The 55,106-nt window shown below is 45.3% G+C and overlaps 1 protein-coding gene across 4 annotated transcripts; it reads left to right on the top strand.

Annotated features, from left to right (window-relative positions):
* The first annotated feature begins 829 nt into the window (after window positions 1-829).
* Window positions 830-54,805, top strand: MAP4K2 (mitogen-activated protein kinase kinase kinase kinase 2). 4 transcript variants are annotated; one of them, XM_087943691.1, is made up of 32 exons: window positions 830-1,044; window positions 13,143-13,200; window positions 15,321-15,411; window positions 17,006-17,070; window positions 20,306-20,361; window positions 22,088-22,135; window positions 22,275-22,317; window positions 23,990-24,062; window positions 25,266-25,397; window positions 28,147-28,209; window positions 28,300-28,381; window positions 29,805-29,912; window positions 30,820-30,898; window positions 32,117-32,175; window positions 32,932-32,975; window positions 35,897-35,935; window positions 36,679-36,715; window positions 37,407-37,572; window positions 38,492-38,604; window positions 39,874-39,915; window positions 41,058-41,142; window positions 42,131-42,210; window positions 43,214-43,274; window positions 43,413-43,536; window positions 44,360-44,418; window positions 45,491-45,594; window positions 45,714-45,885; window positions 46,964-47,032; window positions 48,268-48,354; window positions 49,665-49,735; window positions 51,070-51,125; window positions 52,831-54,805. In XM_087943691.1, exons 1-32 carry the CDS (start codon window positions 949-951, stop codon window positions 52,916-52,918), a joined length of 2,550 nt encoding a protein of 849 aa, XP_087799817.1. In that variant the 5' UTR covers window positions 830-948; the 3' UTR covers window positions 52,919-54,805. The 4 variants fall into 4 exon arrangements, with proteins under 4 accessions (XP_087799817.1, XP_087799816.1, XP_087799815.1 ...); XM_087943690.1 differs by having other exon boundaries at window positions 38,489-38,604; XM_087943689.1 differs by having other exon boundaries at window positions 32,929-32,975.
* The last annotated feature ends 301 nt before the right edge of the window (window positions 54,806-55,106 follow it).

The raw sequence follows: 55,106 nt of genomic DNA, 5'->3' as shown, positions 1-55,106 counted from the left end.
TTTGTTAATTTGACAGGCTTATTGGCATAGAAATGGCTGGTACAAGCTGTTGCGTAAAAGCAAAACAGTTGTGGTTTGTGATGTTCTCTTCTACTGTGCTAAAGAATCGGAAGTTGGTACCTTTTCCTTTCCTTTCCTCCCTTTACACTATATTTCTTTTTCCCCTTCCCTCCCTCCCTCTCTTCTTAGTTTTCCACTACTTTTTATTTTATTTTTCTTTGTATTTGATATTTTGAAAAACCAATAAAATCAGAGAGATAGAGATAGATGATAGATAGAATAGAATAGGAATGCAATAGAATAACAGTTGGAAGGGACCTTGGAGGTCTTCTAGTCCAACCCCCTGCTTAGACAGGAAACCCTACACCAGACAAATCCGTTATCCAATTTCTTCTTTAAAACTTCCAATGTTGGAGGATTTGCAACTTCTGGAGACAAGCTGCTCCACTGATAGATAGAAAAATAGAAAGATAGAAAAACAGAATATATGATAAACAGAATAATAGGTAGAAAGATAGATGATAGACAGAATGAGAGAGATCGATCGATCGATCTGGCTTGGGGTGGGTGGGGTTGGCTTCCCAGAAAGTGGGCTCCCTTGAGGTCGTAAGCGGGGGCCTCCCCTGCACAGGCGTGCGCGCGCTCCCTACGCAGCGGAGCGCTCTGCACGCGCCCAGAGGGACTTTTGCCCGCCAGCTGCAGAGGCCGCCCTTCCGTCGCGCCGCCGGCCGTCCATTTCTGCGGCGGGAGGAGGAAGAGCCCGGGCGGGCGGGTTTGCAAGGCGGGGCTTGGGCGGCTCGGGCTCCTCCTGGCTTCCTTCCTGCTCGCTCGGCCGCCTCTGCGGCTCCTCTCCGCCCCGGAGGAGGCGCCTTTTTCCCCTGCCCGGCCGCTGCTGGTCCCCGGCTGCGCCGTCCGGCCCTGGCTCGGCGGCTGGGCGAGGGGAGGACCATGAGCGCCTTGCGGGACGTCTCGCTGCAGGACCCGCGGCTGCGCTACGAGCTCATCCAGCGCATCGGCTCCGGCACCTACGGCGACGTTTACAAGGTGCGCAACGGGGCGCACGGCCGGCTTTTTGGAGAGGGTCCCCGGGCGCGCTTGGGGAGGGAGGGAGGGAGGAGGGGTCCCCAGGAGGGAGGGGGAGAGAGCAGGGGAGGGGGTTTCTAATGGGGGGTCCCGCTGACTGGCAGCCCCCTTTTCTTTCCCCCTCCCCCTCCCCGTTGGGCAACTTCTCCAAAGCGCGCTTTTGGAGACGCGCAACGGGAGCAAGGAGCCGTGGACTGCATCGCTGCGCGGTGGCGGTGGGGATCATTCTGCAACCCCCACCACCACCACCATCTCCCGGGTGGGGTGTGGATCGGACTGGGGAAGGGGTGCAGAGGGGTGGGTGGGTGGGTGGGAGAAGCAGGAAATTGTGGCCGGGGGTTCCAGGGCTTCTCCCCCGCCTCCCCCCGGGGCGTGTCCGGGTCTCTTGCGCTCAAGTTTTCCCTTTTTTGTTGTTGCACAGGAACCAAAGGGTTGCCCCAAGCGGAGGGCGCCTTTTGGAGAAGGCGAGGCGAGTGTGGGCTGGGCTGGGCTGTGGGGTGGTGCTGGCTTGGCTGGCTGGCTGGCTGGCTGCTTCTCCGGCCAAGGTCGGCTCTGGGGGGCAGGCTGGCTTTGCTACAAGTTGTAGGCAGGGCGGGCGGGATCCTCTCCCTGCTCGCTCCGCTTTCCTGGAGGGAGCGAAGTGACCACAATGCGCTTATTTGTCCGGGTTGCCAGGGAGTTTGGCACGCGCGGATCTTGCGGTGCTGAGGGCTAGGAAAGAGGGAAGAAGAGAGGAAGGAAGGAAGGAAAGGAAGAGGAAGGTTGGGAGGGAGGGAGGGAGAAAGAGAAAAAGCAAGAGGGAGATAAAGAGAAAAAGAAGAAGGGGGGAGAAGGGGGAAAGAAGAAGAGAAAAAAGAAGGAGGAAGGGAGGAAGAAAGAAGAAAAAAGTGAGAGGGAGATACAGAAAAGAAGAGGAAGATTGGGAGGGAGGGAGGAATGAAGAAAGAAAAAAGAGAGGCAGAGAAAGAAAAAGAATATGATTAGGAGGAAGGGTGGGAGGGAGGGAAGGAGGATGAGAAAAAAGGGAGAAAGAAAGAAGAACGAGAAAAGATTATGTGGGAGGGAGGAAGGAAGAGAAACAAGTGAGAGAGAAAGAAAAATAAAGAAAGAAAGAAGAGGAGGAAGGTTTTGAGGGAGAGAAAGAAGCAAGAGAAAATGAAGAATATTAGTGGGAGGGAGGGTGGAAGGAAGAGAAGAAAGAGAGAGAAAGAAAGAAAGAGAAACTGTTGAAAGAAGATCCTTGCAAATTAAAAATGGTTGTCTTTGCAGGGGCTTTGGCAAGGGTGGGTGAGCAGGGCGGAGGAAGGAACATGGAGCTATTTTAAGAAGAAAGAGCTCAAGAGAGGAAATTGGCTTTGGGGGACCTTGGCAATATTTTTGGACCCATCATCCGTTTCTTCCCCTTTGTTTGGGGTCCTCCTGAAACTTTGGAGTCCTGGGAGCAAGCTACTAAACAGGAATTACTTTGCTGAAAGCTTATCTGATTTCTAGTGGGGTTTGTTTGTTTGTTTGTTTGACACTGCAGGCCACAATTTCTCAACCTCAGCCGCTTGAAGGTGCCTGGACTTCAACTCCCAGAATTCCCCCAGCCAGCTTTGCTTTGAATTCTGGGAGTTGAAGTCCAGGCACCTTAAAAGTTATTGATATTGAGAAATACAGTATTGTTGTACACTAACACAGGTCTACTACTACCACTAACACAGGTAACCAGTACGCTAACACAGGTTACTTGCTATTTCATAGGAACTGGGGGTGAGGCAATACTTGCCAATTTGAAAACACCTGTGGGTCCAGGGGTCCAGATTGATAGTCCTGTTACACAGGACTGTAATATTATTTATTAAGTTTATATGCCACCCGAAATTTTGAGTGGTTTAACGGAAAGCATGAATTCTTGGTGCTCAGGGAGAGGGGGTGGCATGTTTTGAGATCCTTGATAGTGGAATATTTATTGATTGATTGGATTTTTATCTAATAACCATTCTCACCAAAATTGATAAGGCAAGCAAAAGAATATAGAATGAGAGCGAATGCCACTCCCTACTAGCCCTGATGATGCTACCTAGATTGGTAATGAAAAGTCTGCAAGAAAGCAACCAAGCTCAGAGAGCATCAAGGACCCCCCTCCTCCTCCTCATTCTCCCCACTTCTTCTCCTCCTCCACTCCATAAAACCCACTCCCTTCTAGCCCTGATGATGTTACCTAGATTGGAAATGAAACGTCTACAACAAAAGCAAGCTCAGAGAGCACCAAGGACCCTTTTCCTGTTCCTACTCCTGCTCCTCGTCTTCCTCCTCCCTTTTTCTCCTCCTCCACTCCATAAACCTCACTCCTTTCTAGCCCTGATGATGTTACCTAGATTGGTAATGAAACATCTGCAACAAAAGCAACCAAGCTCAGAGAGCACCGAGGATCCTCCTCCTCCTCCTCCTCCTCCTCCTCCTCCTCCTCTACTCCATAAAACCCACTCCCTTCTAGCCCTGATGATGTTACCTAGATTGGTAATGAAATGTCTGCAAGAAACAACCAAGCTCAGAGAGCACCAAGGATCCTCCTCCTCCTCTACTCCATAAACTCCACTCCCTCCTAGCCCTGATGATGTTACCTAGATTGGTAATGAAACATCTGCAACAAAAGAAACCAAGCTCAGAGAGCCAATGTTCTGATCTAGGCTTCCTTAGAAAGCATAAAACACCATCTTAGTCCCGGCAAAACCTCTTTTATTTCCACGGCTGTGAATTACGTTCATTCACAGCCTGCAAGGCTTCACAAAAAGTCTTTCAGGGGAATGTTTATAGACACCCTTATCTTATCGCACTTGGAACGTGGCCAGAGAACTAATTGCCAGGCGCAGGGCAAGGCCAAACTTGACAAAAGTTCTGTTGACAAACAGAACTTTTCAAAGCTTGAATCGACCGGACGAACTAATTGCTTCCTGCAAAAGCCCACGTCCCATTTGCTCCTCTTTTATCTCCTATGGGAGGGGCCAGTCACCTCTGAGGTGTGGCCTTACTCCTGAGTTGACCCCGCTTTCTCAATTGTCTCCCCTGCCTCACTGCTGTCCGAGCCCGAAGGCAGCTGATGACTGTCAGCCTGCCCTGGCCCCATCCCTGCCTCTGATGCAGAGCGGTCGTCCGAGCCCTCCTCAGCCTCCAGGCCCGGCCCAGGTTCCTCCCCAACCTCCTCACTACTGTCCGACTTCCGTCAGCCACCGGCAGGGCCACAGCAACCAACAAGGACAGAACAGAACAGTTAAAAAGATGCAGATTGGGTCAGCTGTGCTGATGGAAACCAGAAACAGATCTGTTTTTATACTGAATGGCGAAACACAGGCGGTCCTAGACGTATATGACCGTAACGGAAGGCCAACATTTCCGTTGCTAAGTGAGATACCTGGAAGTGAATTTTGCACCTCATTTTGCCACCTTTCTTGCAGCCATTGTTAAGCGAACCGCTGCAGTTTTTACCTCAGTGACACTGTTGTTAGGTGAGTCTAGGTTCGTCGACTTTGCTTGTCTGATAGTCGCAAAAAGGGATCACATGAGTTTTTTCCAAAGGAGATAAGGAGAAACTTTCTGACAGGGAGAACAATCAACCCATGGAACAGAAGTTTCCCTCGGAGGTTGTGGGAGCTTCATCACTTGAGACTTTCAAGAAGAGACTGGACTGCCCATCTGTCAGAAATGGTGTAGGGTCTCCCGTTTGGGTGGGGGGTTGGACTAGATGACCTACAAGGACCCTTCCAACTCTGATTATCTGTTATTTTTTAACTTAAGATGGCTGGACTTCAACTCCCAGAATTCAGCTGGCTGGAAGGCCGCTCCTCTTAAAAGTATATTTACTGGAGAATTCTGGGAGTTGAAGTCCAGCCATCTTAAAGTTAACAGGGTTGACGAACAGCGATCCAATGTTTTGATGTAAATTCTCGTGCAACGTATCCAGGCATATGTGTGTGTGTGTGTGTGTGTGTGTGTATCTTCACTGTTCATTTCACCATCCAAGTGATATATTTATTTTATTTGGGCACACCAGTTGATCGAACTGGCTTCATCCCGTCTCGTTAGTTCACACATCCAGAGTCGAAAAGGATCTCTTGATTAAAACAGATCCTATAAAACAGTGTTTTTCCAACCTTTACAAGCACCTACAAGATGTGTGGACTTCAACTCCCAGAATTCTCCACTTCGCATGGCTGGCTGAGGACTTCTGGGAGTTGAAGTCCACGCATTTTAAAAACCGCTATAAAACAATCCTGGGCAACTGGCATCTTAACAGTTATGTTGGGGGCCCCCATTGCTTAAAATGTCTAACCCGCATGATCTTTATGCTGGTAGAAGAGCTTCGACTGGGAGACTGGAAAAATAATGCAATCTGTGTCTTTAAACCGATTCATTCAAGTTACTAGTCCTCAATACTTTTTTTTTTTTTTAATCCATGCTTTCCTCTCTGAGTAAATCTGATTTAGCCTCCTGGAGCCAGAGGGAAAGAGGAGAAGAACAAAAAATATTATAAAAGCATGGGCGTTTTGCAGATTCTGTACCCACTGAAGGCAGTTGGAGGAACAGCTGTTGTGACGCTTCCGTATGTTGTTTTCTTATAATTGTGTGTATGTGGTTGTGTGTTCATCCTTAGAAGCCCATGAGGTGCCCTTAGCATCATTAATACCAGTAGTCACAATCATGATAATCCTATTTTATGATGCTTCTGCATTTCTGCATTTAAATCCAGCCCTATTTTCTTGCTGGTAAAATTGGTTTTTCCCCCCACCCCAAGCTGTATTTTATTGCACAGGTAGTCCTTGACTTACCTCAATTGATTTAGTGACCGTTTGAAGTTACGACGACACTGAAAAAAGTGACTTAGGACCGCTTTTCATACAATCATTACAGTATTCTCCATGGTCACGCTGTCAGGATTCCAGCAATAGCCCTAGTTAAATCATGATTCTTGAGCCAAACTTCAAAAAACTTCAAAGGATTTATTAGAGGCGACATACTGGCACTGCCCTCTATGAAGCCAACTCTGGCAGGCATAATTTACAGTCCCCTGTGACCCTGTTTCCCCTGTCCCCCCTGGGTGTGTCATAAATCACATTCTCCAATTGAGCACGCTCACAGCCTGGGTGTGTCATCAATCACATTCTCCACTTAAATATATTCCAGGGCAAAAGCTCTGGTAGTTTCGCTACAATTTTTACAGATAAGAGTTGGAATGTATTTCCGCTTCCAAACTGCTGCACTGCTCTTCCAGATTTCCTTCCCCTTTTTATTTTTATGGCAACTACTAAAACAGGCATAGGAATGTTTTATGAGTTGACACACAAAATCAAAATTCAGACACTTGGCCACTGACTCCTATTTATGACAGTCGCAGTGTCCCAGGGTCACGTGATCCCCTTTTGCGACCTTCTGACGAGCAAAAGTCCATGAGGAAGCCAGGATTCACTTAACAACCGTGTAACTAACTTAACGGCAGGGATTCCCTTAACAGATGTGGCAAAAATATGTTGTAAAATGGACGCCAAACTCACTTAACAAAGGTCTCGCTCAGCAACAGAAATTCTGGGCTCAATTGTGGCCGTAACTCGAGGAGTACCTGTTTTTTCCGTTGTTTTGATTTTGCACTCTAGCCTTTACGACAATCTTGAGCGGGATTTGCACCCTTCTAGTTTAGTGAAAATCTGGCCTCTGTATTACAGTATAATCTGGTGCTGATTTAATTGGAATTAAGACCTACTGAGTTCAGTGGGACCACCTCCTCCTCCTCCACCTCCTCCACCTCCTCCTCTTTCCCCTCTTCCTCCTCCTCTTCCTCTTCACAAACCCTTGTAACATGGATGATATTACCTAGTTGGGTCATGAAACGTCTGCCTGAAAACCGCCGTGCTCAGAAAGCACCACAGACCCCCTCATTTCAATCATGACAACCAATTATCTACCAGTAATTCTCCTCTATTCGTACGATAACAACTGCAGCGATTTGCTTAACAGCCATGGCCAAAAATAATAATAAATGGTCACAAAACCAGGCGAGAGTCACTCAACAACCTCTTTGCTTAGCAACAGAATTTCTGGTCCCGGTGATGGTCGCAAGTTGAGGACTCCCTGTATTTGGGACTCTTAACCAGGATGACACAGGGTGACAGAGCTTCCCCATGCTCCCCACCCCCCAACAAGCCATCACGTGGTTGACGTGGCTGGGGCTTCAAAGATTGTGGGAACCCAGCTGAGATGCTGTGAGAATCACAGTGTGGTGGGGGACAGTGCCAGGTGGGGACTGTTGTGGCCCACCAGTGGCCAGTGGAGCTGGTGGCAGACTCGGACAGTGAGGAGGTTGGGGAGGAACATGGGCCAATCCTGGAGTCGGGGGAAGGCTCTGACGAGGACTCTGAGTCGGAGGCAGAGATGGGGCCAGGGCTGTCCGACAGTTATGAGCTGCCTTCGGAGGAGGAGATCAGTGGGGCAGAAGAACAGCTGGAGCCTGTTTCCCAATGTGCGCATGCACAGAGCTGCCAGAAGAAGGGCACAGCTAAGGAACAAAGGTCAACTCAGGAGTAAGGGCACAGATGGCAGTGAATGGCCCCTCCCATAGGGAATGAAGAGGGAGCAAAAGGGGAGGGGTGTTTAAAGGAGGCAGTTAGTTCGTTTAATTAGTGTGAAGATTTGTTATCTGAGTTTGTGACTCACAGGGACTCCTTGCCAAATATTTCCTTGTACAGTGTTTGGAAGCTATCGGCCTGGCAGCTCTCCAAGCCTGATAAAGGTCTGTGATTGTAAATTCACCCTTGAAAGACAGTTTGCCGGGACTTTGTTGGATGTGAATGAGAGGAAATTCACATTAGCCAAATAAAAAGGGGTTTTGTCGGGACGAGGAGTCTTGTTTCGTGATTTGGTGAAGCCTAGGTCAGAACAGGGACACTCCGGTAGCAACCGAACCATGGTTAGTGCAGCTCAGCCTCACTAGCTAACACAGGAGGCTCTGGACCCAGAATAGCAATTGCCGAGCCTTTGTCATGCCCCTGTCGGAGTCTGAATCCGAGGAGAAAGATGAGCAGCCAACAGGACATGGGAGTGTGCCTCTGTTGGCTGTGGAGGAAAGTGGGGAAGGGCAAAGTCTGGCTAGGCAGAGCAGGGAAGAGGTAGAACAAGGGAGAAGGGGTTCAGAGGAAGACCCAGACCCACCCCCTCTTCATCCTAGGGCATGCAGGGAGGAACGGAGAAGGGAGCAACATGGGTTGCGTGGCTTACGGGGGAAGAAAGGGCCCTGATTCCCTTCATTAGCCACAGCTGGGAATGAGAGTTTAAAAGAGATGCATGCTGAGAGCGGTGAGTTTATCTTGTGTTGACTTTGCATATCTGTGTTCCTGGCGTCTTCCCAACCGCGTTGAATTGCGGCCGTTCCTTCACGTCTGGAATTCCTTCTCCTGCCCTGTTGGACTAATGACCTCATTTTGCCTTGATTGGACTTATAGTTCCAGTTTTTGTAGACCGCGTTTTGGACTGGATTCCCTGCAGCCCAAGGCTGTTCCTGGGAGAGTTTTTCTCCAGCCCAGAAGGTAACCAGGACAGTTGGAGCTTATAAAGGGAGTCCTACTGATCATCTGACTGTGTTGCCTTTGTGCCACGCCCCTTTGGGTCATCACATTGCCTTGATGTGAAAGACACACACTTCACACCCTGGTTTGTGACTCCTTTTGGATCCTAATAGGGAGGGACGGATCTGACCTCCCTTCTGCATATCAAAAGAGAATAAAACAGCCTTCCCACTCCTTTTCCTGGACCTTTTTTTTCTCCCACCTCCTGGACACCAAACCGAATTAGGAGTGGGCTGCTTCTCTTTGGATCCCGGCTGATGCCCATTGTGTGCAGACATTGTTCAGGAACCAGCAATTTCCTGAGATTCTTAATTTAGGAATAGCTTAGGGCTGGTTAGCTGGCAGCCAGGGTGACTATTTTCAACTCCGACGGGGTTGGTCACCAAACCGGTAGTAACACCAGTTGAATCCAACCCCATCAGTGGAGGCTTTCAAGCAGATATTGGGTAGCCATTTGGCTTCCTGCTCAAGCAGGAGGTTGGTCTAGAAGACCTCAAGGTCCCTTCCAACTGTGTTATTATGTTATCTTTGTTGCTCTTCTCTGCCCTCTTTCAAGTGGCTGCACAGTCTCTTCTTAAAATCCTCCAGTGATGCACCCACAACTTCTGGTGGCAAGCAGTTCCACAGGTTAATTGTCCTCACTTTCAGGAAATTTCTCCTTAGTTCTAGGTTGCTCCTCTCCTTTTTAAAAATAAGTTTTATTGCATATAAAAACATTAAAAACGTTGAACTTGGTGATCTTCTTTGACATACATTTCTGTCGATACATTTTGCATTTAGAAAGATAAAGAAGTTGTGTACAATTTATATACATTTATAGACACATATACATTTAGACTTCGTAGTTTTAAAATCTTTCTCATTAATTCTCGTGTACGAGGTCCGTCATCTCATCCCTAGTTCACCTTAAGTTCTTATTTCAATTTTATGAACTCCCTTTCATGCCCTTCCAGTAATAAAAATTTGTTCCAAATTTTATGGTATTCTGATTCATCTTGATCCTTCAATTCTAAAGTCAACCTATCCATTTCGGCGCATTGTAATATCTTACCAATCGTAACTTCCTCACTAGGGATTTCACTCGCTTTTTAATTTTGGGTGAATATCTTCCTTGCTGCCATGATTACACGTAAAATTAAATAGGTATCGGCTTTACTAATTTTTTCTTCCATTATTCCCCGTAAGAACATGCTTTGGAGAATAGGTTGACCCAATTTCAGACGAGCGGCTGCCCAATCTCGCCTTGAAAACCTCCAGTCGGTGCATGGCAACCTCCATTTCCGACGGCAAAGCCATTCCATGGGTGGTTTTGCTCCCCTTCCTCTTCGGTTGCGTCACACCGATGCTCTGCAATCCGACAAGCAGCTGTGCGCCTCCCACCCTTGGTGGCGGTTGAGCTGGCTGAGCAAGGGAGGCAGGATGTTGTCTCACTGCTAAGCAGAACGGGGTCTGAAGAAAAGGAGCTGCCCGTTTTGTGTGTTTGTAGGTGTTCTTGACAAACCATGGCTTCACGCAACCTGACTGCCATAGTGAATTTTGGCTGCACGTGAATTTTGATCCCAGAGGGAAATGCTACAAAGGTCGTAAGTGCAAAAAAAAAAAAAGTCATAACTCACTTTTTTTCGGAGCCATTGCAAAGTTGAACAGTCGCTAATCAAGGGTCTTCAAACTTGACAGCTTTAAGACTTGTGGACTTCAACTCCCAGAATTCCCAAGGCAACATGACTGGAGGAGGAGGAATTCTGGGAGTTGAAGTCCACAAGTCTTAAAGCTGTCAAGTTTGAAGGCCCCTGCTCTATTACCTTTCACCTATCATCTATCTATCTATCTATCATCTATCTATCTATCTATCTATCTATCTATCTATCTATCTATCTATCTATCTATCTATCTATCTATCTATCTATCTATCTAATCTATCTAATCTATCTATCTATCTATCTAATCTATCTAATCTATCTAATCTATCTATCTATCTGTCTGTCTGTCTGTCTGTCTGTCTATCTGTCATCTCTCTCTCTCTCTCTCTCTCTCTCTCTCCGTACCTACCTACCTACCTGTCTACCTATTTATCTATCACAAGGCTCTTCAAACTTGGCAAGTTTAAGACTTGTGGACTTCAACTGCCAGAATTCCTGAGCCAACATGACTGGAGGAGGAGGAATTCTGGGAGTTGAAGTCCACAAGTCTTAATGCTGCCAAGTTTGAAGACCCCCCGCACTAAACGGACTGTTGTAAATTGAGGACTACCTGTATTTATTTATTTATCCATACTGTAGTAATCTCTCTATGAAGGGAAGGGTCCTTTATTTGTGCCCAATATAATCGAACTGACATTACTAGTGACCTTTTTAGTTGTGACCTCAAGAGGAAAGGAGCCTGGCTGTGGGGATTACAGATTAACAAGAGTTGGAAGGGACCTTGGAGGTCATCTAGTCCAACCTCCACACACACACACACACACAAGCAGGAGATCCTACACCATTTCTGATTGATGGCAGTCCAGTTTCTTCTTGAAAGCCTCCAGGGATGAAGCTCCCACAATTTCTGAATAACAGAATAATAACAGATAATCAGAGTTGGAAGGGACCTTGTAGGTCATCTAATCCAACCCCCGGCCCAAGCAGGAGACCCTACACCATTCCTGCCAGAGGGCAGTCCAGTCTCTTCTTGAAAGCCTCCAGGGATGAAGCTCCCACAACTTCCAAAGGCAACTTCTGTTCCATGGGTTGATTGTTCTCACAGTCAGAAAATTTCTCCTTATTTCCAGGTTGAGTCTCTCCTTGGTCAGTTTCCATCCATTGTTCCTCGTCTGGCCTTCGGGTGCTTTGGAAAATAGCTTGACCCCTTCCTCTCTGTAAACATAGAAATACTTGTTTCTATGGATGGAATTTCTTGTGAATTTTATCCAGTGGAACAGACAGTTTGGGAGTTTTGACTGCACAGTCATCAAGGCATGTAAGGTGCCGATGATTTGACTCATGATGACACAAGTCTTTGTCCCCGTGTCCAACTGCTAAGGTTTTCTCCTGGTATCTGGAGAGAATTTATGTGGCCATCTGACTTTCGAAGACTTTTTAAAACAATACAGGAAGTTAGGGTTTAAATTTTGGAGCCCAAAATATCTGAAACATTTGTGAAACATTTTCGGTTTTTACAACCTTTCTTGCTTCAGGTGTTAAGGGAATCGCTGCGGCCGTTCAGTGAGTTACACGATAATTAAGTGAATTTGGCCCAATTTTGCTTGTCAGACAGTTGCAAAAGGGGATCACATGATCCCGGACATTGCAACTGCCACAAATATGAGTCAGTTGCCAAGCCTCTGAATGTTGTTCTCCCTGGGGATGCAGCAACGGTCATAAGAGTGAAGAACTGTCATAAGTCGCTTTTTTCAGTACCGTTCTAACTTTGAACGGCCACTAAACGGACTGTTGCAAGTCGAGGATCTACCTGTACACAGGTTGTGTAAAGTTTGTTATTGATCCCTCTGTATCTCAAGGTTATTCCTACATACTATTTTCTGTTTGGGATCCAATGCCCACTTTGCATTGTTTATTTTTTTCTGAATCATACTTGGACCTGTGGATGTTTTAATATTTGCATTCTTGTAACATCGGTGAGATCCTGGGGGATTGTTGGAAGGAATGAATGGATGAATGCATTTATTTGCAACCCACATTTTATTACAAATAACGTAGGGTGGAGAACATACGCAACATACCTTTCTCCTCCTAGTTTCCCCACAGCCACAGCCCCGTGTGAGAGAGAATATGGCTGGCCCAAAATCACCCAGCCAGCTTTCATGGCTAAGGCAGGACTAGAATTCACCATCTCCTGGTGATTGGCCCAAAGTCACCCAGTTGGTTGTCATGCCTAAGGCAGGACTAAAATTCACTGTCTCCTGGTGATCAGCCCAAAGTCACCCAGCCAGCTTTCATGCCTAAGGCAGGACTAGAATTCACCGTCTCCTGATGATTGGCCAAAAGTCACTTAGCCAGCTTTCATGTCTACGGCGGGACTAAAATACACTGTCTCCTGGTGATTGGCCCAAAGTCATCCAGCCAGCTTTCATGGCTAAGACAGGTTGAATGAATGAATGAATGAATGAATGAATGAATGAATGAATGAATGAACGAATGACTTTCCAGGGGGTTCAGAGGCATCCTTTACAGGAAGAAAATTATTTGGGATAACTACTGTGTTACTCAGGGTGGAACAGTGGTAGCAGAGCATATGGTAAGGTATAAAGTAAAGCTGTCCCTGCGGGTTTTCCCCCACTCGTTGTGACCGACTTTACGGGGCAGTGGTCACCTCCGTTTCTTCAGCCAAAGAGCATATGGCAGGAGCGTGAAAAAGTTGGAGCAGAAGAATTTCACTAAATCTCTTCTCCCACAGAAAAGCAATGCGTAGAGGCTTTTCCTGAACGACCTATTCCTTTCCTGATCACTCTGGTTCTCTCCACAGGGGCGAGATACCGAAACTGGAGAACTGGTAGCCATCAAAATTGTGAAAATTGACCCAGGTAGGCGGCAATTCTGACATTTTATGTTCCAAAAAGTCGGTGAATTCTTAGTAGTTACCACTCCAATTTTAACCAATTTCAAGATAGGCCAGCTCAGGAAATAAAAGGTTGCTACTATATTGGTAGGCCTGCTTCTCAGAATCAGAATGGAACGGAAAGGGACCATGGAGGTCTTCTAGTCCAACCCCTGCTCAAGCAGGAGATCTTATTGCCATTCTGGACAAGTGACTGTTCAATCTCTTCTTAAAAACTTCTGGTGTTGGAGCACCCACAACTCCTGAATGGACGCTGTTCCATCGATTAATTGTTCATACTGTCAGGAAATTTCTCCTTAATTTTTTAGGTTGCCTCTCTCCTGGATTAGTTTCCATCCGTTGCTCTTTTCCTGCATTCAGGTGCTTTGGAAAATAGGTTGACCCCCCTCTTCTTTCTGGCAGCCCCTCAAATCCTGAAAGACTGCTATCATGGCCCCCCCAGTCATACCCAATTCCTACAACCGTTCTTCATATGTTTTAACCTCCAGTCCCCTAATCATCTTTGCTGCTGTTCTCTGCACATTTTCCAAAATCTCATCATCTTTTTTTGCAATGTGGTGGTGACCGAAACTGGGTGCAGTCTTCCAGGGGTCAACTTGAAGATGAGTGGACTTCCTCCCCCACAATTCCTCAGCTAACACTGAGAAATACTAAACCCACCAACCATATTCTGGCTTAATGTTACCCTTCAGTTTGCCCAACCTGCAAAGATAATATAGGTAGTCCTTGATTTACAATCACTTGTTGAGTGACTGTTCAAAGTTACAACGATGCCGAAAGAAAGTGACTTATGACCAGTTCTCACATTTCCATCCCAATTATTCTACATTCCGTGTTCTAACTGGGTATGGATAGTCAATCAATCAAATCAATCAATCAATTAAACATTTATGGCCTATGCATGTGTGTACAATGAAATTGAAATAGACTAGTCACTAACAAAGGGAAGGATTAGAGGTGGCATGATGGCCATTTTCCAATATTTGAGGGGCTGCCATAAAGACAAGGGGCTCAACCTATTCCCCAAAGCACCTGAAGGCAGGACAAGAAACAATGGCTGGAAACCAACCAAGGAGAGAAGCAACCTGGAATTAAGGAGAAATTTCCTGACAGTGAGAACAATTAACCCCTGGAACGACTTGCCACCAGAAGTTTGGTGTGTTCCATCCCTGGAGGTTTTTAAGGAGAGAGAAGACAGCCAATTATCCAGAATTCTTCATAGCAGATTAGAGCAGGACAAGAAACAAAGGCTGGAAATTAATCAAGGAGAGATCCAACCTAGAACTAAGGATAAATTTCTTGACAGTGAGAACAATTAACCTGTGGAACGACTTGCCACCAGACATTTGGTGTGTTCCGTCCCTGGAGGCTTTTAAGAAGAGTTTGCACAACCGTTTGACTGGAATGATATATAGCTGTGATGGCGCACGCAGAGCCATTTGTGCCGGCACGCGAGCTGCAGACACTTACCTCATTGCGCATGTGCCTGCCTCACCGCTGATTTTCGGCTGGTTTGAGGCCTTTTTCGGCCTCCCAAAGGCTTGAGGAAGGCTTCTGCAGGCTTCTGCAAGCTTTGTAGGCCGAAAACTAGCCCCACTGTGTCACTTCCGGTATTTTTGGAAAATCAGGAAGTATGAAACGGGCCTAGTTTTCAGCCTACAAAGCCTGCAGAAGCCTTCCTCAAGCCTTTGGGAGGCGGAAAAAGGCCTCAAACCGACTGAAGATCAGCTGTGAGGCTCAGTGCAGATAAGGGGGCGGTGGGGTGTTTGCCCACGCATGCGTATGGGACATGGGGGGGCACATTGCCTTCTGGGTACTGGCACGCGAGCGCGAATGTGCAAGCGCACGCACAATTTTTGGCACACGAGCCCAAAAAGGTTACCCACCATTGATATATAGGGTTTCCTGCTTCAGCAGGGGGTTAGACTAGAAGACCTCAAGGTCCCTCAAGAGAAGGACTAGGGGGTGACGTGATAGCAGTGTTTTCAATATTTGAGGGGCTGTTAAAAAGAAATGGGGTGTGTGTGTGTGTGTGTCAACCATTGTCGAAGGAAGGTCTTCTTAGAGACTGTTCTCCCATCTTAGGGGATGACATCGGATCGATTCAGCAAGAAATTACCACCCTCAGGGATTGTCGCCATCACAACGTTGTGATGTATTTTGGAAGCTACCTCAGGTAGAGAATTCCGTCCTCTGGAGTAAAACACAATGGGAACTTGGAAGCGGTAGACTTGCTTAAGCCCCCGGGCAGCCCCTATTCTCAACTTTATCAAATTATCGGGTAGCAAGTTGAGCACGGTATAATACACTAACCCGGGGGTCGCCAACCTCTTGGACCTCAGGGACCACCAAACTCAGAATTTTAAATCCTGCGGACCACTAATATGAATTTTGACTTGGCTTGCTGACGTTGGTGGGAAAGTCGGTCCCATATTCCAGAACTGCAATAGTCACAGGACTGGCCCTTTGGTCACCCCGGAGCAGCTGCTCCTCCACCCAGGTGCACCGGCCTGCCATGGACTGGAGGAGCTGCTCCGGGATGACCAAAAGGCCAGTCCTGTGACTACTCCAGCTCTGGAATAGGGGACCGACTTTCCCACCAACGTCAGCAAGCCACCCCGGGGCGAATTTCCCTTCCCCGCCGTTGGTCTTACCTTCCAGTTCCAGCTTGCATGGCTCTACTTAAGGTAAGGTTTGCGCTCAGCTGAAGGATGGGGGCCAGTGGGTGGGCGGGCTGTGTGGGCCTTGTGTTCCCGTGCAGCCTGGATTAATTGCTTTGGGGGCACATTTCCCTGCAGGCCACCAATTTTTTTCTCTCAGACCACCAGTGGTCCCCGGCCTACTGGTTGGTGACCACTGCACTAACAGATGGGAAGGCCCCAATCCAACTCTTCATTCTCTAACCCCCAAAGGCCTCTTTTTTCCAGTCCCAAATCTTAGACACGGTGAAATGTAACTCCGCTCCCTACATGTTCAGAGGCAACCTGTTCTGCCCCAAACACGACAAACTCTCTGCAGTGAAATCAATGATTCCTTTATTAGGAGCACCAGCAGCCACAGCAAAAAGCTTATTTTTCATCGCAGGCTAACTAGTCTATCCGGCTGGGAGATAAATTGTTGTCTGCCACATCTATTCGTCTCTGCCCCCTGTTTTTTAATCCCCAGAACTATGGTGGGACTTTGCTAGCAGCAGTGGCTCTTCCGTCCCAAGGACCGGCCCATAGATTTCCACTGCTCTCCTCTCTTCTGCCTTCTGCCCATCTGCGTGACAGGCACTATTAAGAGGGGTGGACTTCCAAGAATTCCCAGCCAGGGTGCTTTAAGAGGGGTGGACTTCAACTCCCAGAATCCCCCAACAAGCACGCTTTAAGATGGATGGACTTCCACTCCCAGAATTCCCCAGTCAGCATATTTTAAGATGAGTTTACTTCAACTCCCATGCTGGCTGGGGAATTGAAGTCCCCCCATCTTCAAATGGAAAAGGTTGAGAAAGAAGTGTCCTTAACCAATCAGGTTTCATTCAACAAACCCTGGGTTAATCCATCATGCAAACCTGGTTTGAGTCAGAAGTGCCTGCCTGACGAGCTGCCTTTCACTGTGGGAATTCTGGGAGTTGAAGTCCATCCTTCTTCAAGCCACCGATATTGAGAAACATTGAATTGGGGATCGCATCTTACCCAACCAGCCAAGCTCTTGCTGTCCCAAATAATTATGTATGTGTATATCTCCAGTTCTCTGATACAAATTTCCTTTTTATTTCTGGATTTTAGGAATGATCGACTGTGGATTTGCATGGAATATTGTGGAGGGGGGTCCTTGCAGGAGATCTATCACAGTGAGTTTCTGCCTGTTGGAAGACGGAAGGAAGTATTATTTGCTGTCCTTTTAGGATCCATTTCTAAGTGGATTATACACATTATAGTAGAGATGGTGGAGATGGCGTGGTAGCTTACATTCCTGGGATCAGCCTACATTCCAGCATAATTTGCAGGAGGCAACCGGGGGTGGAATTCAAATTTCTTAACAACCAGTTCTGTGGGTGTGGCTTGGTGGTCATGTGACTGGGTGGGCATGGCTTGTATGTAAATATTATAAATATTTATATAAATATTGATTTTTTTTAATAAAAAGAGCAACTTTTACCCCAAAGCAGGCAAAGCAGGCAGGCAGATTGAGTTGCTCACAGAATCACAGATTCACTTAGAGATCTTCCTTTCTGCAATCTGCTGCCTGAGTCTGCACTGAAAAGCTTCAGTCCTAAGGAAGGTTCAGCTCTGCTTTTAGATTATCTAGAAAGCAAGAAATCCAGGGACTTCTGAAGGCAAGCTGATTAATTGTTCTCACTGTTAGGGAATTTTTCCTTAATTCCAGGTTGCTCCTCTCCTGAATTAGTTTCCATCCGTTGTTTCTCTGGTGCTTTGGAGAATAATTTGACCCCCTCCTCTTTGTGGCAGCCCCTCAAATACTGGAAGACTGCTAACTTATCCTCCCCTAGTCTTTCTTTTCTCTAGACTGGCCAAACCCAATTCCTGCAACTGTTCTTCCCATGTTTTATGCTCCAGGCCTTTTAATCATCTTAGTTTGCTCTTCTCTGCATTTTTTCCAAAGTCTCAACATCTTTTTTTGTAATGTGGGGACGGAAACTGGATGCAGGATTCTATAGATGTGATATGTCCACGTAGCCTCCGAGAATTGGGACCACAACTGAAAGAAAAGAAAAAATTGCAAATGGGAGATTAAATCCTTTGGCTTGGCCACCTATTTCCCTTTCTCCCCCCCCCCCCCCCCCCGCACAACTCACAGAAACAAACCTGTTGATGATCCAGCCTTGGCTAGTTCCCTTTTGGAAAATTTTACTTCCCTTTTTTGCTCTCATGTGCCTTGGGTGCCAGGAGAGGGTTCAATTTGCAGTTGGGGGGAAAAGTTAGAAAAGGAAGTGATGGCTGCCTGATGGAGAGTGAAACAGTGCGCCTTTGACCCCCTGTAGAATTTAAACCAAAGGGCCAGTTTGGCTGCTCCGAATTAAAGGGATTAAAGTGGATTAAAGATGATTAATATGGGCCCTCCCTCTTATGAATGAATGCCCCCTTTGTTTCCATGGGGGGAAGTTTAGGGAAAATTCTTTGGAAAACTCAACAAAATGTCATCATGTGCAATTTAATCCCAACAAAATGGAAAGTTGCAAATTTGCTTTTGGTGGATTCCACCCCTGCAGGATTTGGGGCGGTGAGTGGCCAGTAGATGCTGAAACTCAAGATTAATAGTTATTAATAAAGGGGTGAAATCAAGATCACATGAAGTGTTGGTACCACTTTATAATGCCTTGGTAAGGCCACACTTGAAGTACTGTATCCAGTTTTGCTCACCCAGGGGTGGGATTCAAATTTTTAACAACTGGTTCTGTGGGTGTGGCTTAGTTGGGGAGTGTGGCTTGGTGGTCATGTGACTGGGTGGACGTGGCTTGGTGGTCATGTTATTGGCTGGGCATGGCCAAGTCAACATCACTCACATCGAGGCACGCATCTCCTCGCCTGGCCTCTCGTGACTGTGGGGATGCTACAACAGTCGTAAGTGTGAAAAATGGTTATAAGTCACTTTTTTCAGTGCCATTGTAACTTGGAATGGTCACTCCACACAAGCAAAGTACCAGCAAAGGAGGGGGAAAAAAACTCCAGAGAGGTTCCTGAGACAGGAAGTCTAGTCCTACCACGAATGTACTAAGGGTTAATAGAGAGGCAGTTTCTGTAAGCAACACCAGAATGTTTCCTTCCTGCCTTCCTTACAGGATTAGCCCAGTAATTTCTTCTAACAACTGAACTGGTTCTCCAAACTGCTTAGAATGTTAACAACCGGTTCTAGCGAATAGGTGCAAACTGGTAGAATCCCACCCCTGTGCTCACCCCAATATAAAAAAGATATTGAGATTCTGGAAAGAATGCAGAGAAGAGCAGCAAAGATGATTAAGGGACTGAAGGCTAAAACATGCAAAGAACTCTTGCAGTTTCATTAAACTACTCTAGTTTAATGAAAAGAAGGACTAAGAGTCTTAAAACATTTGAGGGGCTCCTATAAAGATGAGGGGGTTAAACTTCTTTCCAAAGTACTGAAAGCGAAGACAAGAAGCAACTGATGGAAACTAATCAAGGAGAGAAGCAACCTAGAACTAAGGAGAACTTTCCTAATGAATGGTGAGAGCAATTAATATGGAATAACTTTCCACCAGAAGTTGTGGGTGCTCCATCACCAGAGGCTTTCAAAAAGAGACTGGACAACCATTTGTCTGAAATGGTGTAGGGTCTCCTGCTTGAGCAGGGGGTTGGACTAGAAGACCTCCAAGGTCTCTTCCATCTCTGTTCTTCTAAGTTGTGATGACCCAAAGGGGCGTGGCACAAAGGCAACACAGTCAGATAATCAGTAGGAGTCCCTTTATTAGCTCCAACTTTGCCCCCAAGGTCCTGGTTACCTTCTGGCTGGAGAAAAACTCTCCCAGGAACAGCCTTTGGCTGCAGGGAATCAAGGCCAAAACGTGGTCAACAAAAACTGTAACTAAAAGTCCAATCAAGGCAAATGAGGTAATTAGTTCGGCAGGGAAGGAGCAAGAATTCCAGACATGAAGGAATGGCAGTAATTCAACACAGTTGGAAGATGCCAGGAACATAAATAAGCAAAGTCAACACAAGATAAACTCACGTTTGCTCCCAGAAGCTGCCACACTCAGCTTGCATCTCTTTTAAAGTCCCTTCCCAGCTGTGGCTAATGAAGGGAATCAGGGCCCTTTCCTCCCCCGTAAGCCATGCAACCCATGTTGCTCCCTTCTCCGTTCCTCCCTGCGTACCCTAGGATGAAGAGGAGGGTGGGCCTGGGTCTTCCTCTGAACTCCCTCTCTCTTGTTCTACCTCTTCCCTGCTCTGCCCAGCCGGACTTCGCTCTTCTCCAGTTTCCTCCACAGCCAATGGAGCCACACTCCCACTCCCTGTCAGCTGTTTGTCTTCCTCCTCGGATTCAGACTCCGACAGGGGCATGACATAAGTTCTAGGTGCTAAGATAATTCAGTTTTCTCTTTTTTTCAGGTACTGGGCCTCTATCTGAAAAACAGATTGCCTATGTCTGCAGAGAAACCCTCCAGGTAAGTGTAAAGGTGATGGGGATGACTCTTCCTGCCGGGAAAAGCAAAATATAGTGGGTTCCAGGACTGATATTCAGGCAGTCCTTGCCTTACGAGCATTTGTTTCGGGATTGAAGTTACAACATCATTGAAAAAAGTGACTTATGGCCATTTTTCACAGTTACGACCGTTTGCAACATCCCCACGGTCACATGATCAAAATTTGGCCGTTTGGCGACCGTTTCATATTTGTGATTATTTCTGTGTCCTGGGATCACATGATCCCCTTTTGCGACCTTCTCACAAACAGAGTCATTGCGGAAGCCAGCTTCACTTAACAGCCTTGACACTAACTTAACAACTGCAGTGGATTCACTTCACCAATATGGCAGGCAAGATCATAAAACGGGGCACACCTCATTTAACAACTGTCTTGCTTAGCAACAGAAATGTAGGGCTCCCTTGTGGTCGTAAGTCGAGCACTACCTATAATTCCACTATAATGATAATTTGCTGGGCAATTATTTGGAAACGGTTTCCCACCCTTTCTATTATACATGCTGGCTGGGGAATTCTGGGAGTTGAAGTCCACAAGAATTAAACTTGCCAAGCTTAAAGATTTCTGGTTTGGAAAAAATATATAAACGGAGAGAAACGTGATACAAATAGTCCCAACTTACGACCATTTTTGTAGTGTTGACTGAAGTTGCAACGGCACTGAAAAAAGGGACTTATGTCTGGTCGTCAAACTTACGACCATTGGAGCATTCCCCACAGTCAAGTTTTCAAAATTCAGACACTCAGCAACTGACTCATATTTATGACGGTCGCAGTGTCCCAGGGTCCACTTTTGCAACCTTCTGACCAACAAACTCAATGGGGGAGCCAAGATTCACTTAACAACCATGTTACTAACTTAACAACTGCAGTGATTGATTTAACAAGTGTGGCAAAAAATGTGGAAAAACTCACTTAACAGGTATCTCACTTAGCAAGAGAAATTTTGGGCTCCATTGTGGTCATAAGTTGAAGACTATATGTAGATTTTTTTTTAATTTTGTTTGAATCTTACAGTAGTTTAATTTGTCTTGTGGTAAAGAGAGAAAAATATATATATATCTGTTTCTCCATGCCATAAATAATTCTACCAACTTCAGTTTATCTCTCCTTTTTTTCCTCCTTCCTCTGACCTAAATCCTTCCGGATATAGAATTGCTCTGGGCTCCTAAATTATTTTGATTCCTCCTTAGGATTTTTCTCTTCTCATTTTTCCACCTCAGCAAGTTTCTTTTCTTTTGAGCTGCAATAAACGAAATACGACATAACATAGATTGTGTGACTGCAGTGCAGATGACTGTAAAAGCAAAATATAGGGCAGTGTTTTCCAACCTTGACAAACTTAGAATGGGTGGGCTTCAACTCCCATAATTCCCCAGTCAAGAGGCTTTAAGATTGGTAGAATTCAACTCCCATAATTCCCCAGTCAGAGTGTTTTAAGAAGGGTGGACTTCAACTCCCAGAATTCCCTAGTCAACAGGCTTTAAGACGAGTTTACTTCAACTCCCATGCTGGCTGGGGAATTCTGGGAGTTGAAGTCCATCCCTCTTCAAGTGGAAAAGAAACAAGGGTGTTTAACCAATAGGGCTCATTCCACAAATCCTGGGTTAATCCATCATGCAAACCTGGTTTGAGTCAGAGTGCTTGCCTGACAAGCTGTCGGAATTGTCGCCTTTTGTTTCCCTTTTAGGGGCTTCACCACTTGCACACCAAAGGGAAAATGCACAGAGACATTAAGGTGAGACAGATTCAATTTTGTCCGTTTTAATCTCGCTTTTTAAAGCACTTTGGGACCTCCAGGTGGGAGAAGGGAGGAAGAGCGTCTCTCCAAAATGGCCACCAGTCCTTCTGAATCTCTTTTTCTCTCTCTGATTCAGGGGGCCAATATCCTGCTGACGACCAACGGCGACGTCAAACTGGGTTAGTTCCTCTTCCGATATTCCCTTCCTGCTCGGCATCTCGGTTTGTCTGCAGAGCAGGTCAAAAAAACAACAACCTGCAAGATGGTGGGCAGGGCCTTGCAGTTGAAACCCCGCCCCCTTTTAGCATGCATTGTTCGTTAAAAGGGGGTGGGGCTTCCGCTGCATGACCAACAGCCACCATCTTGAATTTTTTGACACACCTTAAAACCCCTTCCCCCCCCCACACACACACAACGGAGACTTCTGGGTTTGAGGTATCCTGGCTGGGATTGATTGTTGAGCCTGCCCAGGAAGTCCTCGACTTAACATCCCCTTTTTAGTGACCATTCAAAGTTACAACCCCACTGAAAAAAAGTCACGTTAAGACTTTAGTGTGTTATGACTGGGGCAGCATTCTCATAGTCACGTGATCAAAATTGAGGCACTTGGCAACTGACTGGTACTTATGACGGTTGCAGCGTTCCGCGGTCCCTTTTTGCGAACTTCTGACAAGCAAGGTCAATGGGGAAGCCAGATTCACTTAACGACCGTGTGACTAACTTAACAACTGCAGGGATTCACTTAACCACTGGAGCAAGGAAAGATGTAAAATAGGGCAAAATTCACTAAAAAAAAACACCTATCTTGCTACTTCTATCCGAAGTCCATTTCAGGATTCACATTGATGATGATGATAATCCATTTCTTTATCCTCTGCCTCCTGCCCCCATTGCTCTCTGAGGGGAGAGAGAGTGAACAGAGCAGCCTAAGAACAGAGCCTAGAATAGAATAGAAAAAGAAAATGAAATAAGAATTATTAGAATTAGAATAATGAGAATCAGAATAATTAGAATTAGAATAATGAACATTGGAATAATGAGAACTAGAATAATGAGAACTAGAATAATGAGAATTAGAATCTCTCTATATAAAAGCGAAATGCCACTCACGCATCATCACAAAATCTCCAGAACTGTAAAGCCTACAAACTTGAAATCTGGCACATATATTCTTCTTGGTTTCTAGGTGCTCGTTAAGAAAGGATTTTTCGAAATGACCATCAGAGCATTAGTATTTCCTATATTATTATTATTAACATGCTCTGATGCTAAGGAGTTCTACTCCCCCTCCCCACCTGAAAAGAAATCTGTGCCAAAGGCAAAACACAAGCAGAGGAGAGGAGTTTCAGATTCACAGCATCAAGCAGCTTCAGTACAGAACAGTTGAGCTAAACCACGCCCAGGCTCCTTTCTATCTCCTTCTTGCTCACACAGCAAATACTGTTTCAGTTTCCAAACAGCCTTCAACTTTCTCACACACTGACAGGACCCTAGCCAGATCAATACCGATGGATGCTGGTAGGCAGAGGCAGAATTTTCATTTCCTTATTTTCCTCCCCAAAAACTAAGCCCAACCACATAGTTTCGTAACGAAGCACAGGTATCCAGCTAGTTAGAATTAAAAATAGAATTAGAATAAGAATAGAATTAGAATAGAACGGAAGAGAATTGGAATGGAATGGAATAGAATAGAATAGAATAGAATTAGAATAAGAATAAGAATTGGAATGGAATGGAATAGACACTGAAGTTGAACTACAATTCCTATCCTTTGTATACCTACACCAGCCATTCCAGATGGCTCAGTTGAAACTCTGTTTGATGTTGTTCCTCCTTCTCTCTCCTCCACAGCGGACTTTGGGGTCTCGGCAGAATTAACCGCTTCGGTGGCCAAGCGAAAATCGTTCATCGGAACGCCCTATTGGTAAAACCCGTGTGTTCGCTCTGCTTATTTGCAATCTGCCTCCCACACCGCTATCGCGAGGTCGGTGCTCTGTGTGTGTGTGTCCTGCGGCAGAATGAGCAAGTCTTAACTTGGTGGTCCTGCAAAACCTTCCCGTGAAAATTCAGTCACAAGGCGAAACCGTGAAACGTGAATGAATTTGATTCATTCATCCAGAATGGAGCCTTCTGTTAAAAAAGGAAGTGAGAGAGACAAAAGGGGGAAAATTTGCATTGTGAAGGGAGCAAAGGGAATTTGGACCACAGAGGTTGAGAGAGAGAGAGATAAAAAGATTATTTGTTAGCCTTCAAACTCTGTTGCTGGCTTTATGGATTAGGCCTCTTCACGGTAAAGGTACAACATGTCCTCATGTTGCATGAAATCTGGAAGCTTTCAAGAAGAGACTAGAGTTGCCATCTGTCAGAAATGGTGTAGGGTCTCCTGCTTGGGTGGGGGGCTGGACTAGATGACCTACAAGGTCCCTTCCAACTCTCATTATTCTGTTAAATCCACTCTTGGAAGTTGTTGCCTTTGCTGATTTATCACCACAAAGAATGAGTGTTCTTGGAGTGGCTGGGAAAGTTAATATTAAGAAAGGAACTAGACAAGGATGCCCTCTGTCACCATTGTAATTTGTACTGACATTAGAAGAGTTAAATAGAAATATTAGGAAAGATAAGGAAATAAAGAGTATGGAGATAAAAGAAAAAGGAAGAGTATAAATTACAGGCATTTGCAAATTATTTTGTTTTTATATTAGAAGAACCACTAGAAACAGGGCCTAAACTGACAAAAAGGATAGAAGAATATGGAGAAGTTGCGGGACTGAAAATAAACAAGGGAAAAAACTAAAATCTTAATGAAAAATGTCACAGAAAAGCAAAAAATAGAATAAATAGACAGGCTAGATATTCAGATTACAAAGAAAGTGAAATATCTGGGGATTCAATTCACAGCAAGATGTGGGACGATTAAAGAAGATAACTATTATAAATTAAAACAACAGAACAAAATAGACCTGGAAAAATCTGCAACTATCATTAATAGGGAGAATAGCAACAATTAAAATGAATATATTACCAAGAGCTCTTGGAAGTTGTTGCCTTTGCTGATTTATCACCACAAAGAAAGAGCGTTTTTGGAGTGGCTTCCTCGTCTTATCTTGCATTCTGTCTGATTCTCCAGGATGGCACCAGAGGTGGCCGCGGTGGAGAAGAAAGGCGGCTACAACCAGCTGTGCGACATCTGGGCCCTGGGCATCACCGCTATTGAACTGGCAGAGCTGCAGCCCCCACTCTTCGACCTGCACCCCATGAGGTAAGGAAGCTGGATGAGAGAAAGTTTGCAGAGAGCTGGGTAGGCTGAGCTGGATGTAGAGGTTAGCATGGATTTAGATTTGCAAGCATAGCAATTTTCAAATAGGTGGACTTCAACTCCCAGAATTCACCAGCCAGCATGGTTTAAGATGGGTGGACCTCAACACCCAACATTCCCTAGCCAGCGTTCTTTAAGGTGGGTGGACTTCAACTCCCAGAATTCCCTGGCAAGGATGCTTTAAGACGGGTGGACAACAGCTCCCAGCATTTCCTAGGCAGCGTGCTGGCTAGGGAATTCTGGGAGTTGAAGTCCACATATCTGAAAGTTGGTGAGGCTAGGAAACATTGAATTACAATATCCATCGGTATTTCAGGGTCCTTAGGGGGAAAAACAGTGGAAAAATGAGGGGTATCTGTTCATTTTTACTTCTCCTTTGATTTCTTTATTATTTCTTCATTTTTAAAAATTAAAATTATACGGTCACCCATCTAAAATACACAACTCTAGATCTCTCACAAGTAAAAACAGAATTTAAAAATTATAAATACGTTTTATCGGGAGTCTCACTAAACCTTACTTTGTGAGTTGTTTTGATCTTGGCTTCCTGATTAAATTCCTAATTAAAATTGGCCACAGCCTTGATTTCCCTTCTTATCTTTAATGCAAGCACTACCTTTTCAGTCTCTCTGATTAAAAAAAACCCAACAACAATAAAACAAGCAACCTCGGTAGGTGTGTATTTCCGAAATCCTAATTACAGCTTCAAAAATCCTAGAATTCTTTGGCGTTGGCTTGGGTGACAGATGCAAAAAAACTCATAATTTTGCTCCTGTCATTGAAAGATCAGCATATCAATTTGGCTCCTTGGGAGAGGCAGGATTAAATCCACCCACAATAGCAAAACCACACACAAAAAATGCCACTGGTTTGGCCTTTCTAGAAAAACCAGCTTCCCAACATCTCGATGTCCGTGTTTGTGTAATATTTGACCGTCCTTCATAGCCGCTCCCTGCTCAAGGATCAGATAAATAGATAATCAGAGTTGGAAGGGACCTTATAGGTCATCTAGTCCAACCCCCTGCCCACGCAGGAGACCCTACACCATTTCTGACAAATGGCAGTCCAATCTCTTCTTGAAAGTCTCAAGTGATGGTGCTCCCACAACTTCCGAGGGCAACTTCTGTTCCATGAGATTGTTCTCACTGTCAGAAAGTTTCTTCTTATTTCCAGGTTAAATCTCTCCTTCTTCAGTTTCCATCCATTATTCCTTGTCATCAGATCCCCAAATTTGTCTGCAAAAATGCTGGCCCTGAGATCCTGGCCCTCTGACACCTTCCCAAGAGTTGGGACTCCAGCTCCCATCAGCCTCAGCCACTGTTCAATACAGGTAGTCCTCGGTTTACCATTTAGTTGTCAGGATTCCGGCACTTAACCCCATTTAAATCATGAGCCTCAAGCCAAACTTCCAAAGCTTCAAAAAGATTTATTGGGAGTTAGAAGGTGCAGCATTGCCTGGGTGTATCGTAATTCATATTCTCCAATGGGACACATCCATAGCACAGAGTCACCCATCATAGTCTCCGGTTAGAATTTCGCACGGCAGAAACTTCAGTCACCTAGTTACTATCTCTGAAAACATTTATGGAATGCAATTTCGGTTTTGCAAGCTGCCTCATTGCTCCCCCCTCCCTTTCTGTTGGCATCTCTAAAAAGACCAGAGAAATATTTTATGATTGACGTTAGTGACCTTTTAAAGTTATAAATGACTCATTACCATTTTTCAAACTCACAACCGTTGTAGCATGCCCCATGGGCATGTGATTAAAATTTGGATGGCAATTGTTTCATATTTATGACGGTCGCAGTGTCCCTGGGCAGGGGGTCATGTGATCCCCTTTTGCAACCTTCTGACAAAGCCAAGTCCATGGGGGAGCCGGGTTCACTTAACGACCGTGTGACTAAATTAACGCCTGCAGGGGTTTACTTAACAACGATTGCAAGAAAAGTAGAAAACGGGGCAAAAGTTACAACGGAAATTTGGGGCTCGGTTGTGATCGTAAGTGGAGGACTCCTTGTAATTGGAGGTTTGAATAAGACAAAGGAAAACAAAGCAATTAAGCATTTTTTCTGAATGGTCCTTTCATTTCGGTGGAATGTTTGAGCATTCCATGACATCACCATGAATCAGCCAATGGGAGAGAAGAAATTTTGTAGAGAAGGGATTCCTGTTTCTTTAAAACATGGGTCTCCCAACTTCGCAACTTTAAGACTTGTGGACTTCAACTCCCAGAATTCCCGGGCAAGGATGCTTTAAGATGGGTGGACTTCAACTCCCAGAATTCTCCAGCCAGCATGCTTTAAGATGTGTAGACTACAAATCCCAGCATTCCTAGCTGGTATGCTTAAATATGGATGGACTACAGCTCCCAGCATTTCCTAGGCAGCATGCTGGCTAGGGAATTCTGGGAGTTGAACTCCACATATCTGAAAGTTGATGAGTCTAGGAAATATTGAATTACAATATCTACCAGTATTTCAGGATCCTTAGGGTAAAAAAACTCCCAGAATTCCTCAGTGAAACCTAGCAACTTTAAGGCTCCCAGAATTCCTCAGCCAGCTATAGAGTTGAATTGAATACTGGGAGTTGAAGTCCACAAGTCTTAAAAGTTGCCAAGTATGGACACTTCTCCTTTAAAACAAAGGAGAAAAAGAAAGTTAGTTCTAACTCTTGTTTTGTTTTGCTGTGCAGAGCTCTGATGTTGATGTCGAAGAGCAACTTCCAGCCCCCCAAGCTAAAAGATAAGGCGTGCTGGTGAGTGTGTGGGTGTGTAAGAGACACAATTCTTCTCCTAGGGCACTAGGAAATTTTCTCTTCATTTGCATTCCTGTTTTATCCTTCCAGGTCTCCCGATTTTCACCACTTCCTCAAACTCTCCTTGACCAAAAATCCCAGAAAACGACCAGTGGCAGAAAAACTCTTGCAGGTGATGGCAGGTTGGGAGGTGGGCAAAAATTAACAACCCCACCTTCAGATCCCCCTCCCCCAAATCAAAACTCAGGAAAGGAAAGGAATACCACATCGTCTGTACTAGGGATGCTGGAGACATTCGTGAGGGGCCTGTCGGGATTCCAGCAATCGCTCTAATTAAATCATGATTCTCGAGCCAAAGTTCAAAAAACTTCAAAGGATTCATTAGAGGCGACATACTGGCACTGTCCTGTGTGAAGCCAACTCTGGCAGACATCACTTACAGTCCCCTGTGACCCCGTTTCTCCCCTGGGTGTGTCATCAATCACATTCTCCAATTAAATATATTCCAGGGCAAAATCTCTGGTAGTTTAGCTACAATTTTTACAGATAAGAGTTGGAACATACTTCCACTTTCAACTGCTCTTCCAGATTTCCTTCCTCACCCCCTTTTTTATGGCAACTACTAAAACAAGCATAGGAATGTTTTATGAGTTGACACGGCCATTTTGTTTTCCCAGAATGCAGGTAGTCCTCGACTTACGACCAAAATTGAGTCCAAGCTTTATGTTCATAACCGAGACCAGTGTTAAGTTGACTTTAGCCCCATTTTATTTGCGAAGGGAAATTGTTGCAGTTGTTTGAAGTTAGCCACAAGGTTGTTAAGTGAATCTTGGCTTCCCCATGGCTTGACAGGGAGTGTCAGAAAAAGGGATCACATGATACACCACCACCCCGGGGCCGTCATAAGTGTGAGTCAGTTGCAAAGCAGCTGGATTTTGGTCGTGTGACCCTGGGGAGGCTCCAGCGGTCGTGTGAAAAATGGTCATAATTCACTTTTTTTCCCAGTGCCCTTTTCACTTTGGTCACTAAACGAACTGTTGTAATCAAAGGACTACCTGTACCCTGATGTAGTGTCAGGGGATTATGGGATATTTTAATGGGCTTCCTGTTTCCCCATTCCAGAGAGCTATCCTTCTTTGCTAGGTTCATTCCTAAAGCAGCTTTAACGTATTATGGGATATTTTTGGACTGGGGTGTCCATTTGCTGTAGGAAATCTTGGGGTCCTCTTTGGGGAACAAGCTCCCAATGAAAACTGGGAGGATTTTTGGTCGGTGGTGGGATTCAATTTTTTTACTATCGGTTCTGTGGCTTGGTGGGCATGGCAGGGAAAGGATACTGCAAAATCTCTCCCCACCCCACTAACCTGCTTTCCAGCTCCGTTCTCCTATGCAGGGCAACCAAAGAAGACCCAGCCAATTAGCTGGGACTCAGGAGGCGGAGAATAGATGGGGGCGGGGCCAGTTCGAGACAGTATTCTCTGGTTCTCCGAACTACTCAAAATTTCTGCTACCGGTTCTCGAGAACCGGTCAGAACCAGCTGAATACCACCTCTGTTTTTGGTCCCTTCGGCTTATCGGCGTCTCTTCTCCCGTAGCATCCTTTCGTCTCCCAGCCTTTAGCTCGTGTTCTTGTCATTGAATTACTGGATAAAGCCACAAACCCTGAATTGGCTGCTACTGCCTTGGACGATGGGGATTTCGAGGTACGGTTGTCCAGTTGTGTTGGGTATGTTGGGGTAGGTGGGTGGTTGGATGGAGGAGGATGGAGATTAAGTTAATCCCTTTCAACTTCGCTCATATTTTCGGTTCTGCACTAGGCGAACCGGTTGTTAAATTATGTGAAGCCCGCCTCTGGTCGCCATGTGTGAATAGGCGGCAATATAAATTCCATAAATAAGTAAGAAAGTAAATCTATATATATATAAGTGAAATACCACTCAGGCATCATCACAAAATCTCCAGAACTGTAAAGCCTACAAACTTGAAATTTGGCATGTAGGTTCCTCTTGGTTTTTAGGTGCTCACTAAGAAAGGATTTTTCAAAATGATCATCAGAGCATTAGTATTTCCTATATTATTATTAACATGCTCTGATGCTAAGGAGTAAAAAGATACATTCGTCAAGAATCATAAGTACAACACTGAATGATAGTCATAGGGTACAATAAGCAATAATCAAGAGCATTAGTATTGCCTATATTATTATTATTAACACGCTCTGATGCTAAGGAGTTCTACTCCCCCTCCCCACCTGAAAAGAAATCTGTTCCAAATGCAAAACACAAGCAGAGGAGAGGAGTTTCAGTTTCACAGCACCAAGCAGCTTTAGTACAGAACAGTTGACCTAAGCCATGCCCAGGCTCCTTACTGTCCCTTTTTTGCTCACACAGCAAATACTGTTTGAGTTTCCAAACATCCCTCAACTTTCTCACACACTAGCCAGACAAGTACCAATGGAAGCTGGTGGGCAGAGGCAGAATTCCCCCCCTCACCCCTTATTTTCCTCCCCCAAAACTAAGTCCGATCACATAGTTTCATAGCAAAGCCCGGGTATCCAGCTAGTAAATGAATATTGTAAACAAAAAAATGTGACTTTCGCTCCCAATTCAGGCTTACGACGTTTTCCCTGATAAAATCTGCTCGAGTAAGCCACATGGGCCGGCAGAAGGCACCCTGTCGGAGATCCAGCGTAAGTATAGCCCATATGTCAGAATGGCCTTCCGTGCGAATGTATGTTTGTATACAAACACCTGCTTTGCTGGCCCAGTTTTCTAAAATGCGGGAGGCCCACTAGAGCAAGAAGATTATTTCGGGAAGAAATGAGGTATTGTTGTGCCTTGAAGCCCTGAAGAGGGATGGAATTAAAGTCCTGGGCTTAGGCAAGAAAACCAGATGTACAGGTAAAGGAGAGGCGGTACCTGGGTCAACAGTAAAGATAAGTCCTTGACTTACAGCAGCTCATTTAGTGACCGTTCAAAATTACAACGGCACCAAAAAAAAACTGATTTTTGATCATCACTGGAGGTTTTTAAGAAGACATTGGACAGCCATTTGTCTACAATGGTGTAGGGTCTCCTACTTCAGCAGGGGGGTTGGACTATTAGACCTCCAAGATCCCTCCCAGCCCTACGGTTCCATAATGAAATGTAAAACTACATTTTTTTTTCTAAAGAACTCAGCTCCATTGAGGGAACTCCATGCACCCTCCTTTGTTGTCTATGGAGATTCTCAGTCCTCCAGGTCATTTTTGTCCCAAAGGTGCTTTTTTCAAGAGGCAACTGGACTTTGGGGTTTGTTTGTTTTTGTTTTTAAGACGTTTCGCTTCTCATCCAAGAAGCTTCTTCAGCTCTGACTGGACGTTGGGGAACAGAAGGATTTATACCCCTTGCAGACAGCTGGTCGTTTGCGTTCTTTTAGAGAGCTGTTGAGGCCATTTGGAGGTTTATTTGTGTCCTCAGATAAATCTGTGTCCTCAAGTGGGTCCTTCCACACCCATTTGCACTATTCAGGTGACCCCGGGGACATAGACAAACCTCCAAGTGGCCTCAATGACCCTCAAAAAGGATGCAAATGCCCAGCTGCCTGCAAGGAGTATAAATTCTTTCATTCCCCACCATCCAGTCAGAACTGGAGAAGCTTCTTGGATGAGAAGCAAAATGTCTTCAAAGAAAAACCAGAAAGTCCAGTGGCCTGTTGGAAAAAGCACCTTTGGGACAACCTCGCTTGTTCTTAACTAATATTGGGGGATTGTGGTCCAAAATCAGCACAAAATGACCCACTTTTCTCACTTCTTATTGTATTGCTTGCAAAGAAACTTTAAAAATTGGGGATTTGGCCTTTCAAACCCTTGGAGTAGAATCTCATTTCTGCCTATCTGGCTGATCTTTCAATTGTTCCTGTTTTCCAGTTAACCAGGTTAAATTCGGCCCTCCGCTAAGGAAAGAAACGGAGCCGTGGGGCAACTCAGTAAGTGGCATTCATAAAATGTGTATTTGTGTCTGTGTTGACATGTTGTACAAATGTAACTTGTTTGGCTCTGTTTAACGTTTGCATGAATCGAGCCATAGTCAGACTGTAAACTGTGGTTTGCAGCTGGGAGTATCAATCCTTTAAACTGGTGACGAAACAAACTGGGGTTTAGGGTTTTTCATGCACAGTGTAAGTTGGCTGTTTTCCTATTGTCTCCTTCCTGTGTGCTAGATATGGAATACAAGCAGTCCTCGACTTACAAAAGTTCATTTAGTGACTGTTCAAAGTTACAATGGCACTGGAAATAATGACTTTTTCACACTCACGAGCGTTGCAACATCACGTGATCAAAACTGAGACACTTGGCAACCGACTCATATTTATGACGGTCGCAGTGTCCCGGGGTCATGTGATTCCCCCTTTTGCGACCTTCTGACAAGCAAGAAGTCCATGGGGAAGCCAGATTCACTTAACAACCATGTCACTCACTTAACAACTGCAGTGGTTCACCTAACAGCTGTAGCAAGAAAGATGGGCCACACTCACTTAAGCACTGGTTCTCTTTACAAAAGAAATTTTGGGGTCATAAGTTGAGGACTGCCTGTACATTCCCACCCATCCTGTTTTCTTGGGGGGTCAGAATTGGGAAGTGAAGCAGCTCAGCCGCCAAGCTCCAGATGTGAGGGTGAAAAATAAAACTAGATCACTTTTATTCTGGCCCGTTTAATACGACCGTTTTTGTCTCTTTAGCAGATGGAAGAAGAGGAAGAGAATTGGATGGTGCTTGGAGATGGAGAGTAAGGAATTTAGGGGGGCAAAGATGTGGTCGGGGTGGGAGTGGTACTGTGGCCTTGAGGTGGCCTCCTCACAATCAGGAGGCTGTGAGTTTGATCCTGCTGAAGGTCGAGGCAGATATCTCTCTCTCTGGACACAATGAGAATATATCTGCTGAATATGTAACTCCGTACTGGCAACAGGAAGGGCATCGGGCCAGTAAAACACTCTGCTAGCTCCATTCAATTGCCCAGACTCTACCCGGCAAGGGATTGTGGGGTCGTTAAAAGAAGATGAAAGATGTGGTCGGGGTGCTTTTCCTCACCTTCCCTATCCTGCCTGAGCCATTGACTTGCTTTATGACGGAGTGTGAAAACATGGGGAGCTAATTTCTGCCTCTTTGTCTGGACCAAAACTATTGTTTTTAAGCATGCTGTGCAAACACAAACATGGAGTTTTATTAACCCAGGGTTTGGACAAGGCACTTGTTATATAGTGGGGCTTAATTTATGCTGGTGTGTTGCCCAGAACCCAGACAATTGTGGTTTGGCCAATAAACTTTGATGGATGTCTACGGAGATTTTCAGTCATCCAGTCATGGTTATCCCAAAGGTGTTTCCCCCCCCCCCAAAAAAAAAAGTCAACTGGACTTTGTTTTTCCTTGAAAATGTTTCGCTTCTCATCCAAGGAGTCTGAATTGAAGAAGCTTCTTGGACGAATAACAGAGTTGGAAAGGACCTTGGAGGTCTTCTAGTCCAACCCCCTGTTCTGCAGGAAACTCTATGCCATTTCAGACAAATTGTTGTCCAATCACTTCTTAAAAGCTTCCATTGATGGATTATTCACAACTTCTGGAGGCAGCTCATTTCACTGGTTTATTATTCTGACTGTCAGGAAATTTCTCCTTGTTTGTTTGTTTGTTTGTTTATTATTTGTTTATTTATTTTTGACAATTGCTTACAAGATAATAGGTATAAGTATATACATAGTTATTAATACATGAAATGGGTACATATAAGAAACAATAAAAAGAAACAATAGGACAGGGATGGTAGGCACATTGGTGCACTTATGCACGCTCCCTCTTAGGAAAGGGGTGAGGTCAATAGTAGACAGTCTAATGTTGAAGATTTTGGGGTTTGGGGAAGAAACCACAGAGTCAGGTAGAGTATTCCAGACATTGACCACTCTGTTGCTGAAGTCGTATTTCCTGCAATCAAGTTCGGTGCAGTTAACCTTGAGTTTGTATCTATTGTGTGCTCTTGTGTTGTTATGGTTGAAGCTGAAGTATTCATTTGCAGGTAGGACATTGCAATGTATGATTTTACATACTATACTTAGATCGGACCGAAGGCGGTATAATTCTAGGTTTTCTAGGTCTAGAATTTCAAGTCTGGTGGCATAAGGTATTCTGCAACGAGTAGAGGAGTGGAGAACTCTTCTCGTGAAATATTTCTGGACTTTCTCTGTATTAATATTAGATACGTAATGTGGGTTCCTGACTGATGAGCTATATTCAAGTATTGGTCTAGCAAATGTTTTGTATGCTCTAGTTAGTAGTGTGATATTACCAGAGGAAATAACTATGCAGGATTAGGTTAACAACTCTTAATGCCTTTTTGGCTATGTAGTTCTAGGTTGCTTCTCTCCTTGATAAATTTCCATCCGTTACTTGCAAAGCACCTGCCTTCAGGTGCTTTGGAAAATAACTTGACCCCCTCTTCTTTGTGGTAGTCCCTGAAGTATTGGAAGACTGCTATTCTGCCCCCCCCCCCCAGTCCTTCTCTTCATTAAACTAGACATACCCAATTCCTGCAACCATTCTTCATATAATTTAGCCCCCAGCCCCTTATTCCTCTTGTTTGCTCTTCTCTGCACTCTTTCCAGAGTCTCAACATCTTTTTACACCGCAGTGACCAAAACTGTGGCCTTACCAAGGTATTATAAAGTGGGTATTAACACTTCACGTGATCTTGATTCTATGTTAATGCAGCTTAGAACCGTGTTGGCATTTCTGGCAGTGCAGCACACGGCTGGCTCCTATTTATTGTCCAAATATCTTCAAGAAAAAACAAACCCCAGTTGCCTTTTGAAAAAGCACATCTGGAGTTACATGATAGCACGGGCACAAAACTTTGGATACAGTATTGAATTAGATGAATGGGAGAAACTACGAACTAGAAATTATAAATTAACGAACTCCACGGCTTAACAAAGAAAACTTGTGTAAAATGTTCTATCGTTGGCACTTGGCCTCAGCGAGATTGGCTAAGATGTACTCCCAAATGTTGAAATTGTGGACAAAAGGATGGTAACTTCTATCACATGTGGTGGCTATGCCCCAAGACCAGGAAATATTGGGTTAAAATAAAAAAAACTGGCTACAAGAGATTATCAAACACCAAACTGAACTCAAACCGGAATTCTTTTTACTAGGAATAATTATAGTAAAAAGATTAAGAACATATATTACATGTTTTGATGGCAGCCAGAATAGCTTTTGCACAATTATGGAAAGGAGCCAATATCCCCTCAGAAGACTTGATCATACAAAAGGTACTGGAATGTGCCGAAATGGATAAGCTCACATTGGAAATGAAAGGCAAGGAGGATTCTGAATATTATGCAATATGGGATAAATGGTGGTTAAGTGGTTAAAAAACAGATACAAAGATTAGGAAGAAGGATTATGGTAAATAAAGCAGGAGACTTTAGTAGATTGTTAATATGATTATAAATAAATGTATATAGGATGTATGTATTTGTCGATGCCAAGACATTGTTAAGATTATGATTTGAGATTTGTATTTTTGAAAACTAATAAAAACAATTAAAAAGAAAAAGCACCTTTGGGAAAACCCTGATGGAGCAAACTTTGGCTTGGTGTGATGTACAGACTGAGCAACTGATGGGTTACTTTGTGCCATGTTTTCGCCTTCCCTAGGAGCCTCCTTCAGTCCGTAGAAGAAGCCCTGGAAGAGAGGTAAGAGGAGATGGGAGATTAATCTAGAAACTCTGGGACACTAGCCGAGTTTTCCCCAGACAGGCCAACATTAAACCTGGTGTGTTGTTTTCTATCCCCAATAAAACTTTTAAATGGTGGTCTTGCCCAGTGCAGTATAATTTGGAAGGGTCCTTTTGGGATCATCTTGATGGTAGCCTCAATGTGGCTCCCACCCAAACCAGATAATTTTCGATTTATGGCCACAATGGGGAACAGAATTTCTGTTGCTAATCAAGGCAGTTAAGGGAGCTGTGCCTGATTTTATGAGCATGTTGCTCATGTTTGTTAGCCGAATCCCTGCAGCTGTTGAGTGAATCGTTTGGTCGTTGAGTGAACCTGGCCTTCCCCATTAACAGAAAAGAGTGGGAAGGGATCTTGGAGGTCTTCTAGTCCAACCCCCTGTCCAAGCAAGAGACCCTATATCATTCCAGACAAGTGGCTGTTCAGTCTCTTCTTAAAAGCTTCCATTGTTGGAATATCCACAACTTCTGGGGGCAGGCTGTTCCACTGGCTAATTGCAAAACTCACTTAACAGCTTAACTGTTGGGCTCAATTGTGTTCGTAAGGTGAGGAATAACTGTGTGTTTCTTGGTAAAAATCATGTCCCAGGAGGATTATTATTTTTTGCTGCATATTCCAATGGGAGGGTTGACATCTTTGGATTTTTCCTCATTCTTTTATTCTGTTTCTTTTCTTTTTTTAAATTGCTTTTTCTTCTTTAGGAGTCTAACCATCCGCCCAGCACGTCCTACAGAGCAGGTATGCATGAAACGGTCACTTCCTTTGGGTTCTGCAAATTATTGTGAGAATTCTATCCTTCTATAATAATTCTATAATTCTATAAAATAATTCTGCAAACTATAGTGAAGTACTAGTACCACTCTATAAAGCCTTAGTAAGACCACAGTAAGAGTACTGCATCCAATTTTGGACACCACACTATAAAAAAGAGACTCTAGAAAGAGTGCAGAGAAGAACAACCAGGATGATTAGGGGACTGGAGGATAAAACATATGACGAACGGTTGCAGGAACTGGGCTTGGCTAGTCTAGGGAAGAGAAGGACCAGGGGAGACAGGAGAGCAGTCTTCCAGTATTGGAGGGGCTGCCACAGAGAGGAGGAAGGGGGTCAAGCTATTCTCCAAAACACCTGAAGGCCAAACAAGGAACAATGGATGGAAACTGAACAAGGAGAGATTCAACCTGGAAATAAGAAATTTTCTGACAGTGAGAACAATCAACCCATGGAACAGAAGTTGCCCTCTGAAGTTGTGGGAGCTTCATCCCTGGAGGCTTCCAAGAAGAGGCTGGAGTGCCATTGGTCAGAAATTGGTGTAGGGTCTCCTGCTTGGGCGGGGCAGGGGGGTGTTGGACTAGATGCCCTCCAAGGTCCCTTCTGTTAATCTGTTACCTATCTGTATCTATTCTGGTGTTTTTTCCCCCCACTGCAGACTCAGGAAGAGCAGCAGACGGGCGGACTTGGGGAAGATGTTTCCAGCACGATCAAAAGGGGGCCCTTTTGGGATTTTCTTAACCTGGAGCTCGCATACAAGGCTCCTTGGGAGCAGGACGGGGAGCGCTCGGATCTGGAGGGGCCCAGGGACCACACCGTCCCAGGTAAAGAGGTGTCTTTCACTTTGTATTTTGAGACCAAGTCACTCTCAAAGAACAGAATAATAACAACAGAGGTGGGAGGGACCCTGTAGGTCATCTAGTCCAAAGCTGTTCCACTGGTTAATTGTCCCCGCCGTGTCAAGAAATTCCTCCTCAGTTCTAGGTTGCTTCTCTCCTTGATTAGTTTCTACCCGTTGCTTCTTCTCCTGCCTTCTGGTGCTTTGGAGAATAGCTTGACCCCTTCCTCTTCTTTGGGGCAGCCCCTGAGATACTGGAATGCTGCTATCATGTCTCCCCTAGTCCTTCTTTTCATTAGACTAGACATACCCAATTCCAGCAACCGTTCTTCCTATGTTTTAGCCTCCAGTCCTCTATTCATCCTTGTTGCTCTTCTCTGCACTCTTTCTAGAGTCTCAACCACTTTTTTTTACATCGTGGTGACCAAAACTGAATGCAGTATTCCAAGTGTGGTCTTACCAAGGCTTTATAAAGTGGTACTAACACTTCGTGTGATCTTGATTCTATCCCTCTGTTTATGCAACCTAGAACTGTATTGGCTTTTTGGCAGCTGCTGCAACACTGCTGGATCATATTTAAATGGTTGTCCACTGTAAAAGGAGTGGACTTCAACTCCCAAGATTCCCCAGCCAATTTCCCCAGAATTCCTCTGGGAGTGGAAGTCCACAACTCTTAAAGTTGCCAAATTTGGACACACCCCAATATCGAACTGAAGGATTGGGGGGGGGGGTGACATGGTAGGGGTCTCTCTAGACTTGAGGGGCTGTCACAGAGAAAAGGGGATTGGCTTATTCTCCAAAGCACCAGAGCGCAGGACCAGAAATAATGGGTGGAAGAAGCTTGTGGAAGAGAAATCCAAACTGCTTTCCTGCCAGTGATTTTGATATTTCTCTTTCGACAACAGGCAACACGGCCTTCGGTGAGACATCAGATGCTCCTGTGATGGATTCTCCAAAACCTGCAGACTGCCTCCTTTCCACTGAATGGGCCACCATGAAGAAGAAGGAGGAAGCCACCGTAAGCATGCTAAATCAAGATTGTTCAAACTCTGTTTGGTGGTTGGAGAAATTGGGTATGGCTAGTCTAATGAAAAGAAGGACCAAGGGTGACATGATACCAGTGTTCCAATATTTGAGGGGCTGCCACGAAGAAAGAGGGGGTCAACTTATTTTCCAAAGCCCCTGAAGGCAGGACAAGAAACGATGGATGGAAGCTAATCAAGGAGAGAAGCAACGTAGAACAAAGGAGTAATTTCCTAATAGAACAATTAACTTGTGGAACAGCTTGCCACCAGAAGTTGTGGTTGCTCCATCACTGGAGGTTTTTAAAAAGAGATTGGACAATCTTTTGTCTGAAATGGTACAGGGTCTCCTGCTGGAGCAGGATTGGACTAGAAGACCTCTAAGATCCCTTCCAACTCTTACTATTCTGTATTCTATTCCTCCGGAATGGATGAAATTTTGTTTTATTTATTTGTCCAATTTTTAGTACTGTACATCACACCCTGGGTGGTATCCAATGAAAGCACAAAGTGATATAAAAGTTATAGATAAGACCAAGTTAAAAACCAGAGTAAAACCAAGTTAAAAGGAGCAATCATGAGAGACTCGGGGTTGGAATAGATTTTACGAGTGGTTACAAACAAAAGGGTAGAAGTTAGAGGAAGAAAAATGATGAACAATCTTATTAAAACAGGGATGGTATATAACTATAATTGCTATAAGTACTAAAAATAGGAATGAATTAAACACAAAGAATGGGAAATGTACTGTATGGGAATTATCATAGTATTATTAGAATTGTTAACTTATGTGTTATATTAGTATTATTATTAGTAAATGGGACAATATTTTTTGACAGTATTATCGAGAGAGAGGGAGAGGGAAAGAGAGAGAAAGACTCGAGCAGGGGGGAATATTCATACAGATACAGCCAGATACAGATTCTATCCCAAGACAGAGCAGGACTATCTAATCTTGGTAACTGTAAGACTCATGGACTTCAACAAGGCTGGCTGGGGTATTTTTGGTTGCAAAAGGGGATCAAATGGCCCCAGGGCACTGCAACAGTCAAAAATATGAGCTGGTTACCAAGTGGCTGACTTTTGTGACCAAGGGAATGTACAACAGTTGTAAGTATGAAAAATGGTCGTTAATTCTGCGATTGAACAAGGAATGGAGTTAGAAACAGTGCCTTCGTTTCTTTTATTTAAAAAAGGAAAACATTGGGAACTTTTAAAAAATGTTTCTTTAATGCTCCCCCCTCATCTCTCCATCACCTTTCCAGAGGTTGCTGTGCCACGGATTGCCCCCTACACCCAAAGTTCATGTAAGTTGCATTTCCTTCTTCCCTACCCAACCCCACAAAACCTGGAATTTAACATTTTAATGCAAATCCCAAAGGTGCTTTTTCCAAAAGGCAAGTGGACTTCCTGTTTTATCTTTGAAGACGTTTCGCTTCTCATCCCAGAAGCTTCTTCAGCTCTGACTGGATGGTGGGGAACGGAAGGATTTATGCTCCTTGCAGGCAGCTGGTCATTTGCATCCTTTTAGAGGGTCGTTGAGGCCACTTGGAGGTTTATCTATGTTCTCAGGGTCACTTGAGTGGTGTAAATGGGTGTGGAAAGACCCATTTATCTGAAGACACAGCTAAACCTCCAAGTGGCCTCAATGACTCTAAAAGAACGCAAATGACCAGCTGTCTGCAAAGGAGTGTAAATCCTTCCGTTCCCCACCATCCAGTCAGAGCTGAAGAAGCTTCTTGAATGAGAAGCGAAACATCTTCAAAGAAAAAGAAAGTCCAGTTGGGAAAAAAAAAGCACCTTTGGGATAACCAGGGCCTGGAAGACTGAGGTTCTCCATAGACATTTTAATGCAAGCCAATTTTGTTGGTACTTTCCAAACAAATTCCTGAATCACAGAACCACAATCCGCCAGCTTTTTCACCCATTTAATTTTTGCAAGGAAAAGGCAGATAGCAGCTGGACTATGTTATTTAAGGCCAGTGGTATGTATTTCAGGGGCTTTTGAGTGTGTGTGGTACATGATGAACATCGTACAATGGGAAAGAAAGCTCAAATGAACTTCTGCCTGGAGGCAACGCAAGCGGGTGGCTTTGCAAAATTTTGTGGCGGGGCAAAGTGTGAAAATGTGGTAGTTTTGCTCACTTAGAGGGGTGTGAAAAGTCTCAAATCTGCCTATGACTAAAACGGGGGTGGGAAACTATTTTACGATCTGTGGACTTCAAATCCCATAATTCATCAGCCAGCATGGCTGGGAGTTGAAGTCCATAAGTCATAAAAAAAAACAGTTCCCCACCGCCTGGACTAAACGAAAGATTTGATCCGAAATATAAAAGGGAGATTAAAAAGCACTGCAGGACAGTTGACAACGGAGGAATAAATCCAAGTCATTTCCTGCTTAAAACAAACACACCCCAATATCCAAATACTCCATTTCCTCCTTTCTCAGATGGGAGCTTGTTTTTCCAAAGTTTTCAATGGCTGCCCACTGAAGATTAACTCCGCTACAACGTGGATCCACCCAGAAACACGAGGTAGGGATTTATTTCTGGTTGATTTCTGCACTTTGTATTCCATCAGAAGGCGGTATACATAGCAGCGTTTCCCAACCTGTCAGGATTCCGTCAGTTACTCCCAATTAAATCATGAGCCTTGAGCCACATTTCCAAAACTTAAAGAAGATTTATTGGGAGTTAACATGTCCGGCACTGCCTGGGTGCAGCTGACTCTGAGGCACATCATTCATTGTCACCCTTGACCCTGGTTTTCCCGCCATCCCCTGGGTGTATCGTAATTGATATTCTTCAATGAGACACATCCATAGCCCAGAGTCATCAATCATGCTCTCCAGTTAGATTTTTGCTGCAGCAGAAACTTCAGTCACTTAGTTACTATCTTTGAAAAACTATGTATGGAATGCACTTTCGATTTCCAAGCTGCCATACTGTTCTTTCAAAACCCCTTCCCCCCCCTGCCTTTCTGTTGGCAACTCTAAAAAGACCATATAAATATTTTATGAGTTGAAATTAAGAGCAGTGGACTTCAACTCCCAGAAATTCCCAGCCAGAATATTTTTAAATGGGTGGACTTCAATTCCCAGAATTCCCCAGTCGGAATATTTTAAAATGGGTGGATTTTAATTCCCAGAATATTTTAAAACAGATGGACTTCAATTCCCAGAATTCCCCAGCTGGAATATTTTAGAATGGGTGGACTTCAATTCCCAAAATCCCCCAGACAGCATTCTTTATGAGGTAGGGACTTCAGTTCCCAGAAATCCCCTGCAGCATGCTGGCTAGGGAATTCTGGGAATTGTAGTCCACATGTCTTAAAAGTTGCCAAGGTTGAGAAACACCGGTACAATTTTTCCCCCCGCAACGCCAACCCTGCAAGGTAGGTTGGACCAGGTAGGAATTTATGGTCAAGAGAAAACTAGAACTAGGATCTCTCCATTCCTAATCCACCATGTTCTCTTTCAACGTTGCCAACTATGGCTTATAAACTTCCTGTTCCGGTTTGCAGATCTATATCTGGTCGTGGGAGCAGAGGAAGGTATATACACCTTGAATCTTCATGAGCTCCACGAAGACACAATGGAGAAGGTGAGTCATGAGGAAAGAATCGGAGGAGGGGGTCCTTTGCTTGTTTGACCACTACAAGCCATGATTAAGCCACCCTGTAGCAGGCCAGTCCCTCTGCTCTCTGCTTAAGCTGCAATGAATGGGCTTGGATTCCCGACTCTGTAATTTAGCAAGTTGCTTGAAGTATTTTTAAATTATTTAGTTATTTAGATCCCACCTTCATTATTTTTATCAGCCATTCAAGGTGTCGAGTATACTTAATATTCCTTTTTTTATCCCTATAACAACAACCCTGTGAGGTGGGTTGGACTGGGAGAGAGAGAGAGGCCAAAAGTCATCCAACTGCTTTCATGCTTAAGGTGGAACTAGAACTCACCATCTCCTGGTGATTGGGCCAAAGTCACCCAGCCATCTTTCATGCCTAAGGCAGGACTAGAACTCACATTCTCCTGGTGATTGGTCCACAGTCACCCAGCCATCTATAGTGCCTAAGGTAAAACTAGAACTCACCGTTTCCTGGTGATTGGTCAAAAGTCAGCCAGCCAGCTTTACTGAATGAGGCAATACTAGAACTCACCTCCTGGTGATTGGTCCACAGTCACCCAGCCATCTATAGTGCCTAAGGTAAAACTAGAACTCACCGTTTCCTGGTGATTGGTCCACAGTCACCCAGCCAGCTTTACTGAATGAGGCAAGACTAGAACTCAACTTCTTGTGACTGGTCCAAAGTCACCTAGCCATCTTTCATGCCTAAGGCAGGACTAGAACTCACAGTCTCCTGATGATTGTTCCAAACTCAGCCAGCCAACTTTCGTGCCTGAGACAGAACTACAACTCACCATTGCCTAGTTTGTAGCCTGGTGGCTTAACTACTAGACCAATCTGGCTGTCACTTTTGATGCCTTCAGGCAGGGCCCTGACTGTACATTTCCCTACTCGGATCTTACCAAGATTGATGGACCCTTTCTCTCTTCCTCTGCTTCTCTCCCTTTCTTCTCTTCTTCTCCCTTGTTTCTCCCATCAGCTCCTTCCTCACCGATGCTCTTGGCTCTACTGTATTAACAACACCCTTCTGACTTTGGCAGGTGAGTCTCCGGGGAACACACCTGGGCCTGGGAAATAATTGTTTTGCTTCCGCTGACGTCTGGCTGGGTTGAAGGAGCTAAAAAGGAGAGGGGCTCCTCCCTTCCCTCCCAGACTCATTCCTTCTCCTCGCCTTTCAGGAAAGTCCCCCCAGATCTCTTCCCACAACTTCTTGGGCCTCTTCGAGCAGCGTCGTCAGCTTCAAAAGCGACCGGTCCCTCTTTCCATTGCCACCAACCGGCTGACGGAGAGGATCATCCCCAGGTGGGGAGAGGTGAGGGGGAGGAAGGGCCAGAGGTCCCTAAGGAAGAGTAACTGGCATGAGGGGACTGCGGGAATGGCCGTGGGAGAGAGAAGGGAAGAAGAGATGCTGCCTAGGGCATCGGCCCCCAACCTTTCGGGCACCAAGAACCAAGGGTGGGCTACTGGGCGTTTGCAGGGGTTCGGCAGAGCCTCCCGCCTAAGATTCTGTGCAGTTTGGAGAACCCCCAAATCCCACTCCTGGCTGGCCCTGCCCACCCTGCCCCGGCCCCTCCCAGGAGTCACCACATGGCCCATTTTGGATGCAGGAAAGTGCAGGGGGAGGGTGAAAAACGGGCCCCTTGGAAGTTCAGGAAAGCCGGAAAATGGGCCCATATCCCAGTGATCCCCAACCTTTTTTACGCCGCGGCCCGGTACCGGCATCAGCTGGGCGCCGCCATCTTTTTTTGATGAAAAAGTGCTTCCGGTGACCTCACCGGAAGCACTTTTTCATCAAAAAGATGGCGGCGCTACGCTCGTGAGCTTTTCCGGTTAGAAATGGCTTTCTACCGGAAAAGCTCACCGGAAGCACTTTTTCATCAAAAAGATGGCGGGGCCCAGCAAGCCAGCGGCCGGTAGGACCTGTTCCACGGACGGTACCGGTCCGTGGACCGGTGGTTGGGGACCCCTGCCGTTTCCAGCTTCCAAAGAGCCTCCAGAGCCCAGAGAGGCCGTTTTCGCCCTTCCGAGGCTCAAGGAAGGACGTCTGCTAATTTTCTAAAGAGATGACCTTGCAAATATATATATATATCGGTATGTATTTTAAACCATTTTCCTTTTGTGGCAGGAAGTTTGCTCTGTCAGCCAAGATAGCAGATACCAAAGGGTGCCTTAAGTGTCAAATTGGTGAGTGTGGCTACTACCCTCTCTTCCTTACCAGCAGATTTTTCCATCTTTCTTGAATTCGCCTCTGAATCCTTACCGTAACTTTCCCCCGCTTTCAAAGTGGTGCTGAGCAACTCCCAGAATTCCCCATCCAAGCATGGCCCTGGCTGAGAATTCTGGGACGGTGACCTTTCAGAAGTGTGAACTACGACTCCCAGAATTCCCCCAGCTAAGATGGCTGGCTGAGGAATTCTGGGAGTTGAAGTCCACAGGTCTTAAGGTTGCCAAGGTTAGAAAACCCTGCATCATGGTGGGGACCAAGCCGTGACTTGGAATATAGCAGGTTCTTTAGTGCCTGTTTAAGTTGCCCTTTTCATTCAAGACTCTTGAGGTCTTGACCCTTATTCGTCTTTGAGAACAAGCCCATGGCATGGGGTATTTTTGTATGCGAAAAATAATAATAATGCAGATATTTCTTCTGCAGCTGCATGGATTGGAATTCAGCAGTTCTTTAATTTTTTAATACTAAGGTCTGCAGAATGCTCATAAAGTTCTTAGCTCTGTGGGTTTTTTAGTCCAAAGGGACTAAAGGGGCATTTTCTAAAAGGAAGGGAAGGGAAGGAAGGAAGGAAGGAAAGACAGGAGGAAGTGAGGGAGGGAGGAAAGAAGGAAAGAAGGAAGATGAGAAGGAGAGAGGGAAGGAAGAAAAGAAGAAGAAGGAAGGAGGGAAGCAAGGAAGATGAGAGGGAAAGAAGGAAAAAAAAAGGAGGGAAGGAAGAAAGGAAAAAGGGGAGGGAGAAAAGGGGAGGAGGGAAGGAAGGAAGAAAGGAGAAAGGGGAGGAGGAAGGAAGGAAGGAAAAGTGGGAGGGAATGGAAGGAACGGGAAGGGAAGGGAAGGGAAGGGAAGGGAAGGGGAAGGAAGGAAGAAGGAAGGAAGGAAGGAAGGAAGGAAGGAAGGAAGGAAGGACCATCTCCCAGTATTCACCAGGCAGAATTCTGGGAGATGAAGTCCACCTCTCTAGCAGCAAAAGTGGAGACCAACAGTTGGTGGCTAATCCCATTGTCTGTTTTTGTGTCGTTCCCCCCATTTCAGTCCGAAATCCTTACTCAGGAAACACCTTTCTGTGTGCCGCACTGCCCTCCAGCCTGGCCCTCCTACAGTGGTACGAACCTTTGCAGAAATTTATGCTACTGAAGGTACGTGAGCCAACAATCAGGAACCTCTCCAATTTGGGCTTCTAGATCCCAGCCAGGTTCTGCTGGCAATGTTTTCTCTGTTTGATTTTGTTGTGTTGTGTTGTATTTTCTCTTGCCAGCACGTCCCCGTGCTGCTACCCGACCCCCTTTCCCTGTTTGAGCTGCTGGTCGTGGAGACGGAGGAATACCCCCAAGTGTGCTTCGGTGTCACCGGCAGCGATCAGCCGGGGGCCGAGCTGCATTTCAGCGTCCTCTCGCTCAGCACTGGCCACACCACCTCCAGCCCTTCCAGTAAGAGCAGCTATTTTGGGGGAGGGGGGGTCAGAAAAGGGGACTGTGGAGAACCCAGTTGAAAGAATCTGTTTCCTGCATTTTAACACTTAAGTTTTAAGAGGCGCAGTGGTGGCGCAGTGGTTAGAATGCAGTACTGCAGGCTACTTCTGCTGACTGCCAGCTGCCAGGCAGTTCGATCCTGACTGGCTCAAGGTTGATTCAGCCCTCCGTCCTTCCGAGGTTGGTAAAATGAGGACCCTGATTGTTGGGGGCAAGAGGCTGACTCTGTAAACCGCTTAGAGAGGGCTGGAAAAGCACTGGGAAGCGGTTTATAAGTCTAAGTGCTATTGCTATTTTCCTTCCTTCCGTCCTTCTTTCCTTCCCTCATCTATCTCCTTCCCTCCCTCCCTCCTTCCTTCCTTCCACCTTCCTTCTTTCCTTCCCTCATCTATCTCTCTCCTTCCCTCCCTTCCTCCCTCCTTCCTTCCTTCCTTCCTTCCTTTCATCCTTCTTCTTTCCTTCCTTCATCTATCTTTCCTTCCCTCCCTTCCTCCCTCCTTCCTTCCTTCCTTCCATCCTTCTTTCTCCTTCCTCATCTATCCCTTCCTTCCTTCCTCCCTCCTCCCTCCTTCCATCCTTTTCTTTCCTTCCCTCATCTATCTCCTTCCTTCCCTCCCTCCCTCCTCCTTCCTTCCTTCCTTCCTTCCTTCCTTCCTTCCTTCCTTCCTTCCTTCCTTCCATCCATCCATCCATCCATCCATCCATCCATCCATCCATCCTTCTTTCTTCCTTCCCTCATCTATCTCCTTCCTTCCTTCCCTCCCTCCCTCCTTCCTCCTCCTTCTTTCCTTCCCTCATCTATCTCCTTCCTCCCTCCCTTCCCTTCCTCCCTCCCTCCCAGTGGTTAGAATATAGTATTGCAGGCTAACTCTGCCCACTGCCAGGAGTTCGATCCTCACCTTGAAGATCACCATCCTCCCAAGGTGTGGACTTCAACTCCCATAATTCCCACTGATTCACCTAGAAAGCAACTTAAGCACCAGGCTTTTTGCTTCCAAAGGTTTGTTTCTCAGCACTGGCTTCTCTCCTCCTGCAGAACGTCCTCTTGTCCTGGCCAGCCACGTCACTCAGATGGACCGAGATACTGTCCTCGTTTGTTTTGAACGTAAGTTCTTTTAGAACCTAGAATCCTAGGGTGCAAGGGGACTTCAGAGGTCTTCTAGTCCAGCCCTCTACTCAAGGCAGGAGACCATATCCCATCCCAGTCCAAGGGTGGTCCAGTTTATTTTTGAAAACTTCCAGTGATGGAGCACCCACAACTTCTGGAGTCAAGCCATACCACGGATTAATTGTTGTGTCAGGAAATTCCTCCTTAATTCTAGGGTGGGTCTCCTTTTAACGAGGTTCCACCAGTTATTTCTTGTCTTGCCCTCTGGTGCTTTAGAGCACAGGTCCCCGAACTTGGCAACTTTAAGACTTGTGGACTTCAACTCCCAGAATTCCTCAGCCAGCAGGCTTTAAGAGGGGTGGACTTCAACTGGCTGAGGAATTCTGGGAGTTGAAGTCCACAAGTCTTAAAGTTGCCAAGTTTGCGGACCTCTGCTTTAGAGAATAAGTCAGCCCCCTCATCTTCTCTGGGACAGCCCCTCAAATGTTGGATGACAGTTGTGCCCCCACCACCCCGATTCTTCTCTTCAATAGAGTAGACATACCTAGGTCCCTCAATCATTTTGTCATGGAAACTGGTGGAGACTGACTCCGAGGGAGAGGAGGAACAGCCGACAGAGTGGAAATGTGGCTCCGGAGGTTGTGGAGGAGGCTGGGGAAGGGCAGAGGCCGGCTGGGCACTCAGAGGAGGACCCAAGCCTGTCCCCTCCATCCTAGGGCATGCAGGGAGGAGAGGATAAGGGAGAGAGGTGGTCTATTGGGGAGGAGAGGGCCTTAATCGTCTTCATGGGCTGCAGCTGTGACAACTGAATAAGAGGAAAGACATGCATACAGGCGAATGCTGGAAACAAAGCGTGGAAATATCTCTAGTTTATTGTTCCTCTCTGAGTTTGGTGTCCTTCTCAGTATGTGTTCTGTTATTTGTGGATGCCCTCCAGCCCTTATCTTGCCTGGTTTGTGTTGCTTTTTCCCTCCTTCTTGTAACTGTTTGTGTGGGAGTTTTTTGTCTTCTGTCAAAGATATTCGGAGCTTGGAAGCAAAGTGAAGGAATAAAAGGGGCTTCCCCTGTTTTCTGTGACTGTGTTTGTTTTGTATCCCACCCTGGGTTATCACACATTTGTCATATGAATGTTTTTTTTGAGGAGGTTTTCTTGGCCTCCATTTTTTCCCCCCACCCTCTTCCTACTCTTGGATTGTTTCTTCGTCTTTCAAGGCTCTTCTCTTCTCCCCCAGGCTGCGTCCGGGTCGTGAATCTGCGGGGGACACCGCAAGGCGTGTTCACACCCGAGCTTGTTTTCAATTTCCCCATCGAAACCATCGGTACGTAAGGATATTTGTAGCTCAGGGTTGAAACTGGGGTCCTTGGTGCTTTCTTGAGCTTGGTTGTTTTCTTTGCAGATGTTTTGCCACCCAACTAGCTGACATCAACAGTACTAGAAGGGAGTGGGGTTTTGCTCTACTAGCACTGATGATGTTACCTAATTGGGCCATGAAATGTCGTTGGAGAATGTGATTTATGACACACCCTGGGAGGAGGGGGAAACAGGGTCATAGGTAGGCAGTAAATTACATAGGGCAGAACCGACAGCACTTGGGGAAAGTGCCAACATTTTGCTCCTAATAAATAATTGGATTTCTTTTGAAACTTGGCTCAAGGCTCATGAATTGATTAGAGCAGGGGTGTCCAACCTTGGCAACTTTAAGACTTGTGGACTTCAACTCCCAGAATTCCTCAGCCAGCTTTGCTGGCTGAGAATTCTGGGAGTTGAAGTCCACAAGTCTTAAAGTTGCCAAGGTTGGACACCCCTGGATTAGAGCATCCCTCAGAACCCTGACAGCAGCACTGATGTTGTTACCTAATTTGGTCGTGAAAGGTCTGCAAGAAAAATGATCAAGCTTAGAGAAGACCAAGGACCACCTCCTACCTGGGAATTCCCAGTAGAAAAATTAGTCAAAATGCTGTCTGTGAAAACCTTCCCTTTAAAAATGAATTGGATTAATTTAGTTTTTTTTAAAAAAATCAATGTCACAAATGAAATGCAAAACAAAAACACATCCACTGTGGATCAGAATCAACATGTTGGTCCAGTTTCAGGCGATGTATTTTTTCCTTGATGACTTGGTTTCTTCTTGGCAAAATGACAAGGCACGCGTTTCCTCCTGCCTTTCTCTGGGACAGGTTGGGAATTTCCAATTGGGTGTCCATCTATGTGATTTCTTAGTGGTATCCTTTCCTAGCACTAACCAAACACTATCCTGCTTGGAATTTTTCTAGGTTAATTTTCTCTGCCAACTACTGAAACAAATTCTCAAGTGGGAACAATCCTTGGTGACTTCTCAACCTTAGCATGTTGAGGACGGGTGGACTTCAACTCCCAGAATTCTCTGCTGGCTGGGGAATTCTGGGAGTTGAAGTCCACCCTTCTTTAAGATGCTATGGTTAAGAAACACTGCTTTAGAGGTATATTAAGTTTCCTTGGCAATTCTGTAGCGTAGAAGCAGTTCACCATGGAGATCATTTAAACTTCCCAGCTTGGTCTATACCTGGTGGCCTCCCATCCGAAGTCAGCTTAGCTTCCCAGCACATACACAGCGCCCTCTAAGGAAGTCTCTTCTCTGCTTCCCCACAGTGTGCCTTCAAGACAGTGTCTTGGCTTTCTGGAAACATGGCATGCAAGGCCGAAGCCTGGAATCTAGTGAGGTGAGTAAACACCCAAAGGAAGTCTTTTGCCCTAAAATAATAGTACAGTAAAAATGGGAAACAACCAAATCATGTTGTAGCTTCCAGCGAATAGCCTGATTCTTGGCAACATATCTGTGTGAATTCCAACAACAGACTGGCCCACGAATCATTCAGAGTCAGCCTTCTGTGTGATGAAGGAGACTCCAGGGCCTGGAAGGATCAATAAGGATTATATAATTTGAGAGCTTGCTGAAAATCTCATTTGTATGTTGTGTTTTTTTAACATTTGTCCGGAATGGTAGAGGGGTCTCCTTTTTGAGGGTTGAACTAGAAGATTTCCAAAGTTCCTTCCAACTCTGTTGGTCTGTTATTCTCTTTATTTTAATGTTTAATATTTTAACATTGGTACAATATGCCAAGAAGCAATGTGTCATGCCCTTGGTAGAGTCGGAACAGCCAACAGGGAGTGGAGGTGTGGCTCCGGAGGTTGTGGAGGAGGCTGGGGAAGGGCAGAGGCCGGCTGGGCAGTCAGAGGCCCATCCCCTCTGCATCCTAGGACACGCAGGGAGGAATGGAGAAGGAAGCAATTGGGCTTACGAGAGAGGAAGCGGCCATGATCCCCCTCATTGGTTGCAGCTGGGGAGACTAGTATATAAGAGAGACAATTACAACACAGCATTGCCAGAAGCAAAGTGTGTGTGATTTTGGGCTGAAGTTATCTTGGTTGGCGCCCTTCCAGCAGACTGTGCCTTGTTATCTCCTTGAAGTTGGTAATTACTTATCCTGGTCCGTTGTGGAATTTCCTTCATTGTAGTTTGTTTTAGTTTTTTATACATCCATCTGCTCATTAAGTTCAAACTGTATTGCTTTCTTTTGAAGACTATTTTTGAGTACGTTTTATCTCCAACTGAGAATTATTGAACAGTGGGGCCAAGTTGGAGTCATTAAAGGACATTTATTTATGTTTTGGATTTTGTTACATTTGTGTTACGCACAATGGTCATCACACAATGGATGAAAAGCAAACAAGGAGGGAAGCAACCGAGAACTAAGGAGAAATTTACTGATAGTTAGAACAATTAATCAGTAGAACAACTTGTCTCCAGAAGTTGTGAATGCTCCAACACTGGAGGTTTTTAAGGAGAGATTGAGACAACTGTTTGTCTGCAATTGTATATGATATCCTGATCGAGCAGGGGGTTGGACTAGAAGACCTTCAAGGTCCCTTTCAACTACATTATCCTACAGTCTACATATTTGATTTTACAATGCTATGAGCTTCCCAGAGTTGCTGGACACTGAAATGGGCGGTGTATAAATTTAATAAAAAAAATTGTTCTGCTCCCCAACAGGTGACCCAGGAGGTCACAGACGAATCCAGGGTGTTTCGAGTCTTGGGTGCTCACAGGTGAGTTGCTGATAAAGAGGTCTTTCATTTGCACATCTTTGCTCCCACCCCACGCCCCTATTTCCACGAAATATTGCACATTTCAAGGAAGGAAAACCATTTCTTATTCAAGTCAGAGAAAAGCAGCCCGTTGACCTCCTGAACCATTCCAAGCTCAAAATCCCTGTTCCCATTTAAGAGAATTCAAAACCCTCTTGGTATGGGGAAAAAAAATCCATCCGAAGTGGAATACTGCAGTTTGAAGTTTGAAATGTCCCACTTTCTAAACATTTTGCACACTATGTGTAATTCTCTGACATTCCGGAAGTCTGCTTTTTGACCCAGTGAGAGTCACCACTTGGCATGAATTAAGCATGGGCCTTTTCCTAATTCCCTGGCAGCCTGTTGCAGCATCAGGAAGACAGCGTAGGTAAGATGGATGACTCCCGGACCAGTCTTTCTCTACCTCAGCAATTTGAAGATAATGTGGATTTTATCTCCCTGAATCCCCCAGCAATATGCTTTTAAGGCATGGATGAACTTCAGAATTGCTGACTGGGAAAGTCTTCATATCTTAAATAGCATGCTAGCTGGGGAATTCTGGGAGTTGAAATTCATGGATCTTAAATCAGGCCAGCTAGAGAATTCTAGGCCTTGAAATTCACATAATTTAAACCATGCCGGTTGGGGAATTATGGGAGTTAAAGTGGCGCAGTGGTTAGAGTGCAGTACTGCAGGCGACTTCTGATGACTGCCGGCCGCCTGCAGTTTGGCAGTTCGATTCTCACCAGGCTCAAGGTTGACTCAGCCTTCCGTCCTTCCGAGGTGGGTAAAATGAGAACCCATCTTGTTGGGGGCAAGAGGCTGACTCTGTAAAACTGCTTAGAGAGGGCTGTAAAGCACTATAAAGCAGTATTGCTATTGCTATTGCTAAAGTCCATCTAAATTTAAGTCCAGGGAATTGTGTGAGTCAAAGGCCAGACATCCTAAAGCCTGCTGACTGGGGAATTGTGATAGTGAAAGTCCACCTATATTCAAGCATTCTGGTTGGGGAATTCTGGGAGTTGATGACCACCCATGTTAAAGCTGACATGGTTGAGAAGATTTGAAGTTCTGAGGTTATGGGTGGAGTTAAAGTCCACCTATATTCAGGTATTCTGGCCAGGGAATTGTGGGATTCAGACATCTTAAAGCAGGTTGGCTGGGGAATTCTGGGAGTTGAAGCCCACTTATGTTAAAATGGCTAAGGTTAAGAAACACAGTCCTGGATTCACGCAGCTTTTGTCAAGGTTCCAGCAATTGCCCTAATTAAGTCATGAGCCTTGAACCAAACTTCAAAAAATTCAAAAAGATTTATTAGGAGCAACATGTCGGCATTAACCTAAATGAAGCCAACTCTGGCATACATAATTCACAGTCATCTGTGACCCAGTTTTCCCCCTCCCTCCTGGGTTGTATCAAAAATCAGATTCTCCAATGAAGCACCTTCACGGGCCGGGTGTCATCCATCACATTCTCCAATGAAGGATTTTCATGGGCAGAAGATCCGGTAGCCCAGCTACAATCTTTGTAGATAAGGGTGGAATGTACTTCTGGTTTTAAATTGCCGTGATGCTCCTTCAGATTCTCCCTTGTTTATGGCAACTCGAAAACAGGCCTAGGAATGTTTTATGAGTTGACAGCTTTCCTTGTTTATCGTCCCTTCCACTTCTCCCCTTCCTTGTAGGGACATCATCCTTGAGAGCACCCCAACCGACAATCCCACGGCGCACAGCAACCTCTACATCCTGACGGGTCACGAGAGCAGCTACTAACTTTCCACCCGGTTGCCACTCCGAGACCCTATGTATGCAACAGATCCTTCCTGGAGCCAGTTGCCGATGGCAGCGACGTGCTAGCATAGGAGATGCTCTGGGTGGGCGTTGACAAGAGACGGGTCATACGGTCCCGGATCCTGGATCGACTGCTGGTTGAGCTCCAGGAGGTTGTCTTGGTTCCTGGCGAGCATGGATCCCCAAATTTGGGGCCAGTGTTTCTTGAGATAATTCTGCAATAATTCAACCACTTGGCAGTCGGGAGAAACTTGCCGCCCCCCCGCCAATCCTGGCTGACACCTTGTGCCTGCTTGAATGCTTCTTCCTTCCCCCCGGCTCCTCTTCCTCTTTTTAAAAAATGCGTAGGAGTCGTGCATGGTGACGGCGTGCGGGCGCCGCATCTTGGCACGGCCGATAGAGTGAAGACAATCGTTTGCCACAGGTATAGAACTGCACCTTCCTTTCTTAATCTTCAGCTTTAATGTCCTCAGGGCACTTTGAAGTTCTGGGCTGTTGTTCTGGAATAGAGGATGAGGGATACATGTTTATTTGGAGGCCAGTCGACTGGAGCAATTAGGATCCTGCCCAGGACGAGCCAAATAGAGTGACTGTTACTGGAATGGATGTGATCGTTTGGTTCTGCGTGGTTGTTTGTGTGTGGGGAGGTAAGACTAGTTGTGGTTTTCTGTTTGTTTGTTTGTTTAATCTTTTTAATGGCTATTTCAAATGGCTAAAGGAGATACTAGGTGAGCAATTCCAATCTGGAAACCAGATCTATGGTTCTACAGATGCCAACTCCCAGAATTCCCAAAGGACAATAGGCCGAGGCTATGGATGGCCATTGCTAGAAAAGAATTGAGTTATGGACGGCAGGGAACAATTCAATGTTAAGAACCCAGATGAGTGCACCATTTCCAAAGATGTGGACTTCAGTTCCCAGAATCCCCTAGCCATCGTGACCGTTGCTGAGAATTCTGGGAGCTGAAGGTCACTCTTCAGGTGTCTGGATTTCAAGCCCCAGAAATCCCCAGCCGCTATATGTAGAGTTCTGGAAGAGCAACTCCAAACATCTGGACTGTTAGATGTGCTGAGTAGCCTTTCCTCGTATCCTTGGTGGGCAGATGCCTTTTAAGTCCCACCCACCTGGAGAATCTCAGGGGAGGAAACTGGTTGTTAGCGGGTCTTAAGTACAGAATTAACACGTGGTTGAAACTGTGGCCTTCTGGGTATTGTAGTCCTTGACTCACAAATGTAATTGAGCCGGGAATAATGGTCACACAAGTCATTGTGGTTGTACGTCAACACATCCACATGATCAGAAGTAATTTTCTGGTCTGTTTGACTGCAATTAAGCAAACCCAATTCATTTGAAGGGGTAATTTTTGCCAGAAATTAGCAAAAAAAATATGCCAGAAACTGGCAAAAAAAACCAAAACCCAACCCAAATCACATGCAAATCACAGTCATGTGATGGTGAAATGCCATGCTGGGTCATATAAAGCTGACATGTCACATAGACAGGAGCAGTTGAACCCTGGCTGGGTATGTTTTCTGTTAAAAAAATGACTTTTTAATGGCCATCGTAACTTCAGTTTGATGGCTGTCTAACTGCAAATGGTTCCACGACTCATTCTGTGGCTGTCGTAACTTCAAACGGTTGTTAAAAACGTCTGCTTGTTAAGTGAGGATTTACCTCTGCAGTATTGCAAAACTCAAACTCCCAGCATTCTGTTCTGTTGTTGTTCCTGTTTGGCCAGGTCACTGGCCCTTGTAGTTTAGAATTACTACTTAGTTGAGAGATTTCTCATGCCCGTTCTACAAAACTTCAAACAAAGTTATGGCCAACCTTTTCCACAAAACAGCAGATCCCAAAGCTGTAGAACAGGGGTGTCCAACCTTGGCAACGTTAAGACTTGTGGACTTCAACTCCCAGAATCCCTCCCCCAGTCATGTTAACTCAGGAACTCTGGGAGTTGAAGTCCACAAGTCTTAACGTTGCCAAGGTTGGACACCCCTGCTGTAGAACAAGAGCCTTCAACCGTGGCAAGTTTAAGACTTGTGGACTTTAACTCCCAGAGTTCCTGAGCTAACATGACTGGGGGAGGGATTCTGGGAGTTGAAGTCCACAAAGCTGTCAAGTTTGAAGACCCCTGCTCTCTAGAGAATCGAAAGCAAGCATCAACCCAGT

Source organism: Notechis scutatus, chromosome 14 (genome assembly GCF_049901735.1).
Source record: "Notechis scutatus isolate UNSWTSFEM ecotype Mainland chromosome 14, rNotScu1.2, whole genome shotgun sequence".
NCBI lineage: Eukaryota > Metazoa > Chordata > Lepidosauria > Squamata > Elapidae > Notechis > Notechis scutatus.
This window is presented reverse-complemented; position numbering and strand designations above follow the sequence as displayed.

Coding starts and splice junctions, on each gene's coding strand:
- MAP4K2 (XM_087943687.1), top strand. CDS start 949: ATGAGCGCCTTGCGGGACGTCTCGCTGCAGGACCCGCGGCTGCGCTAC. Junction 29,913..30,819: donor TGGACGATGGGGATTTCGAG/GTACGGTTGTCC, acceptor CTCCCAATTCAG/GCTTACGACGTTTTCCCTGA. Junction 49,736..51,069: donor GAAGCCTGGAATCTAGTGAG/GTGAGTAAACAC, acceptor GCTCCCCAACAG/GTGACCCAGGAGGTCACAGA.